Below are 72,089 nucleotides of genomic sequence, written 5' to 3'. Positions count from 1 at the left end.
TTATTATGTTTAAACAATCAAACAATCAACCCAATTACCCATCCCCATTATCTTCTTTATTCTTAAGGATCTACCCTAAGAATCAGCTATTTCTCATTCATTCATTCCTAAGGATCATCCTAAGGAAACAACATGAAGTCCATTGTTGCCAATGACACATTGGTCAAGCGCAGCTGCTAATATTGTCACTTAGGCTCAGCTGCCAGAATTAGGACATTTTCTATGAGGCGCTTCTGCCGGTATTGACCTTTAAACACTACTGTCATGGTCATAAGGCTCCCTATTAGGCGCAACTGTCGATACTATCCTTAGAGCGCAGCTGCTAGGATGTTTACCGTAGATCTAAATCATCTACAGGTTGTGGCGCAGCTGCCAGTGCTCATCTATAGGGTACTAGGTCCACTGCTGCCAATGTATACCTATAGGGCACTAGGTCCGTACTACTAATGTTCCTCTATTTCAGCTTTTATCCATCATCATTCATCTACCCATGTTTTACCCAACATATCTTGTAGATATAAAATACTTTATACAGTTTACATCATTTAAAACATGTATAAAAATCTTTCACCAGCATAGACAGCAAGTATTCAGACAATATGCACACATAGCACGTAAATTTATAATAAAATACTTCATATCTATGTGTAAGATGAAAGTAACTATGCACTCACCTGATTAGGTGGTGATTCCGAACTCAGACAGCACTTCGTTATCTCAAAACAATTTTCCTCGACAAAACCTAGTATCAATACCACTAGGGTTTAGTTTTTAACGTTAACCACGACTAATTAATAGTCTAGCTATTATTACTATTATATAAGCGTTAAATAACACTCAATATAACTCATAATAATAGCCCAAATAATTATTTTAAGGTCCTAATAATGTTACTATAATTAAATAAAATCTATATTAAATATAGTATAGGCGTAGCTCACTTACAACGAGTTTTTATTAAAAACCGGGCTTCGCTGGAGCAGCGTTTCCAAGCCGAAAGCTTTTCTCCTCGGAGCCGTCGGGCGCTCCGGGGCTTTCTTCTCGTGCTAGGGAGGTTCCGTAGACTTGGGAGGGGTTTAGGGAGGCTAGAGAGAAGTTAGAGAGAGAAAGAGAGGCTTATGGTGTGAAGAAAATATGAGGAGTTCACCCTTGTATTTATAGGAGTTTTATAGTAAAGTAGTCTCTAAGCTTCGTCCGTAACTTTTGCATACGAGCTCCGTTTTTGTCTGTCTTTTTACCGTTGAGTTCCTATTAATGAGATCTTCAACTTTCATTTAGACCTCGTTGGCTAATTCTCATTCTATCTCGGATTTACAAAACTGTATCGAATTCGCCGCGCTCGAAAAGTAGGGACTAAGCTTCGTCCATAACTTTCGCATACGAGTTCCGTTTTTGTCTGTCTTTTTACCGTTGAGTTCCTATTAATGAGATCTTCAACTTTCATTTAGACCTCGTTGGCTAATTCTCATTCTATCTCGTATTTACAAAACTGTATCGAATTCGCCGCGCTCGAAAAGTAGGGACTAAGCTTCGTCCATAACTTTTGCATACGAGCCCTATTATCGACGTTCTTTATATCCACGCATTGGTATTTATGAGTACTACAACTTTCATTTAGATCCCGTCGGCTAAAAATCGGCCGATCTAAAATTCAGATTTCGGGCTGTGCATTGCTATGCTAAATCTTAGAAAAATCATAACTTCCTCATACGAAGACAGATTTGGGCGTTCTTTTTATCGATGTTCTTAGTTTAACATTTTCTACGACTTTCGTTTAGATCGCTAAGGCTAAATCTCGCTCTATCATAAATTCACTATTTACGCTTCCCGGTATCGTGCCGGTTCCGTCGCGAAACTTCAACGGGTCATAACTTCTTCGTTATAACTCGGTTTTCGGCGTTCTTTATATGTACGAAAACCTTGTAACATACTCTACAACTTGATTAAGATTATTTATTCTAAATAATCTTTTGTCGAAAATTCGTTTTCGACCCCTATTGCCTCTAATTTGACTAGCCCAGATTTGCGGGCGTTACAATTATCTCCCCCTTAGGATGATTACGTCCCGGAATCATCAACGAAACAGGGTCGTATAATGACTCCATACGTCATCTCTTCATCCTAGGTAATAATTATAACTTCTACATTCCTTCGATTCTATCTCTTAAACTCATTGACTGTAAGAGTACTCGATCGTGTACCTGCTCTCTACCTCAGGTTAGACTCCAAATTATGACCTTCAAGTCACAATCTTGATCCTTGCTGGATACGGACTTGAGATAAGTTCTTTTATTACTACTATAGATCGATGTGTCATATTCTAATGACCTATCATCGTATGTTGCAACACTTAGACTTAGGTCTCTTAGAGTTAAATTCTAAAACAGACTATGCCTTCCTTCATGTTCTAATGTGATATAATCACACTTTAACATTAGGCATTTCTAGCCACCAACTTCTTTAACAACGAGTGCGATACTTCTATTGATCGCTTTGATTTCAACCGTTTGGTTTAAGTCGGACGCTACATCAAACTTGGTTCTCTGAACCACACAACATACTCATCGTAGTCGGACTCGATTCGATATGACCATTAGGGTCGGAATATCAACAATCTTCTTAGTCATTACCGAAATGATGGTAACAACACACTTGAATAAAACGAAATCAATTACTAGCTTCTTGGTAACCTTGTGACTTTCCCTGATCCAAGTGTGAGTCCTGTGCTTCCGGTAGTATAGGCCTCTACTACCATTCACACCTACTCATACTCGTCTCAGGTATTGTCCCACAGTTTTCCAAGTCACCACACAAGAAAATCATATAACAGCTTAACACATCAGATATCAAAACGAAGGTTTTTATTATTCCTTGAAACTATTACATAGGTGTTCAAGTTCACCCTAGAATATGCCTCTAACAGGCTACATCATACGATTCTATGGCTACCTCATAACTCGATCTTTGGATGTCAAGTTGTCACTCCTGAATCCTCGCATTGTCATCTGCTTCGTCAAGGATAATTTGAAATGCTCTCGCCTTTGGCTTTGGCGGCACATTTGGCTTTGTAGCCCCCTCTCTCTTTGGGCAATCTTGCTTGAAGTGTCCTTCCTCATTACATTCGTAACACACCCTTTTATTGAATTTACACTCGTTGGCATAATGCCCATGCTTCCCACACTTGAAACAAGTTACTTCCTCACTGCATTTTCCAGAGTGTTTCTTTTTGCACTTCTCGCACCATCTTTCTTCACTCCCTCCTCCTCTAAACTTCCTGGTACTTGATTTGCTTCTCTTATCGGGCTTCGCAGACCCCTCAAACTTCCTCTTTTCGCCAACCTCGGTCTTGTTGGCTGCTCTTCCCTTGATCATCTCCTCAACCGACTTGGCAGCCCAGATAGCTGCCTCCAAAGTAGGTGCCTGACGCACTGGCACTGCATATTCCCATGGAAGTCCTTTTGCGTACTTGTCAATTTTTGTCAGCTCATCCGGAACAAGACGTAAGGCGAACTCCATCTTCTCTGTGAAGTTGTTGGTGTATTCATCAATAGACATGCTTCCTTTCTTTAAGGTAAGGAATTGGTTTTCTAGCTCGAGCAGATTTTGGGCTGAGCAGTACCTACGTTTGAAATGCACCAGAAATTCTACCCATGTTAGTTGCAGGGGCTCATTGGGGCTCAGCGTCTTTCCCAAGGTATTCCACCATCGTACAACACCTCCTCGAAACTGACGCACTGCAAACGTGGTCTGTTGTTTTCCCTTGCAACCGCACGTCATGAAAGCTAATTCCATCTCCGAGATCCAATCCATGACCCCGATTGGATCCTCCTTTCCAGTGAAAGTCGATGGCTTGCAAGTCAGAAAATCCTTGTACTTGCATCCATTCCTCTCGACTTCGTCATCTTGGTTGTTTTGTCGAACTATTGGTGGGTTGACTTGACCAACAGTCCCACTGTAGTTCCCTTCCTCAGTCTGCCCTTCGTTCAACTTGGGCTGTTCGATCTGAATAGTCGCTTCCTCTCGATTTTGCTGGAGTAAACGTCTGGTTTCCTCCATTTGACGATCCAACATTGCTTGGATCATCGCTTGCACTCCTGCCATCGTTATTGGCTCAGCAGCGGCTACCACAACCGGTATTTGCTCAATCGCTGGGGGTTGATCTCGGTTCCCATTTGCATTCACGTTTCCGCTACGGGTTCTTGCCATCTTGATCTATACGCCGAATAAGGTGAATCTAGACCTTTACTTAGGATTGACGTTTAAATCATTCTTATCACTCCGAAACGTTTATATGCTAGTTCTAATATCGTAGTTAAACGCTTAGAATCCTAAACACATAAGGTTTCCAGATCCGGTCGGCAACAAACCATAGATCCGAACAAATAACAGCATATCAGGCACAAGCATTTAGCACATAAAAGCATTTTAGGCACAATTCCTAAAATAAGCTAGTGCTCACACCTCACAATCATCGCTTAGCATTCTAAGTTTAAGTCTAGAAATAAATCCATATTCCTAGTTCGCTTAAACTAATGCTCTGATACCAACTGTGACATCCCCATTTTCACGGCCAAAAAAGACCGATGTTGTTTATGCTTTATAAAAATCAGAGTACTTCATTTTATAAAAATGTTGCGGAATTTGTTCCCAGAAAAACATGGTAAATACGTTATTAAAACATTTTCGAAGAAACGTATTTATTTCATTTTAAAACGTTTGGGATGTCATCGTTAATACAGAAACATAAGCATAAACAGAACTTACAATTATTTACACTAGTGATCTACATCTCTTTAAATCTCTCAGTGTAATGTCACTTCATATCAACACCTGTGATATAAATAAACTGAGTGGGTCAGGTTGGGAAACCTGGTGAGTACATAGGGTTTTCAACCCACAATAATATAATTATTATGTTTAAACAATCAAACAATCAACCCAATTACCCATCCCCATTATCTTCTTTATTCTTAAGGATCTACCCTAAGAATCAGCTATTTCTCATTCATTCATTCCTAAGGATCATCCTAAGGAAACAACATGAAGTCCATTGTTGCCAATGACACATTGGTCAAGCGCAGCTGCTAATATTGTCACTTAGGCTCAGCTGCCAGAATTAGGACATTTTCTATGAGGCGCTTCTGCCGGTATTGACCTTTAAACACTACTGTCATGGTCATAAGGCTCCCTATTAGGCGCAACTGTCGATACTATCCTTAGAGCGCAGCTGCTAGGATGTTTACCGTAGATCTAAATCATCTACAGGTTGTGGCGCAGCTGCCAGTGCTCATCTATAGGGTACTAGGTCCACTGCTGCCAATGTATACCTATAGGGCACTAGGTCCGTACTACTAATGTTCCTCTATTTCAGCTTTTATCCATCATCATTCATCTACCCATGTTTTACCCAACATATCTTGTAGATATAAAATACTTTATACAGTTTACATCATTTAAAACATGTATAAAAATCTTTCACCAGCATAGACAGCAAGTATTCAGACAATATGCACACATAGCACGTAAATTTATAATAAAATACTTCATATCTATGTGTAAGATGAAAGTAACTATGCACTCACCTGATTAGGTGGTGATTCCGAACTCAGACAGCACTTCGTTATCTCAAAACAATTTTCCTCGACAAAACCTAGTATCAATACCACTAGGGTTTAGTTTTTAACGTTAACCACGACTAATTAATAGTCTAGCTATTATTACTATTATATAAGCGTTAAATAACACTCAATATAACTCATAATAATAGCCCAAATAATTATTTTAAGGTCCTAATAATGTTACTATAATTAAATAAAATCTATATTAAATATAGTATAGGCGTAGCTCACTTACAACGAGTTTTTATTAAAAACCGGGCTTCGCTGGAGCAGCGTTTCCAAGCCGAAAGCTTTTCTCCTCGGAGCCGTCGGGCGCTCCGGGGCTTTCTTCTCGTGCTAGGGAGGTTCCGTAGACTTGGGAGGGGTTTAGGGAGGCTAGAGAGAAGTTAGAGAGAGAAAGAGAGGCTTATGGTGTGAAGAAAATATGAGGAGTTCACCCTTGTATTTATAGGAGTTTTATAGTAAAGTAGTCTCTAAGCTTCGTCCGTAACTTTTGCATACGAGCTCCGTTTTTGTCTGTCTTTTTACCGTTGAGTTCCTATTAATGAGATCTTCAACTTTCATTTAGACCTCGTTGGCTAATTCTCATTCTATCTCGGATTTACAAAACTGTATCGAATTCGCCGCGCTCGAAAAGTAGGGACTAAGCTTTGTCCATAACTTTCGCATACGAGTTCCGTTTTTGTCTGTCTTTTTACCGTTGAGTTCCTATTAATGAGATCTTCAACTTTCATTTAGACCTCGTTGGCTAATTCTCATTCTATCTCGTATTTACAAAACTGTATTGAATTCGCCGCGCTCGAAAAGTAGGGACTAAGCTTCGTCCATAACTTTTGCATACGAGCCCTATTATCGACGTTCTTTATATCCACGCATTGGTATTTATGAGTACTACAACTTTCATTTAGATCCCGTCGGCTAAAAATCGGCCGATCTAAAATTCAGATTTCGGGCTGTGCATTGCTATGCTAAATCTTAGAAAAATCATAACTTCCTCATACGAAGACAGATTTGGGCGTTCTTTTTATCGATGTTCTTAGTTTAACATTTTCTACGACTTTCGTTTAGATCGCTAAGGCTAAATCTCGCTCTATCATAAATTCACTATTTACGCTTCCCGGTATCGTGCCGGTTCCGTCGCGAAACTTCAACGGGTCATAACTTCTTCGTTATAACTCGGTTTTCGGCGTTCTTTATATGTACGAAAACCTTGTAACATACTCTACAACTTGATTAAGATTATTTATTCTAAATAATCTTTTGTCGAAAAGTCGTTTTCGACCCCTATTGCCTCTAATTTGACTAGCCCAGATTTGCGGGCGTTACAATTATCTCCCCCTTAGGATGATTACGTCCCGGAATCATCAACGAAACAGGGTCGTATAATGACTCCATACGTCATCTCTTCATCCTAGGTAATAATTATAACTTCTACATTCCTTCGATTCTATCTCTTAAACTCATTGACTGTAAGAGTACTCGATCGTGCACCTGCTCTCTACCTCAGGTTAGACTCCAAATTATGACCTTCAAGTCACAATCTTGATCCTTGCTGGATACGGACTTGAGATAAGTTCTTTTATTACTACTATAGATCGATGTGTCATATTCTAATGACCTATCATCGTATGTTGCAACACTTAGACTTAGGTCTCTTAGAGTTAAATTCTAAAACAGACTATGCCTTCCTTCATGTTCTAATGTGATATAATCACACTTTAACATTAGGCATTTCTAGCCACCAACTTCTTTAACAACGAGTGCGATACTTCTATTGATCGCTTTGATTTCAACCGTTTGGTTTAAGTCGGACGCTACATCAAACTTGGTTCTCTGAACCACACAACATACTCATCGTAGTCGGACTCGATTCGATATGACCATTAGGGTCGGAATATCAACAATCTTCTTAGTCATTACCGAAATGATGGTAACAACACACTTGAATAAAACGAAATCAATTACTAGCTTCTTGGTAACCTTGTGACTTTCCCTGATCCAAGTGTGAGTCCTGTGCTTCCGGTAGTATAGGCCTCTACTACCATTCACACCTACTCATACTCGTCTCAGGTATTGTCCCACAGTTTTCCAAGTCACCACACAAGAAAATCATATAACAGCTTAACACATCAGATATCAAAACGAAGGTTTTTATTATTCCTTGAAACTATTACATAGGTGTTCAAGTTCACCCTAGAATATGCCTCTAACAGGCTACATCATACGATTCTATGGCTACCTCATAACTCGATCTTTGGATGTCAAGTTGTCACTCCTGAATCCTCGCATTGTCATCTGCTTCGTCAAGGATAATTTGAAATGCTCTCGCCTTTGGCTTTGGCGGCACATTTGGCTTTGTAGCCCCCTCTCTCTTTGGGCAATCTTGCTTGAAGTGTCCTTCCTCATTACATTCGTAACACACCCTTTTATTGAATTTACACTCGTTGGCATAATGCCCATGCTTCCCACACTTGAAACAAGTTACTTCCTCACTGCATTTTCCAGAGTGTTTCTTTTTGCACTTCTCGCACCATCTTTCTTCACTCCCTCCTCCTCTAAACTTCCTGGTACTTGATTTGCTTCTCTTATCGGGCTTCGCAGACCCCTCAAACTTCCTCTTTTCGCCAACCTCGGTCTTGTTGGCTGCTCTTCCCTTGATCATCTCCTCAACCGACTTGGCAGCCCAGATAGCTGCCTCCAAAGTAGGTGCCTGACGCACTGGCACTGCATATTCCCATGGAAGTCCTTTTGCGTACTTGTCAATTTTTGTCAGCTCATCCGGAACAAGACGTAAGGCGAACTCCATCTTCTCTGTGAAGTTGTTGGTGTATTCATCAATAGACATGCTTCCTTTCTTTAAGGTAAGGAATTGGTTTTCTAGCTCGAGCAGATTTTGGGCTGAGCAGTACCTACGTTTGAAATGCACCAGAAATTCTACCCATGTTAGTTGCAGGGGCTCATTGGGGCTCAGCGTCTTTCCCAAGGTATTCCACCATCGTACAACACCTCCTCGAAACTGACGCATTGCAAACGTGGTCTGTTGTTTTCCCTTGCAACCGCACGTCATGAAAGCTAATTCCATCTCCGAGATCCAATCCATGACCCCGATTGGATCCTCCTTTCCAGTGAAAGTCGATGGCTTGCAAGTCAGAAAATCCTTGTACTTGCATCCATTCCTCTCGACTTCGTCATCTTGGTTGTTTTGTCGAACTATTGGTGGGTTGACTTGACCAACAGTCCCACTGTAGTTCCCTTCCTCAGTCTGCCCTTCGTTCAACTTGGGCTGTTCGATCTGAATAGTCGCTTCCTCTCGATTTTGCTGGAGTAAACGTCTGGTTTCCTCCATTTGACGATCCAACATTGCTTGGATCATCGCTTGCACTCCTGCCATCGTTATTGGCTCAGCAGCGGCTACCACAACCGGTATTTGCTCAATCGTTGGGGGTTGATCTCGTTCCCATTTGCATTCACGTTTCCGCTACGGGTTCTTGCCATCTTGATCTATACGCCGAATAAGGTGAATCTAGACCCTTACTTAGGATTGACGTTTAAATCATTCTTATCACTCCGAAACGTTTATATGCTAGTTCTAATATCGTAGTTAAACGCTTAGAATCCTAAACACATAAGGTTTCCAGATCCGGTCGGCAACAAACCATAGATCCGAACAAATAACAGCATATCAGGCACAAGCATTTAGCACATAAAAGCATTTTAGGCACAATTCCTAAAATAAGCTAGTGCTCACACCTCACAATCATCGCTTAGCATTCTAAGTTTAAGTCTAGAAATAAATCCATATTCCTAGTTCGCTTAAACTAATGCTCTGATACCAACTGTGACATCCCCATTTTCACGGCCAAAAAAGACCGATGTTGTTTATGCTTTATAAAAATCAGAGTACTTCATTTTATAAAAATGTTGCGGAATTTGTTCCCAGAAAAACATGGTAAATACGTTATTAAAACATTTTCGAAGAAACGTATTTATTTCATTTTAAAACGTTTGGGATGTCATCATTAATACAGAAACATAAGCATAAACAGAACTTACAATTATTTACACTAGTGATCTACATCTCTTTAAATCTCTCAGTGTAATGTCACTTCATATCAACACCTGTGATATAAATAAACTGAGTGGGTCAGGTTGGGAAACCTGGTGAGTACATAGGGTTTTCAACCCACAATAATATAATTATTATGTTTAAACAATCAAACAATCAACCCAATTACCCATCCCCATTATCTTCTTTATTCTTAAGGATCTACCCTAAGAATCAGCTATTTCTCATTCATTCATTCCTAAGGATCATCCTAAGGAAACAACATGAAGTCCATTGTTGCCAATGACACATTGGTCAAGCGCAGCTGCTAATATTGTCACTTAGGCTCAGCTGCCAGAATTAGGACATTTTCTATGAGGCGCTTCTGCCGGTATTGACCTTTAAACACTACTGTCATGGTCATAAGGCTCCCTATTAGGCGCAACTGTCGATACTATCCTTAGAGTGCAGCTGCTAGGATGTTTACCGTAGATCTAAATCATCTACAGGTTGTGGCGCAGCTGCCAGTGCTCATCTATAGGGTACTAGGTCCACTGCTGCCAATGTATACCTATAGGGCACTAGGTCCGTACTACTAATGTTCCTCTATTTCAGCTTTTATCCATCATCATTCATCTACCCATGTTTTACCCAACATATCTTGTAGATATAAAATACTTTATACAGTTTACATCATTTAAAACATGTATAAAAATCTTTCACCAGCATAGACAGCAAGTATTCAGACAATATGCACACATAGCACGTAAATTTATAATAAAATACTTCATATCTATGTGTAAGATGAAAGTAACTATGCACTCACCTGATTAGGTGGTGATTCCGAACTCAGACAGCACTTCGTTATCTCAAAACAATTTTCCTCGACAAAACCTAGTATCAATACCACTAGGGTTTAGTTTTTAACGTTAACCACGACTAATTAATAGTCTAGCTATTATTACTATTATATAAGCGTTAAATAACACTCAATATAACTCATAATAATAGCCCAAATAATTATTTTAAGGTCCTAATAATGTTACTATAATTAAATAAAATCTATATTAAATATAGTATAGGCGTAGCTCACTTACAACGAGTTTTTATTAAAAACCGGGCTTCGCTGGAGCAGCGTTTCCAAGCCGAAAGCTTTTCTCCTCGGAGCCGTCGGGCGCTCCGGGGCTTTCTTCTCGTGCTAGGGAGGTTCCGTAGACTTGGGAGGGGTTTAGGGAGGCTAGAGAGAAGTTAGAGAGAGAAAGAGAGGCTTATGGTGTGAAGAAAAATATGAGGAGTTCACCCTTGTATTTATAGAAGTTTTATAGTAAAGTAGTCTCTAAGCTTCGTCCGTAACTTTTGCATACGAGCTCCGTTTTTGTCTGTCTTTTTACCGTTGAGTTCCTATTAATGAGATCTTCAACTTTCATTTAGACCTCGTTGGCTAATTCTCATTCTATCTCGGATTTACAAAACTGTATCGAATTCGCCGCGCTCGAAAAGTAGGGACTAAGCTTCGTCCATAACTTTCGCATACGAGTTCCGTTTTTGTCTGTCTTTTTACCGTTGAGTTCCTATTAATGAGATCTTCAACTTTCATTTAGACCTCATTGGCTAATTCTCATTCTATCTCGTATTTACAAAACTGTATCGAATTCGCCGCGCTCGAAAAGTAGGGACTAAGCTTCGTCCATAACTTTTGCATACGAGCCCTATTATCGACGTTCTTTATATCCACGCATTGGTATTTATGAGTACTACAACTTTCATTTAGATCCCGTCGGCTAAAAATCGACCGATCTAAAATTCAGATTTCGGGCTGTGCATTGCTATGCTAAATCTTAGAAAAATCATAACTTCCTCATACGAAGACAGATTTGGGCGTTCTTTTTATCGATGTTCTTAGTTTAACATTTTCTACGACTTTCGTTTAGATCACTAAGGCTAAATCTCGCTCTATCATAAATTCACTATTTACGCTTCCCGGTATCGTGCCGGTTCCGTCGCGAAACTTCAACGGGTCATAACTTCTTCGTTATAACTCGGTTTTCGGCGTTCTTTATATGTACGAAAACCTTGTAACATACTCTACAACTTGATTAAGATTATTTATTCTAAATAATCTTTTGTCGAAAAGTCGTTTTCGACCCCTATTGCCTCTAATTTGACTAGCCCAGATTTGCGGGCGTTACAATTATCTCCCCCTTAGGATGATTACGTCCCGGAATCATCAACGAAATAGGGTCGTATAATGACTCCATACGTCATCTCTTCATCCTAGGTAATAATTATAACTTCTACATTCCTTCGATTCTATCTCTTAAACTCATTGACTGTAAGAGTACTCGATCGTGCACCTGCTCTCTACCTCAGGTTAGACTCCAAATTATGACCTTCAAGTCACAATCTTGATCCTTGCTGGATACGGACTTGAGATAAGTTCTTTTATTACTACTATAGATCGATGTGTCATATTCTAATGACCTATCATCGTATGTTGCAACACTTAGACTTAGGTCTCTTAGAGTTAAATTCTAAAACAGACTATGCCTTCCTTCATGTTCTAATGTGATATAATCACACTTTAACATTAGGCATTTCTAGCCACCAACTTCTTTAACAACGAGTGCGATACTTCTATTGATCGCTTTGATTTCAACCGTTTGGTTTAAGTCGGACGCTACATCAAACTTGGTTCTCTGAACCACACAACATACTCATCGTAGTCGGACTCGATTCGATATGACCATTAGGGTCGGAATATCAACAATCTTCTTAGTCATTACCGAAATGATGGTAACAACACACTTGAATAAAACGAAATCAATTACTAGCTTCTTGGTAACCTTGTGACTTTCCCTGATCCAAGTGTGAGTCCTGTGCTTCCGGTAGTATAGGCCTCTACTACCATTCACACCTACTCATACTCGTCTCAGGTATTGTCCCACAGTTTTCCAAGTCACCACACAAGAAAATCATATAACAGCTTAACACATCAGATATCAAAACGAAGGTTTTTATTATTCCTTGAAACTATTACATAGGTGTTCAAGTTCACCCTAGAATATGCCTCTAACAGGCTACATCATACGATTCTATGGCTACCTCATAACTCGATCTTTGGATGTCAAGTTGTCACTCCTGAATCCTCGCATTGTCATCTGCTTCGTCAAGGATAATTTGAAATGCTCTCGCCTTTGGCTTTGGCGGCACATTTGGCTTTGTAGCCCCCTCTCTCTTTGGGCAATCTTGCTTGAAGTGTCCTTCCTCATTACATTCGTAACACACCCTTTTATTGAATTTACACTCGTTGGCATAATGCCCATGCTTCCCACACTTGAAACAAGTTACTTCCTCACTGCATTTTCCAGAGTGTTTCTTTTTGCACTTCTCGCACCATCTTTCTTCACTCCCTCCTCCTCTAAACTTCCTGGTACTTGATTTGCTTCTCTTATCGGGCTTCGCAGACCCCTCAAACTTCCTCTTTTCGCCAACCTCGGTCTTGTTGGCTGCTCTTCCCTTGATCATCTCCTCAACCGACTTGGCAGCCCAGATAGCTGCCTCCAAAGTAGGTGCCTGACGCACTGGCACTGCATATTCCCATGGAAGTCCTTTTGCGTACTTGTCAATTTTTGTCAGCTCATCCGGAACAAGACGTAAGGCGAACTCCATCTTCTCTGTGAAGTTGTTGGTGTATTCATCAATAGACATGCTTCCTTTCTTTAAGGTAAGGAATTGGTTTTCTAGCTCGAGCAGATTTTGGGCTGAGCAGTACCTACGTTTGAAATGCACCAGAAATTCTACCCATGTTAGTTGCAGGGGCTCATTGGGGCTCAGCGTCTTTCCCAAGGTATTCCACCATCGTACAACACCTCCTCGAAACTGACGCATTGCAAACGTGGTCTGTTGTTTTCCCTTGCAACCGCACGTCATGAAAGCTAATTCCATCTCCGAGATCCAATCCATGACCCCGATTGGATCCTCCTTTCCAGTGAAAGTCGATGGCTTGCAAGTCAGAAAATCCTTGTACTTGCATCCATTCCTCTCGACTTCGTCATCTTGGTTGTTTTGTCGAACTATTGGTGGGTTGACTTGACCAACAGTCCCACTGTAGTTCCCTTCCTCAGTCTGCCCTTCGTTCAACTTGGGCTGTTCGATCTGAATAGTCGCTTCCTCTCGATTTTGCTGGAGTAAACGTCTGGTTTCCTCCATTTGACGATCCAACATTGCTTGGATCATCGCTTGCACTCCTGCCATCGTTATTGGCTCAGCAGCGGCTACCACAACCGGTATTTGCTCAATCGCTGGGGGTTGATCTCGGTTCCCATTTGCATTCACGTTTCCGCTACGGGTTCTTGCCATCTTGATCTATACGCCGAATAAGGTGAATGTAGACCTTTACTTAGGATTGACGTTTAAATCATTCTTATCACTCCGAAACGTTTATATGCTAGTTCTAATATCGTAGTTAAATGCTTAGAATCCTAAACACATAAGGTTTCCAGATCCGGTCGGCAACAAACCATAGATCCGAACAAATAACAGCATATCAGGCACAAGCATTTAGCACATAAAAGCATTTTAGGCACAATTCCTAAAATAAGCTAGTGCTCACACCTCACAATCATCGCTTAGCATTCTAAGTTTAAGTCTAGAAATAAATCCATATTCCTAGTTCGCTTAAACTAATGCTCTGATACCAACTGTGACATCCCCATTTTCACGGCCAAAAAAGACCGATGTTGTTTATGCTTTATAAAAATCAGAGTACTTCATTTTATAAAAATGTTGCGGAATTTGTTCCCAGAAAAACATGGTAAATACGTTATTAAAACATTTTCGAAGAAACGTATTTATTTCATTTTAAAACGTTTGGGATGTCATCGTTAATACAGAAACATAAGCATAAACAGAACTTACAATTATTTACACTAGTGATCTACATCTCTTTAAATCTCTCAGTGTAATGTCACTTCATATCAACACCTGTGATAAAAATAAACTGAGTGGGTCAGGTTGGGAAACCTGGTGAGTACATAGGGTTTTCAACCCACAATAATATAATTATTATGTTTAAACAATCAAACAATCAACCCAATTACCCATCCCCATTATCTTCTTTATTCTTAAGGATCTACCCTAAGAATCAGCTATTTCTCATTCATTCATTCCTAAGGATCATCCTAAGGAAACAACATGAAGTCCATTGTTGCCAATGACACATTGGTCAAGCGCAGCTGCTAATATTGTCACTTAGGCTCAGCTGCCAGAATTAGGACATTTTCTATGAGGCGCTTCTGCCGGTATTGACCTTTAAACACTACTGTCATGGTCATAAGGCTCCCTATTAGGCGCAACTGTCGATACTATCCTTAGAGCGCAGCTGCTAGGATGTTTACCGTAGATCTAAATCATCTACAGGTTGTGGCGCAGCTGCCAGTGCTCATCTATAGGGTACTAGGTCCACTGCTGCCAATGTATACCTATAGGGCACTAGGTCCGTACTACTAATGTTCCTCTATTTCAGCTTTTATCCATCATCATTCATCTACCCATGGTTTACCCAACATATCTTGTAGATATAAAATACTTTATACAGTTTACATCATTTAAAACATGTATAAAAATCTTTCACCAGCATAGACAGCAAGTATTCAGACAATATGCACACATAGCACGTAAATTTATAATAAAATACTTCATATCTATGTGTAAGATGAAAGTAACTATGCACTCACCTGATTAGGTGGTGATTCCGAACTCAGACAGCACTTCGTTATCTCAAAACAATTTTCCTCGACAAAACCTAGTATCAATACCACTAGGGTTTAGTTTTTAACGTTAACCACGACTAATTAATAGTCTAGCTATTATTACTATTATATAAGCGTTAAATAACACGCAATATAACTCATAATAATAGCCCAAATAATTATTTTAAGGTCCTAATAATGTTACTATAATTAAATAAAATCTATATTAAATATAGTATAGGCGTAGCTCACTTACAACGAGTTTTTATTAAAAACCGGGCTTCGCTGGAGCAGCGTTTCCAAGCCGAAAGCTTTTCTCCTCGGAGCCGTCGGGCGCTCCGGGGCTTTCTTCTCGTGCTAGGGAGGTTCCGTAGACTTGGGAGGGGTTTAGGGAGGCTAGAGAGAAGTTAGAGAGAGAAAGAGAGGCTTATGGTGTGAAGAAAATATGAGGAGTTCACCCTTGTATTTATAGGAGTTTTATAGTAAAGTAGTCTCTAAGCTTCGTCCGTAACTTTTGCATACGAGCTCCGTTTTTGTCTGTCCTTTTACCGTTGAGTTCCTATTAATGAGATCTTCAACTTTCATTTAGACCTCGTTGGCTAATTCTCATTCTATCTCGGATTTACAAAACTGTATCGAATTCGCCGCGCTCGAAAAGTAGGGACTAAGCTTCGTCCATAACTTTCGCATACGAGTTCCGTTTTTGTCTGTCTTTTTACCGTTGAGTTCCTATTAATGAGATCTTCAACTTTCATTTAGACCTCGTTGGCTAATTCTCATTCTATCTCGTATTTACAAAACTGTATCGAATTCGCCGCGCTCGAAAAGTAGGGACTAAGCTTCGTCCATAACTTTTGCATACGAGCCCTATTATCGACGTTCTTTATATCCACGCATTGGTATTTATGAGTACTACAACTTTCATTTAGATCCCGTCGGCTAAAAATCGACCGATCTAAAATTCAGATTTCGGGCTGTGCATTGCTATGCTAAATCTTAGAAAAATCATAACTTCCTCATACGAAGACAGATTTGGGCGTTCTTTTTATCGATGTTCTTAGTTTAACATTTTCTACGACTTTCGTTTAGATCGCTAAGGCTAAATCTCGCTCTATCATAAATTCACTATTTACGCTTCCCGGTATCATGCCGGTTCCGTCGCGAAACTTCAACGGGTCATAACTTCTTCGTTATAACTCGGTTTTCGGCGTTCTTTATATGTACGAAAACCTTGTAACATACTCTACAACTTGATTAAGATTATTTATTCTAAATAATCTTTTGTCGAAAAGTCGTTTTCGACCCCTATTGCCTCTAATTTGACTAGCCCAGATTTGCGGGCGTTACAATTATCTCCCCCTTAGGATGATTACGTCCCGGAATCATCAACGAAACAGGGTCGTATAATGACTCCATACGTCATCTCTTCATCCTAGGTAATAATTATAACTTCTACATTCCTTCGATTCTATCTCTTAAACTCATTGACTGTAAGAGTACTCGATCGTGCACCTGCTCTCTACCTCAGGTTAGACTCCAAATTATGACCTTCAAGTCACAATCTTGATCCTTGCTGGATACGGACTTGAGATAAGTTCTTTTATTACTACTATAGATCGATGTGTCATATTCTAATGACCTATCATCGTATGTTGCAACACTTAGACTTAGGTCTCTTAGAGTTAAATTCTAAAACAGACTATGCCTTCCTTCATGTTCTAATGTGATATAATCACACTTTAACATTAGGCATTTCTAGCCACCAACTTCTTTAACAACGAGTGCGATACTTCTATTGATCGCTTTGATTTCAACCGTTTGGTTTAAGTCGGACGCTACATCAAACTTGGTTCTCTGAACCACACAACATACTCATCGTAGTCGGACTCGATTCGATATGACCATTAGGGTCGGAATATCAACAATCTTCTTAGTCATTACCGAAATGATGGTAACAACACACTTGAATAAAACGAAATCAATTACTAGCTTCTTGGTAACCTTGTGACTTTCCCTGATCCAAGTGTGAGTCCTGTGCTTCCGGTAGTATAGGCCTCTACTACCATTCACACCTACTCATACTCGTCTCAGGTATTGTCCCACAGTTTTCCAAGTCACCACACAAGAAAATCATATAACAGCTTAACACATCAGATATCAAAACGAAGGTTTTTATTATTCCTTGAAACTATTACATAGGTGTTCAAGTTCACCCTAGAATATGCCTCTAACAGGCTACATCATACGATTCTATGGCTACCTCATAACTCGATCTTTGGATGTCAAGTTGTCACTCCTGAATCCTCGCATTGTCATCTGCTTCGTCAAGGATAATTTGAAATGCTCTCGCCTTTGGCTTTGGCGGCACATTTGGCTTTGTAGCCCCCTCTCTCTTTGGGCAATCTTGCTTGAAGTGTCCTTCCTCATTACATTCGTAACACACCCTTTTATTGAATTTACACTCGTTGGCATAATGCCCATGCTTCCCACACTTGAAACAAGTTACTTCCTCACTGCATTTTCCAGAGTGTTTCTTTTTGCACTTCTCGCACCATCTTTCTTCACTCCCTCCTCCTCTAAACTTCCTGGTACTTGATTTGCTTCTCTTATCGGGCTTCGCAGACCCCTCAAACTTCCTCTTTTCGCCAACCTCGGTCTTGTTGGCTGCTCTTCCCTTGATCATCTCCTCAACCGACTTGGCAGCCCAGATAGCTGCCTCCAAAGTAGGTGCCTGACGCACTGGCACTGCATATTCCCATGGAAGTCCTTTTGCGTACTTGTCAATTTTTGTCAGCTCATCCGGAACAAGACGTAAGGCGAACTCCATCTTCTCTGTGAAGTTGTTGGTGTATTCATCAATAGACATGCTTCCTTTCTTTAAGGTAAGGAATTGGTTTTCTAGCTCGAGCAGATTTTGGGCTGAGCAGTACCTACGTTTGAAATGCACCAGAAATTCTACCCATGTTAGTTGCAGGGGCTCATTGGGGCTCAGCGTCTTTCCCAAGGTATTCCACCATCGTACAACACCTCCTCGAAACTGACGCATTGCAAACGTGGTCTGTTGTTTTCCCTTGCAACCGCACGTCATGAAAGCTAATTCCATCTCCGAGATCCAATCCATGACCCCGATTGGATCCTCCTTTCCAGTGAAAGTCGATGGCTTGCAAGTCAGAAAATCCTTGTACTTGCATCCATTCCTCTCGACTTCGTCATCTTGGTTGTTTTGTCGAACTATTGGTGGGTTGACTTGACCAACAGTCCCACTGCAGTTCCCTTCCTCAGTCTGCCCTTCGTTCAACTTGGGCTGTTCGATCTGAATAGTCGCTTCCTCTCGATTTTGCTGGAGTAAACGTCTGGTTTCCTCCATTTGACGATCCAACATTGCTTGGATCATCGCTTGCACTCCTGCCATCGTTATTGGCTCAGCAGCGGCTACCACAACCGGTATTTGCTCAATCGCTGGGGGTTGATCTCGGTTCCCATTTGCATTCACGTTTCCGCTACGGGTTCTTGCCATCTTGATCTATACGCCGAATAAGGTGAATCTAGACCTTTACTTAGGATTGACGTTTAAATCATTCTTATCACTCCGAAACGTTTATATGCTAGTTCTAATATCGTAGTTAAACGCTTAGAATCCTAAACACATAAGGTTTCCAGATCCGGTCGGCAACAAACCATAGATCCGAACAAATAACAGCATATCAGGCACAAGCATTTAGCACATAAAAGCATTTTAGGCACAATTCCTAAAATAAGCTAGTGCTCACACCTCACAATCATCGCTTAGCATTCTAAGTTTAAGTCTAGAAATAAATCCATATTCCTAGTTCGCTTAAACTAATGCTCTGATACCAACTGTGACATCCCCATTTTCACGGCCAAAAAAGACCGATGTTGTTTATGCTTTATAAAAATCAGAGTACTTCATTTTATAAAAATGTTGCGGAATTTGTTCCCAGAAAAACATGGTAAATACGTTATTAAAACATTTTCGAAGAAACGTATTTATTTCATTTTAAAACGTTTGGGATGTCATCGTTAATACAGAAACATAAGCATAAACAGAACTTACAATTATTTACACTAGTGATCTACATCTCTTTAAATCTCTCAGTGTAATGTCACTTCATATCAACACCTGTGATATAAATAAACTGAGTGGGTCAGGTTGGGAAACCTGGTGAGTACATAGGGTTTTCAACCCACAATAATATAATTATTATGTTTAAACAATCAAACAATCAACCCAATTACCCATCCCCATTATCTTCTTTATTCTTAAGGATCTACCCTAAGAATCAGCTATTTCTCATTCATTCATTCCTAAGGATCATCCTAAGGAAACAACATGAAGTCCATTGTTGCCAATGACACATTGGTCAAGCGCAGCTGCTAATATTGTCACTTAGGCTCAGCTGCCAGAATTAGGACATTTTCTATGAGGCGCTTCTGCCGGTATTGACCTTTAAACACTACTGTCATGGTCATAAGGCTCCCTATTAGGCGCAACTGTCGATACTATCCTTAGAGCGCAGCTGCTAGGATGTTTACCGTAGATCTAAATCATCTACAGGTTGTGGCTCAGCTGCCAGTGCTCATCTATAGGGTACTAGGTCCACTGCTGCCAATGTATACCTATAGGGCACTAGGTCCGTACTACTAATGTTCCTCTATTTCAGCTTTTATCCATCATCATTCATCTACCCATGTTTTACCCAACATATCTTGTAGATATAAAATACTTTATACAGTTTACATCATTTAAAACATGTATAAAAATCTTTCACCAGCATAGACAGCAAGTATTCAGACAATATGCACACATAGCACGTAAATTTATAATAAAATACTTCATATCTATGTGTAAGATGAAAGTAACTATGCACTCACCTGATTAGGTGGTGATTCCGAACTCAGACAGCACTTCGTTATCTCAAAACAATTTTCCTCGACAAAACCTAGTATCAATACCACTAGGGTTTAGTTTTTAACGTTAACCACGACTAATTAATAGTCTAGCTATTATTACTATTATATAAGCGTTAAATAACACTCAATATAACTCATAATAATAGCCCAAATAATTATTTTAAGGTCCTAATAATGTTACTATAATTAAATAAAATCTATATTAAATATAGTATAGGCGTAGCTCACTTACAACGAGTTTTTATTAAAAACCGGGCTTCGCTGGAGCAGCGTTTCCAAGCCGAAAGCTTTTCTCCTCGGAGCCGTCGGGCGCTCCGGGGCTTTCTTCTCGTGCTAGGGAGGTTCCGTAGACTTGGGAGGGGTTTAGGGAGGCTAGAGAGAAGTTAGAGAGAGAAAGAGAGGCTTATGGTGTGAAGAAAATATGAGGAGTTCACCCTTGTATTTATAGGAGTTTTATAGTAAAGTAGTCTCTAAGCTTCGTCCGTAACTTTTGCATACGAGCTCCGTTTTTGTCTGTCCTTTTACCGTTGAGTTCCTATTAATGAGATCTTCAACTTTCATTTAGACCTCGTTGGCTAATTCTCATTCTATCTCGGATTTACAAAACTGTATCGAATTCGCCGCGCTCGAAAAGTAGGGACTAAGCTTCGTCCATAACTTTCGCATACGAGTTCCGTTTTTGTCTGTCTTTTTACCGTTGAGTTCCTATTAATGAGATCTTCAACTTTCATTTAGACCTCGTTGGCTAATTCTCATTCTATCTCGTATTTACAAAACTGTATCGAATTCGCCGCGCTCGAAAAGTAGGGACTAAGCTTCGTCCATAACTTTTGCATACGAGCCCTATTATCGACGTTCTTTATATCCACGCATTGGTATTTATGAGTACTACAACTTTCATTTAGATCCCGTCGGCTAAAAATCGACCGATCTAAAATTCAGATTTCGGGCTGTGCATTGCTATGCTAAATCTTAGAAAAATCATAACTTCCTCATACGAAGACAGATTTGGGCGTTCTTTTTATCGATGTTCTTAGTTTAACATTTTCTACGACTTTCGTTTAGATCGCTAAGGCTAAATCTCGCTCTATCATAAATTCACTATTTACGCTTCCCGGTATCGTGCCGGTTCCGTCGCGAAACTTCAACGGGTCATAACTTCTTCGTTATAACTCGGTTTTCGGCGTTCTTTATATGTACGAAAACCTTGTAACATACTCTACAACTTGATTAAGATTATTTATTCTAAATAATCTTTTGTCGAAAAGTCGTTTTCGACCCCTATTGCCTCTAATTTGACTAGCCCAGATTTGCGGGCGTTACAATTATCTCCCCCTTAGGATGATTACGTCCCGGAATCATCAACGAAACAGGGTCGTATAATGACTCCATACGTCATCTCTTCATCCTAGGTAATAATTATAACTTCTACATTCCTTCGATTCTATCTCTTAAACTCATTGACTGTAAGAGTACTCGATCGTGCACCTGCTCTCTACCTCAGGTTAGACTCCAAATTATGACCTTCAAGTCACAATCTTGATCCTTGCTGGATATGGACTTGAGATAAGTTCTTTTATTACTACTATAGATCGATGTGTCATATTCTAATGACCTATCATCGTATGTTGCAACACTTAGACTTAGGTCTCTTAGAGTTAAATTCTAAAACAGACTATGCCTTCCTTCATGTTCTAATGTGATATAATCACACTTTAACATTAGGCATTTCTAGCCACCAACTTCTTTAACAACGAGTGCGATACTTCTATTGATCGCTTTGATTTCAACCGTTTGGTTTAAGTCGGACGCTACATCAAACTTGGTTCTCTGAACCACACAACATACTCATCGTAGTCGGACTCGATTCGATATGACCATTAGGGTCGGAATATCAACAATCTTCTTAGTCATTACCGAAATGATGGTAACAACACACTTGAATAAAACGAAATCAATTACTAGCTTCTTGGTAACCTTGTGACTTTCCCTGATCCAAGTGTGAGTCCTGTGCTTCCGGTAGTATAGGCCTCTACTACCATTCACACCTACTCATACTCGTCTCAGGTATTGTCCCACAGTTTTCCAAGTCACCACACAAGAAAATCATATAACAGCTTAACACATCAGATATCAAAACGAAGGTTTTTATTATTCCTTGAAACTATTACATAGGTGTTCAAGTTCACCCTAGAATATGCCTCTAACAGGCTACATCATACGATTCTATGGCTACCTCATAACTCGATCTTTGGATGTCAAGTTGTCACTCCTGAATCCTCGCATTGTCATCTGCTTCGTCAAGGATAATTTGAAATGCTCTCGCCTTTGGCTTTGGCGGCACATTTGGCTTTGTAGCCCCCTCTCTCTTTGGGCAATCTTGCTTGAAGTGTCCTTCCTCATTACATTCGTAACACACCCTTTTATTGAATTTACACTCGTTGGCATAATGCCCATGCTTCCCACACTTGAAACAAGTTACTTCCTCACTGCATTTTCCAGAGTGTTTCTTTTTGCACTTCTCGCACCATCTTTCTTCACTCCCTCCTCCTCTAAACTTCCTGGTACTTGATTTGCTTCTCTTATCGGGCTTCGCAGACCCCTCAAACTTCCTCTTTTCGCCAACCTCGGTCTTGTTGGCTGCTCTTCCCTTGATCATCTCCTCAACCGACTTGGCAGCCCAGATAGCTGCCTCCAAAGTAGGTGCCTGACGCACTGGCACTGCATATTCCCATGGAAGTCCTTTTGCGTACTTGTCAATTTTTGTCAGCTCATCCGGAACAAGACGTAAGGCGAACTCCATCTTCTCTGTGAAGTTGTTGGTGTATTCATCAATAGACATGCTTCCTTTCTTTAAGGTAAGGAATTGGTTTTCTAGCTCGAGCAGATTTTGGGCTGAGCAGTACCTACGTTTGAAATGCACCAGAAATTCTACCCATGTTAGTTGCAGGGGCTCATTGGGGCTCAGCGTCTTTCCCAAGGTATTCCACCATCGTACAACACCTCCTCGAAACTGACGCATTGCAAACGTGGTCTGTTGTTTTCCCTTGCAACCGCACGTCATGAAAGCTAATTCCATCTCCGAGATCCAATCCATGACCCCGATTGGATCCTCCTTTCCAGTGAAAGTCGATGGCTTGCAAGTCAGAAAATCCTTGTACTTGCATCCATTCCTCTCGACTTCGTCATCTTGGTTGTTTTGTCGAACTATTGGTGGGTTGACTTGACCAACAGTCCCACTGTAGTTCCCTTCCTCAGTCTGCCCTTCGTTCAACTTGGGCTGTTCGATCTGAATAGTCGCTTCCTCTCGATTTTGCTGGAGTAAACGTCTGGTTTCCTCCATTTGACGATCCAACATTGCTTGGATCATCGCTTGCACTCCTGCCATCGTTATTGGCTCAGCAGCGGCTACCACAACCGGTATTTGCTCAATCGCTGGGGGTTGATCTCGGTTCCCATTTGCATTCACGTTTCCGCTACGGGTTCTTGCCATCTTGATCTATACGCCGAATAAGGTGAATCTAGACCTTTACTTAGGATTGACGTTTAAATCATTCTTATCACTCCGAAACGTTTATATGCTAGTTCTAATATCGTAGTTAAACGCTTAGAATCCTAAACACATAAGGTTTCCAGATCCGGTCGGCAACAAACCATAGATCCGAACAAATAACAGCATATCAGGCACAAGCATTTAGCACATAAAAGCATTTTAGGCACAATTCCTAAAATAAGCTAGTGCTCACACCTCACAATCATCGCTTAGCATTCTAAGTTTAAGTCTAGAAATAAATCCATATTCCTAGTTCGCTTAAACTAATGCTCTGATACCAACTGTGACATCCCCATTTTCACGGCCAAAAAAGACCGATGTTGTTTATGCTTTATAAAAATCAGAGTACTTCATTTTATAAAAATGTTGCGGAATTTGTTCCCAGAAAAACATGGTAAATACGTTATTAAAACATTTTCGAAGAAACGTATTTATTTCATTTTAAAACGGTTGGGATGTCATCGTTAATACAGAAACATAAGCATAAACAGAACTTACAATTATTTACACTAGTGATCTACATCTCTTTAAATCTCTCAGTGTAATGTCACTTCATATCAACACCTGTGATATAAATAAACTGAGTGGGTTAGGTTGGGAAACCTGGTGAGTACATAGGGTTTTCAACCCACAATAATATAATTATTATGTTTAAACAATCAAACAATCAACCCAATTACCCATCCCCATTATCTTCTTTATTCTTAAGGATCTACCCTAAGAATCAGCTATTTCTCATTCATTCATTCCTAAGGATCATCCTAAGGAAACAACATGAAGTCCATTGTTGCCAATGACACATTGGTCAAGCGCAGCTGCTAATATTGTCACTTAGGCTCAGCTGCCAGAATTAGGACATTTTCTATGAGGCGCTTCTGCCGGTATTGACCTTTAAACACTACTGTCATGGTCATAAGGCTCCCTATTAGGCGCAACTGTCGATACTATCCTTAGAGCGCAGCTGCTAGGATGTTTACCGTAGATCTAAATCATCTACAGGTTGTGGCGCAGCTGCCAGTGCTCATCTATAGGGTACTAGGTCCACTGCTGCCAATGTATACCTATAGGGCACTAGGTCCGTACTACTAATGTTCCTCTATTTCAGCTTTTATCCATCATCATTCATCTACCCATGTTTTACCCAACATATCTTGTAGATATAAAATACTTTATACAGTTTACATCATTTAAAACATGTATAAAAATCTTTCACCAGCATAGACAGCAAGTATTCAGACAATATGCACACATAGCACGTAAATTTATAATAAAATACTTCATATCTATGTGTAAGATGAAAGTAACTATGCACTCACCTGATTAGGTGGTGATTCCGAACTCAGACAGCACTTCGTTATCTCAAAACAATTTTCCTCGACAAAACCTAGTATCAATACCACTAGGGTTTAGTTTTTAACGTTAACCACGACTAATTAATAGTCTAGCTATTATTACTATTATATAAGCGTTAAATAACACTCAATATAACTCATAATAATAGCCCAAATAATTATTTTAAGGTCCTAATAATGTTACTATAATTAAATAAAATCTATATTAAATATAGTATAGGCGTAGCTCACTTACAACGAGTTTTTATTAAAAACCGGGCTTCGCTGGAGCAGCGTTTCCAAGCCGAAAGCTTTTCTCCTCGGAGCCGTCGGGCGCTCCGGGGCTTTCTTCTCGTGCTAGGGAGGTTCCGTAGACTTGGGAGGGGTTTAGGGAGGCTAGAGAGAAGTTAGAGAGAGAAAGAGAGGCTTATGGTGTGAAGAAAATATGAGGAGTTCACCCTTGTATTTATAGGAGTTTTATAGTAAAGTAGTCTCTAAGCTTCGTCCGTAACTTTTGCATACGAGCTCCGTTTTTGTCTGTCCTTTTACCGTTGAGTTCCTATTAATGAGATCTTCAACTTTCATTTAGACCTCGTTGGCTAATTCTCATTCTATCTCGGATTTACAAAACTGTATCGAATTCGCCGCGCTCGAAAAGTAGGGACTAAGCTTCGTCCATAACTTTCGCATACGAGTTCCGTTTTTGTCTGTCTTTTTACCGTTGAGTTCCTATTAATGAGATCTTCAACTTTCATTTAGACCTCGTTGGCTAATTCTCATTCTATCTCGTATTTACAAAACTGTATCGAATTCGCCGCGCTCGAAAAGTAGGGACTAAGCTTCGTCCATAACTTTCGCATACGAGTTCCGTTTTTGTCTGTCTTTTTACCGTTGAGTTCCTATTAATGAGATCTTCAACTTTCATTTAGACCTCGTTGGCTAATTCTCATTCTATCTCGTATTTACAAAACTGTATCGAATTCGCCGCGCTCGAAAAGTAGGGACTAAGCTTCGTCCATAACTTTTGCATACGAGCCCTATTATCGACGTTCTTTATATCCACGCATTGGTATTTATGAGTACTACAACTTTCATTTAGATCCCGTCGGCTAAAAATCGACCGATCTAAAATTCAGATTTCGGGCTGTGCATTGCTATGCTAAATCTTAGAAAAATCATAACTTCCTCATACGAAGACAGATTTGGGCGTTCTTTTTATCGATGTTCTTAGTTTAACATTTTCTACGACTTTCGTTTAGATCGCTAAGGCTAAATCTCGCTCTATCATAAATTCACTATTTACGCTTCCCGGTATCGTGCCGGTTCCGTCGCGAAACTTCAACGGGTCATAACTTCTTCGTTATAACTCGGTTTTCGGCGTTCTTTATATGTACGAAAACCTTGTAACATACTCTACAACTTGATTAAGATTATTTATTCTAAATAATCTTTTGTCGAAAAGTCGTTTTCGACCCCTATTGCCTCTAATTTGACTAGCCCAGATTTGCGGGCGTTACAATTATCTCCCCCTTAGGATGATTACGTCCCGGAATCATCAACGAAACAGGGTCGTATAATGACTCCATACGTCATCTCTTCATCCTAGGTAATAATTATAACTTCTACATTCCTTCGATTCTATCTCTTAAACTCATTGACTGTAAGAGTACTCGATCGTGCACCTGCTCTCTACCTCAGGTTAGACTCCAAATTATGACCTTCAAGTCACAATCTTGATCCTTGCTGGATACGGACTTGAGATAAGTTCTTTTATTACTACTATAGATCGATGTGTCATATTCTAATGACCTATCATCGTATGTTGCAACACTTAGACTTAGGTCTCTTAGAGTTAAATTCTAAAACAGACTATGCCTTCCTTCATGTTCTAATGTGATATAATCACACTTTAACATTAGGCATTTCTAGCCACCAACTTCTTTAACAACGAGTGCGATACTTCTATTGATCGCTTTGATTTCAACCGTTTGGTTTAAGTCGGACGCTACATCAAACTTGGTTCTCTGAACCACACAACATACTCATCGTAGTCGGACTCGATTCGATATGACCATTAGGGTCGGAATATCAACAATCTTCTTAGTCATTACCGAAATGATGGTAACAACACACTTGAATAAAACGAAATCAATTACTAGCTTCTTGGTAACCTTGTGACTTTCCCTGATCCAAGTGTGAGTCCTGTGCTTCCGGTAGTATAGGCCTCTACTACCATTCACACCTACTCATACTCGTCTCAGGTATTGTCCCACAGTTTTCCAAGTCACCACACAAGAAAATCATATAACAGCTTAACACATCAGATATCAAAACGAAGGTTTTTATTATTCCTTGAAACTATTACATAGGTGTTCAAGTTCACCCTAGAATATGCCTCTAACAGGCTACATCATACGATTCTATGGCTACCTCATAACTCGATCTTTGGATGTCAAGTTGTCACTCCTGAATCCTCGCATTGTCATCTGCTTCGTCAAGGATAATTTGAAATGCTCTCGCCTTTGGCTTTGGCGGCACATTTGGCTTTGTAGCCCCCTCTCTCTTTGGGCAATCTTGCTTGAAGTGTCCTTCCTCATTACATTCGTAACACACCCTTTTATTGAATTTACACTCGTTGGCATAATGCCCATGCTTCCCACACTTGAAACAAGTTACTTCCTCACTGCATTTTCCAGAGTGTTTCTTTTTGCACTTCTCGCACCATCTTTCTTCACTCCCTCCTCCTCTAAACTTCCTGGTACTTGATTTGCTTCTCTTATCGGGCTTCGCAGACCCCTCAAACTTCCTCTTTTCGCCAACCTCGGTCTTGTTGGCTGCTCTTCCCTTGATCATCTCCTCAACCGACTTGGCAGCCCAGATAGCTGCCTCCAAAGTAGGTGCCTGACGCACTGGCACTGCATATTCCCATGGAAGTCCTTTTGCGTACTTGTCAATTTTTGTCAGCTCATCCGGAACAAGACGTAAGGCGAACTCCATCTTCTCTGTGAAGTTGTTGGTGTATTCATCAATAGACATGCTTCCTTTCTTTAAGGTAAGGAATTGGTTTTCTAGCTCGAGCAGATTTTGGGCTGAGCAGTACCTACGTTTGAAATGCACCAGAAATTCTACCCATGTTAGTTGCAGGGGCTCATTGGGGCTCAGCGTCTTTCCCAAGGTATTCCACCATCGTACAACACCTCCTCGAAACTGACGCACTGCAAACGTGGTCTGTTGTTTTCCCTTGCAACTGCACGTCATGAAAGCTAATTCCATCTCCAAGATCCAATCCATGACCCCGATTGGATCCTCCTTTCCAGTGAAAGTCGATGGCTTGCAAGTCAGAAAATCCTTGTACTTGCATCCATTCCTCTCGACTTCGTCATCTTGGTTGTTTTGTCGAACTATTGGTGGGTTGACTTGACCAACAGTCCCACTGTAGTTCCCTTCCTCAGTCTGCCCTTCGTTCAACTTGGGCTGTTCGATCTGAATAGTCGCTTCCTCTCGATTTTGCTGGAGTAAACGTCTGGTTTCCTCCATTTGACGATCCAACATTGCTTGGATCATCGCTTGCACTCCTGCCATCGTTATTGGCTCAGCAGCGGCTACCACAACCGGTATTTGCTCAATCGCTGGGGGTTGATCTCGGTTCCCATTTGCATTCACGTTTCCGCTACGGGTTCTTGCCATCTTGATCTATACGCCGAATAAGGTGAATCTAGACCTTTACTTAGGATTGACGTTTAAATCATTCTTATCACTCCGAAACGTTTATATGCTAGTTCTAATATCGTAGTTAAACGCTTAGAATCCTAAACACATAAGGTTTCCAGATCCGGTCGGCAACAAACCATAGATCCGAACAAATAACAGCATATCAGGCACAAGCATTTAGCACATAAAAGCATTTTAGGCACAATTCCTAAAATAAGCTAGTGCTCACACCTCACAATCATCGCTTAGCATTCTAAGTTTAAGTCTAGAAATAAATCCATATTCCTAGTTCGCTTAAACTAATGCTCTGATACCAACTGTGACATCCCCATTTTCACGGCCAAAAAAGACCGATGTTGTTTATGCTTTATAAAAATCAGAGTACTTCATTTTATAAAAATGTTGCGGAATTTGTTCCCAGAAAAACATGGTAAATACGTTATTAAAACATTTTCGAAGAAACGTATTTATTTCATTTTAAAACGTTTGGGATGTCATCGTTAATACAGAAACATAAGCATAAACAGAACTTACAATTATTTACACTAGTGATCTACATCTCTTTAAATCTCTCAGTGTAATGTCACTTCATATCAACACCTGTGATATAAATAAACTGAGTGGGTCAGGTTGGGAAACCTGGTGAGTACATAGGGTTTTCAACCCACAATAATATAATTATTATGTTTAAACAATCAAACAATCAACCCAATTACCCATCCCCATTATCTTCTTTATTCTTAAGGATCTACCCTAAGAATCAGCTATTTCTCATTCATTCATTCCTAAGGATCATCCTAAGGAAACAACATGAAGTCCATTGTTGCCAATGACACATTGGTCAAGCGCAGCTGCTAATATTGTCACTTAGGCTCAGCTGCCAGAATTAGGACATTTTCTATGAGGCGCTTCTGCCGGTATTGACCTTTAAACACTACTGTCATGGTCATAAGGCTCCCTATTAGGCGCAACTGTCGATACTATCCTTAGAGCGCAGCTGCTAGGATGTTTACCGTAGATCTAAATCATCTACAGGTTGTGGCGCAGCTGCCAGTGCTCATCTATAGGGTACTAGGTCCACTGCTGCCAATGTATACCTATAGGGCACTAGGTCCGTACTACTAATGTTCCTCTATTTCAGCTTTTATCCATCATCATTCATCTACCCATGTTTTACCCAACATATCTTGTAGATATAAAATACTTTATACAGTTTACATCATTTAAAACATGTATAAAAATCTTTCACCAGCATAGACAGCAAGTATTCAGACAATATGCACACATAGCACGTAAATTTATAATAAAATACTTCATATCTATGTGTAAGATGAAAGTAACTATGCACTCACCTGATTAGGTGGTGATTCCGAACTCAGACAGCACTTCGTTATCTCAAAACAATTTTCCTCGACAAAACCTAGTATCAATACCACTAGGGTTTAGTTTTTAACGTTAACCACGACTAATTAATAGTCTAGCTATTATTACTATTATATAAGCGTTAAATAACACTCAATATAACTCATAATAATAGCCCAAATAATTATTTTAAGGTCCTAATAATGTTACTATAATTAAATAAAATCTATATTAAATATAGTATAGGCGTAGCTCACTTACAACGAGTTTTTATTAAAAACCGGGCTTCGCTGGAGCAGCGTTTCCAAGCCGAAAGCTTTTCTCCTCGGAGCCGTCGGGCGCTCCGGGGCTTTCTTCTCGTGCTAGGGAGGTTCCGTAGACTTGGGAGGGGTTTAGGGAGGCTAGAGAGAAGTTAGAGAGAGAAAGAGAGGCTTATGGTGTGAAGAAAATATGAGGAGTTCACCCTTGTATTTATAGGAGTTTTATAGTAAAGTAGTCTCTAAGATTCGTCCGTAACTTTTGCATACGAGCTCCGTTTTTGTCTGTCTTTTTACCGTTGAGTTCCTATTAATGAGATCTTCAACTTTCATTTAGACCTCGTTGGCTAATTCTCATTCTATCTCGGATTTACAAAACTGTATCGAATTCGCCGCGCTCGAAAAGTAGGGACTAAGCTTCGTCCATAACTTTCGCATACGAGTTCCGTTTTTGTCTGTCTTTTTACCGTTGAGTTCCTATTAATGAGATCTTCAACTTTCATTTAGACCTCGTTGGCTAATTCTCATTCTATCTCGTATTTACAAAACTGTATCGAATTCGCCGCGCTCGAAAAGTAGGGACTAAGCTTCGTCCATAACTTTTGCATACGAGCCCTATTATCGACGTTCTTTATATCCACGCATTGGTATTTATGAGTACTACAACTTTCATTTAGATCCCGTCGGCTAAAAATCGGCCGATCTAAAATTCAGATTTCGGGCTGTGCATTGCTATGCTAAATCTTAGAAAAATCATAACTTCCTCATACGAAGACAGATTTGGGCGTTCTTTTTATCGATGTTCTTAGTTTAACATTTTCTACGACTTTCGTTTAGATCGCTAAGGCTAAATCTCGCTCTATCATAAATTCACTATTTACGCTTCCCGGTATCGTGCCGGTTCCGTCGCGAAACTTCAACGGGTCATAACTTCTTCGTTATAACTCGGTTTTCGGCGTTCTTTATATGTACGAAAACCTTGTAACATACTCTACAACTTGATTAAGATTATTTATTCTAAATAATCTTTTGTCGAAAAGTCGTTTTCGACCCCTATTGCCTCTAATTTGACTAGCCCAGATTTGCGGGCGTTACAATTATCTCCCCCTTAGGATGATTACGTCCCGGAATCATCAACGAAACAGGGTCGTATAATGACTCCATACGTCATCTCTTCATCCTAGGTAATAATTATAACTTCTACATTCCTTCGATTCTATCTCTTAAACTCATTGACTGTAAGAGTACTCGATCGTGCACCTGCTCTCTACCTCAGGTTAGACTCCAAATTATGACCTTCAAGTCACAATCTTGATCCTTGCTGGATACGGACTTGAGATAAGTTCTTTTATTACTACTATAGATCGATGTGTCATATTCTAATGACCTATCATCGTATGTTGCAACACTTAGACTTAGGTCTCTTAGAGTTAAATTCTAAAACAGACTATGCCTTCCTTCATGTTCTAATGTGATATAATCACACTTTAACATTAGGCATTTCTAGCCACCAACTTCTTTAACAACGAGTGCGATACTTCTATTGATCGCTTTGATTTCAACCGTTTGGTTTAAGTCGGACGCTACATCAAACTTGGTTCTCTGAACCACACAACATACTCATCGTAGTCGGACTCGATTCGATATGACCATTAGGGTCGGAATATCAACAATCTTCTTAGTCATTACCGAAATGATGGTAACAACACACTTGAATAAAACGAAATCAATTACTAGCTTCTTGGTAACCTTGTGACTTTCCCTGATCCAAGTGTGAGTCCTGTGCTTCCGGTAGTATAGGCCTCTACTACCATTCACACCTACTCATACTCGTCTCAGGTATTGTCCCACAGTTTTCCAAGTCACCACACAAGAAAATCATATAACAGCTTAACACATCAGATATCAAAACGAAGGTTTTTATTATTCCTTGAAACTATTACATAGGTGTTCAAGTTCACCCTAGAATATGCCTCTAACAGGCTACATCATACGATTCTATGGCTACCTCATAACTCGATCTTTGGATGTCAAGTTGTCACTCCTGAATCCTCGCATTGTCATCTGCTTCGTCAAGGATAATTTGAAATGCTCTCGCCTTTGGCTTTGGCGGCACATTTGGCTTTGTAGCCCCCTCTCTCTTTGGGCAATCTTGCTTGAAGTGTCCTTCCTCATTACATTCGTAACACACCCTTTTATTGAATTTACACTCGTTGGCATAATGCCCATGCTTCCCACACTTGAAACAAGTTACTTCCTCACTGCATTTTCCAGAGTGTTTCTTTTTGCACTTCTCGCACCATCTTTCTTCACTCCCTCCTCCTCTAAACTTCCTGGTACTTGATTTGCTTCTCTTATCGGGCTTCGCAGACCCCTCAAACTTCCTCTTTTCGCCAACCTCGGTCTTGTTGGCTGCTCTTCCCTTGATCATCTCCTCAACCGACTTGGCAGCCCAGATAGCTGCCTCCAAAGTAGGTGCCTGACGCACTGGCACTGCATATTCCCATGGAAGTCCTTTTGCGTACTTGTCAATTTTTGTCAGCTCATCCGGAACAAGACGTAAGGCGAACTCCATCTTCTCTGTGAAGTTGTTGGTGTATTCATCAATAGACATGCTTCCTTTCTTTAAGGTAAGGAATTGGTTTTCTAGCTCGAGCAGATTTTGGGCTGAGCAGTACCTACGTTTGAAATGCACCAGAAATTCTACCCATGTTAGTTGCAGGGGCTCATTGGGGCTCAGCGTCTTTCCCAAGGTATTCCACCATCGTACAACACCTCCTCGAAACTGACGCACTGCAAACGTGGTCTGTTGTTTTCCCTTGCAACTGCACGTCATGAAAGCTAATTCCATCTCCAAGATCCAATCCATGACCCCGATTGGATCCTCCTTTCCAGTGAAAGTCGATGGCTTGCAAGTCAGAAAATCCTTGTACTTGCATCCATTCCTCTCGACTTCGTCATCTTGGTTGTTTTGTCGAACTATTGGTGGGTTGACTTGACCAACAGTCCCACTGTAGTTCCCTTCCTCAGTCTGCCCTTCGTTCAACTTGGGCTGTTCGATCTGAATAGTCGCTTCCTCTCGATTTTGCTGGAGTAAACGTCTGGTTTCCTCCATTTGACGATCCAACATTGCTTGGATCATCGCTTGCACTCCTGCCATCGTTATTGGCTCAGCAGCGGCTACCACAACCGGTATTTGCTCAATCGCTGGGGGTTGATCTCGGTTCCCATTTGCATTCACGTTTCCGCTACGGGTTCTTGCCATCTTGATCTATACGCCGAATAAGGTGAATCTAGACCTTTACTTAGGATTGACGTTTAAATCATTCTTATCACTCCGAAACGTTTATATGCTAGTTCTAATATCGTAGTTAAACGCTTAGAATCCTAAACACATAAGGTTTCCAGATCCGGTCGGCAACAAACCATAGATCCGAACAAATAACAGCATATCAGGCACAAGCATTTAGCACATAAAAGCATTTTAGGCACAATTCCTAAAATAAGCTAGTGCTCACACCTCACAATCATCGCTTAGCATTCTAAGTTTAAGTCTAGAAATAAATCCATATTCCTAGTTCGCTTAAACTAATGCTCTGATACCAACTGTGACATCCCCATTTTCACGGCCAAAAAAGACCGATGTTGTTTATGCTTTATAAAAATCAGAGTACTTCATTTTATAAAAATGTTGCGGAATTTGTTCCCAGAAAAACATGGTAAATACGTTATTAAAACATTTTCGAAGAAACGTATTTATTTCATTTTAAAACGTTTGGGATGTCATCGTTAATACAGAAACATAAGCATAAACAGAACTTACAATTATTTACACTAGTGATCTACATCTCTTTAAATCTCTCAGTGTAATGTCACTTCATATCAACACCTGTGATATAAATAAACTGAGTGGGTCAGGTTGGGAAACCTGGTGAGTACATAGGGTTTTCAACCCACAATAATATAATTATTATGTTTAAACAATCAAACAATCAACCCAATTACCCATCCCCATTATCTTCTTTATTCTTAAGGATCTACCCTAAGAATCAGCTATTTCTCATTCATTCATTCCTAAGGATCATCCTAAGGAAACAACATGAAGTCCATTGTTGCCAATGACACATTGGTCAAGCGCAGCTGCTAATATTGTCACTTAGGCTCAGCTGCCAGAATTAGGACATTTTCTATGAGGCGCTTCTGCCGGTATTGACCTTTAAACACTACTGTCATGGTCATAAGGCTCCCTATTAGGCGCAACTGTCGATACTATCCTTAGAGCGCAGCTGCTAGGATGTTTACCGTAGATCTAAATCATCTACAGGTTGTGGCGCAGCTGCCAGTGCTCATCTATAGGGTACTAGGTCCACTGCTGCCAATGTATACCTATAGGGCACTAGGTCCGTACTACTAATGTTCCTCTATTTCAGCTTTTATCCATCATCATTCATCTACCCATGTTTTACCCAACATATCTTGTAGATATAAAATACTTTATACAGTTTACATCATTTAAAACATGTATAAAAATCTTTCACCAGCATAGACAGCAAGTATTCAGACAATATGCACACATAGCACGTAAATTTATAATAAAATACTTCATATCTATGTGTAAGATGAAAGTAACTATGCACTCACCTGATTAGGTGGTGATTCCGAACTCAGACAGCACTTCGTTATCTCAAAACAATTTTCCTCGACAAAACCTAGTATCAATACCACTAGGGTTTAGTTTTTAACGTTAACCACGACTAATTAATAGTCTAGCTATTATTACTATTATATAAGCGTTAAATAACACTCAATATAACTCATAATAATAGCCCAAATAATTATTTTAAGGTCCTAATAATGTTACTATAATTAAATAAAATCTATATTAAATATAGTATAGGCGTAGCTCACTTACAACGAGTTTTTATTAAAAACCGGGCTTCGCTGGAGCAGCGTTTCCAAGCCGAAAGCTTTTCTCCTCGGAGCCGTCGGGCGCTCCGGGGCTTTCTTCTCGTGCTAGGGAGGTTCCGTAGACTTGGGAGGGGTTTAGGGAGGCTAGAGAGAAGTTAGAGAGAGAAAGAGAGGCTTATGGTGTGAAGAAAATATGAGGAGTTCACCCTTGTATTTATAGGAGTTTTATAGTAAAGTAGTCTCTAAGATTCGTCCGTAACTTTTGCATACGAGCTCCGTTTTTGTCTGTCTTTTTACCGTTGAGTTCCTATTAATGAGATCTTCAACTTTCATTTAGACCTCGTTGGCTAATTCTCATTCTATCTCGGATTTACAAAACTGTATCGAATTCGCCGCGCTCGAAAAGTAGGGACTAAGCTTCGTCCATAACTTTCGCATACGAGTTCCGTTTTTGTCTGTCTTTTTACCGTTGAGTTCCTATTAATGAGATCTTCAACTTTCATTTAGACCTCGTTGGCTAATTCTCATTCTATCTCGTATTTACAAAACTGTATCGAATTCGCCGCGCTCGAAAAGTAGGGACTAAGCTTCGTCCATAACTTTTGCATACGAGCCCTATTATCGACGTTCTTTATATCCACGCATTGGTATTTATGAGTACTACAACTTTCATTTAGATCCCGTCGGCTAAAAATCGGCCGATCTAAAATTCAGATTTCGGGCTGTGCATTGCTATGCTAAATCTTAGAAAAATCATAACTTCCTCATACGAAGACAGATTTGGGCGTTCTTTTTATCGATGTTCTTAGTTTAACATTTTCTACGACTTTCGTTTAGATCGCTAAGGCTAAATCTCGCTCTATCATAAATTCACTATTTACGCTTCCCGGTATCGTGCCGGTTCCGTCGCGAAACTTCAACGGGTCATAACTTCTTCGTTATAACTCGGTTTTCGGCGTTCTTTATATGTACGAAAACCTTGTAACATACTCTACAACTTGATTAAGATTATTTATTCTAAATAATCTTTTGTCGAAAAGTCGTTTTCGACCCCTATTGCCTCTAATTTGACTAGCCCAGATTTGCGGGCGTTACAATTATCTCCCCCTTAGGATGATTACGTCCCGGAATCATCAACGAAACAGGGTCGTATAATGACTCCATACGTCATCTCTTCATCCTAGGTAATAATTATAACTTCTACATTCCTTCGATTCTATCTCTTAAACTCATTGACTGTAAGAGTACTCGATCGTGCACCTGCTCTCTACCTCAGGTTAGACTCCAAATTATGACCTTCAAGTCACAATCTTGATCCTTGCTGGATACGGACTTGAGATAAGTTCTTTTATTACTACTATAGATCGATGTGTCATATTCTAATGACCTATCATCGTATGTTGCAACACTTAGACTTAGGTCTCTTAGAGTTAAATTCTAAAACAGACTATGCCTTCCTTCATGTTCTAATGTGATATAATCACACTTTAACATTAGGCATTTCTAGCCACCAACTTCTTTAACAACGAGTGCGATACTTCTATTGATCGCTTTGATTTCAACCGTTTGGTTTAAGTCGGACGCTACATCAAACTTGGTTCTCTGAACCACACAACATACTCATCGTAGTCGGACTCGATTCGATATGACCATTAGGGTCGGAATATCAACAATCTTCTTAGTCATTACCGAAATGATGGTAACAACACACTTGAATAAAACGAAATCAATTACTAGCTTCTTGGTAACCTTGTGACTTTCCCTGATCCAAGTGTGAGTCCTGTGCTTCCGGTAGTATAGGCCTCTACTACCATTCACACCTACTCATACTCGTCTCAGGTATTGTCCCACAGTTTTCCAAGTCACCACACAAGAAAATCATATAACAGCTTAACACATCAGATATCAAAACGAAGGTTTTTATTATTCCTTGAAACTATTACATAGGTGTTCAAGTTCACCCTAGAATATGCCTCTAACAGGCTACATCATACGATTCTATGGCTACCTCATAACTCGATCTTTGGATGTCAAGTTGTCACTCCTGAATCCTCGCATTGTCATCTGCTTCGTCAAGGATAATTTGAAATGCTCTCGCCTTTGGCTTTGGCGGCACATTTGGCTTTGTAGCCCCCTCTCTCTTTGGGCAATCTTGCTTGAAGTGTCCTTCCTCATTACATTCGTAACACACCCTTTTATTGAATTTACACTCGTTGGCATAATGCCCATGCTTCCCACACTTGAAACAAGTTACTTCCTCACTGCATTTTCCAGAGTGTTTCTTTTTGCACTTCTCGCACCATCTTTCTTCACTCCCTCCTCCTCTAAACTTCCTGGTACTTGATTTGCTTCTCTTATCGGGCTTCGCAGACCCCTCAAACTTCCTCTTTTCGCCAACCTCGGTCTTGTTGGCTGCTCTTCCCTTGATCATCTCCTCAACCGACTTGGCAGCCCAGATAGCTGCCTCCAAAGTAGGTGCCTGACGCACTGGCACTGCATATTCCCATGGAAGTCCTTTTGCGTACTTGTCAATTTTTGTCAGCTCATCCGGAACAAGACGTAAGGCGAACTCCATCTTCTCTGTGAAGTTGTTGGTGTATTCATCAATAGACATGCTTCCTTTCTTTAAGGTAAGGAATTGGTTTTCTAGCTCGAGCAGATTTTGGGCTGAGCAGTACCTACGTTTGAAATGCACCAGAAATTCTACCCATGTTAGTTGCAGGGGCTCATTGGGGCTCAGCGTCTTTCCCAAGGTATTCCACCATCGTACAACACCTCCTCGAAACTGACGCACTGCAAACGTGGTCTGTTGTTTTCCCTTGCAACTGCACGTCATGAAAGCTAATTCCATCTCCGAGATCCAATCCATGACCCCGATTGGATCCTCCTTTCCAGTGAAAGTCGATGGCTTGCAAGTCAGAAAATCCTTGTACTTGCATCCATTCCTCTCGACTTCGTCATCTTGGTTGTTTTGTCGAACTATTGGTGGGTTGACTTGACCAACAGTCCCACTGTAGTTCCCTTCCTCAGTCTGCCCTTCGTTCAACTTGGGCTGTTCGATCTGAATAGTCGCTTCCTCTCGATTTTGCTGGAGTAAACGTCTGGTTTCCTCCATTTGACGATCCAACATTGCTTGGATCATCGCTTGCACTCCTGCCATCGTTATTGGCTCAGCAGCGGCTACCACAACCGGTATTTGCTGAATCGCTGGGGGTTGATCTCGGTTCCCATTTGCATTCACGTTTCCGCTACGGGTTCTTGCCATCTTGATCTATACGCCGAATAAGGTGAATCTAGACCTTTACTTAGGATTGACGTTTAAATCATTCTTATCACTCCGAAACGTTTATATGCTAGTTCTAATATCGTAGTTAAACGCTTAGAATCCTAAACACATAAGGTTTCCAGATCCGGTCGGCAACAAACCATAGATCCGAACAAATAACAGCATATCAGGCACAAGCATTTAGCACATAAAAGCATTTTAGGCACAATTCCTAAAATAAGCTAGTGCTCACACCTCACAATCATCGCTTAGCATTCTAAGTTTAAGTCTAGAAATAAATCCATATTCCTAGTTCGCTTAAACTAATGCTCTGATACCAACTGTGACATCCCCATTTTCACGGCCAAAAAAGACCGATGTTGTTTATGCTTTATAAAAATCAGAGTACTTCATTTTATAAAAATGTTGCGGAATTTGTTCCCAGAAAAACATGGTAAATACGTTATTAAAACATTTTCGAAGAAACGTATTTATTTTATTTTAAAACGTTTGGGATGTCATCGTTAATACAGAAACATAAGCATAAACAGAACTTACAATTATTTACACTAGTGATCTACATCTCTTTAAATCTCTCAGTGTAATGTCACTTCATATCAACACCTGTGATATAAATAAACTGAGTGGGTCAGGTTGGGAAACCTGGTGAGTACATAGGGTTTTCAACCCACAATAATATAATTATTATGTTTAAACAATCAAACAATCAACCCAATTACCCATCCCCATTATCTTCTTTATTCGTAAGGATCTACCCTAAGAATCAGCTATTTCTCATTCATTCATTCCTAAGGATCATCCTAAGGAAACAACATGAAGTCCATTGTTGCCAATGACACATTGGTCAAGCGCAGCTGCTAATATTGTCACTTAGGCTCAGCTGCCAGAATTAGGACATTTTCTATGAGGCGCTTCTGCCGGTATTGACCTTTAAACACTACTGTCATGGTCATAAGGCTCCCTATTAGGCGCAACTGTCGATACTATCCTTAGAGCGCAGCTGCTAGGATGTTTACCGTAGATCTAAATCATCTACAGGTTGTGGCGCAGCTGCCAGTGCTCATCTATAGGGTACTAGGTCCACTGCTGCCAATGTATACCTATAGGGCACTAGGTCCGTACTACTAATGTTCCTCTATTTTAGCTTTTATCCATCATCATTCATCTACCCATGTTTTACCCAACATATCTTGTAGATATAAAATACTTTATACAGTTTACATCATTTAAAACATGTATAAAAATCTTTCACCAGCATAGACAGCAAGTATTCAGACAATATGCACACATAGCACGTAAATTTATAATAAAATACTTCATATCTATGTGTAAGATGAAAGTAACTATGCACTCACCTGATTAGGTGGTGATTCCGAACTCAGACAGCACTTCGTTATCTCAAAACAATTTTCCTCGACAAAACCTAGTATCAATACCACTAGGGTTTAGTTTTTAACGTTAACCACGACTAATTAATAGTCTAGCTATTATTACTATTATATAAGCGTTAAATAACACTCAATATAACTCATAATAATAGCCCAAATAATTATTTTAAGGTCCTAATAATGTTACTATAATTAAATAAAATCTATATTAAATATAGTATAGGCGTAGCTCACTTACAACGAGTTTTTATTAAAAACCGGGCTTCGCTGGAGCAGCGTTTCCAAGCCGAAAGCTTTTCTCCTCGGAGCCGTCGGGCGCTCCGGGGCTTTCTTCTCGTGCTAGGGAGGTTCCGTAGACTTGGGAGGGGTTTAGGGAGGCTAGAGAGAAGTTAGAGAGAGAAAGAGAGGCTTATGGTGTGAAGAAAATATGAGGAGTTCACCCTTGTATTTATAGGAGTTTTATAGTAAAGTAGTCTCTAAGCTTCGTCCGTAACTTTTGCATACGAGCTCCGTTTTTGTCTGTCTTTTTACCGTTGAGTTCCTATTAATGAGATCTTCAACTTTCATTTAGACCTCGTTGGCTAATTCTCATTCTATCTCGGATTTACAAAACTGTATCGAATTCGCCGCGCTCGAAAAGTAGGGACTAAGCTTCGTCCATAACTTTCGCATACGAGTTCCGTTTTTGTCTGTCTTTTTACCGTTGAGTTCCTATTAATGAGATCTTCAACTTTCATTTAGACCTCGTTGGCTAATTCTCATTCTATCTCGTATTTACTAAACTGTATCGAATTCGCCGCGCTCGAAAAGTAGGGACTAAGCTTCGTCCATAACTTTTGCATACGAGCCCTATTATCGACGTTCTTTATATCCACGCATTGGTATTTATGAGTACTACAACTTTCATTTAGATCCCGTCGGCTAAAAATCGACCGATCTAAAATTCAGATTTCGGGCTGTGCATTGCTATGCTAAATCTTAGAAAAATCATAACTTCCTCATACGAAGACAGATTTGGGCGTTCTTTTTATCGATGTTCTTAGTTTAACATTTTCTACGACTTTCGTTTAGATCGCTAAGGCTAAATCTCGCTCTATCATAAATTCACTATTTACGCTTCCCGGTATCGTGCCGGTTCCGTCGCGAAACTTCAACGGGTCATAACTTCTTCGTTATAACTCGGTTTTCGGCGTTCTTTATATGTACGAAAACCTTGTAACATACTCTACAACTTGATTAAGATTATTTATTCTAAATAATCTTTTGTCGAAAAGTCGTTTTCGACCCCTATTGCCTCTAATTTGACTAGCCCAGATTTGCGGGCGTTACAATTATCTCCCCCTTAGGATGATTACGTCCCGGAATCATCAACGAAACAGGGTCGTATAATGACTCCATACGTCATCTCTTCATCCTAGGTAATAATTATAACTTCTACATTCCTTCGATTCTATCTCTTAAACTCATTGACTGTAAGAGTACTCGATCGTGCACCTGCTCTCTACCTCAGGTTAGACTCCAAATTATGACCTTCAAGTCACAATCTTGATCCTTGCTGGATACGGACTTGAGATAAGTTCTTTTATTACTACTATAGATCGATGTGTCATATTCTAATGACCTATCATCGTATGTTGCAACACTTAGACTTAGGTCTCTTAGAGTTAAATTCTAAAACAGACTATGCCTTCCTTCATGTTCTAATGTGATATAATCACACTTTAACATTAGGCATTTCTAGCCACCAACTTCTTTAACAACGAGTGCGATACTTCTATTGATCGCTTTGATTTCAACCGTTTGGTTTAAGTCGGACGCTACATCAAACTTGGTTCTCTGAACCACACAACATACTCATCGTAGTCGGACTCGATTCGATATGACCATTAGGGTCGGAATATCAACAATCTTCTTAGTCATTACCGAAATGATGGTAACAACACACTTGAATAAAACGAAATCAATTACTAGCTTCTTGGTAACCTTGTGACTTTCCCTGATCCAAGTGTGAGTCCTGTGCTTCCGGTAGTATAGGCCTCTACTACCATTCACACCTACTCATACTCGTCTCAGGTATTGTCCCACAGTTTTCCAAGTCACCACACAAGAAAATCATATAACAGCTTAACACATCAGATATCAAAACGAAGGTTTTTATTATTCCTTGAAACTATTACATAGGTGTTCAAGTTCACCCTAGAATATGCCTCTAACAGGCTACATCATACGATTCTATGGCTACCTCATAACTCGATCTTTGGATGTCAAGTTGTCACTCCTGAATCCTCGCATTGTCATCTGCTTCGTCAAGGATCATTTGAAATGCTCTCGCCTTTGGCTTTGGCGGCACATTTGGCTTTGTATCCCCCTCTCTCTTTGGGCAATCTTGCTTGAAGTGTCCTTCCTCATTACATTCGTAACACACCCTTTTATTGAATTTACACTCGTTGGCATAATGCCCATGCTTCCCACACTTGAAACAAGTTACTTCCTCACTGCATTTTCCAGAGTGTTTCTTTTTGCACTTCTCGCACCATCTTTCTTCACTCCCTCCTCCTCTAAACTTCCTGGTACTTGATTTGCTTCTCTCATCGGGCTTCGCAGACCCCTCAAACTTCCTCTTTTCGCCAACCTCGGTCTTGTTGGCGGCTCTTCCCTTGATCATCTCCTCAACCGACTTGGCAGCCCAGATAGCTGCCTCCAAAGTAGGTGCCTGACGCACTGGCACTGCATATTCCCATGGAAGTCCTTTTGCGTACTTGTCAATTTTTGTCAGCTCATCCGGAACAAGACGTAAGGCGAACTCCATCATCTCTGTGAAGTTGTTGGTGTATTCATCAATAGACATGCTTCCTTTCTTTAAGATAAGGAATTGGTTTTCTAGCTCGAGCAGATTTTGGGCTGAGCAGTACCTACGTTTGAAATGCACCAGAAATTCTACCCATGTTAGTTGCAGGGGCTCATTGGGGCTCAGCGTCTTTCCCAAGGTTTGAAATGCACCAGAAATGCACCAAAACGATCCATTCCAAATGACATGGACAAATTTCCTAGTGCATTTCAAATGAAAGTATTGTTATGCTCATAACATATTGGTGCTGGAGAACCAATTCTTGAATTTGAAGAAGGGGAGTTCGACTGTGGAAGAGTATACGTGTAATGTCCCAAAATTTAAGAATAAAAATTTCATTTTTCATAATAATAAAAACCAACATCCATGTAAAGTCCCAAAATTTAAGACTAAAAATTTAGATTTTAAAATAATAAAACTATCATCCGTCACACCCCCGCACGGAGGCAACGTTTGTGCAACTAAGTTCATAGATCATAAGTAAACTGAATATATAGAACAAGTACAACAATAAACAATATAACATTCGTGTTCCATCTTGATATTTGAATAAAAGGTTTTTACAAAATAATAATAATAATACATGAATTCGCCTAACAAATAGGCATATAATACAACAGCAAGTAAACTATGTCACCTGTATTCTAATCCGTCTTGAATGTCTGTTTAAAGATTTCCCGAGAATACATGTAGTTTTGAGGGTCAAAACAAGGTTAGTGAGAGTTATAGCTTTTCTGCTAACAGCAGTAACACTTTTAAAAATTATAAAAAATATTTTCTTTGTATGAATAACAATAGTTGAAATAGTGTTTGCAATGAGTCTTTCAAAGCCAAAATGTATCTTTGTATAAGTAAATTCATACTTAAAAACCATGTTTGTAAAGAATCTTTGAATACATTAGAAAACCAAAATTATACCGTTAAATAAGTAATTCCATACTTAAAATAATTTTGAAAGCAACCAAGCCCATAGTTGGTAGTGTGTGTGTGTGAGAGAGAGAGAGAGAGAGAGAGAGATATTCTACTTAATGTTGATAGTGAGTCCTATAACTGAGCTATGTGACTAAGTGTACCCCCTACAACGCTTCATTGGACGTTACAGTAATGATCGTAGACACTTATCACCCGCTTCGATTGATTGGTCGAGGTTGTAGGCTTGTAGCTAGCAACTATAGGTGGGGATGTCAACCTTGTATAGATCTATACATATATATCTTACTTCGAAGATTAAAGGTTATTGTAGTGTGGGTATGCTAAGTGTTTAAACTCAGCTAATGAATAACTTCTCACTAATAAACCCTTAACTAAAAAGTTTGTGAAAAGCTCTCAGCCCTAACTTAATCGTGATTAAGTCACTAGGCGTAATGAATTCATTGTATAAAGTTTATAAAAGCTGAGTATGCTTGGTATGTATGTAAAAGTGTAATGTGCTTGCTTTTATAAAAATGAATATTTCAAATTAATGAACATATGTACATGTATAAACGTTTTGTACTTAAACATATAAACAAACATGCATAGTAATAGCTCAAATCCTTGAAATACTACAAAGTTTCATAACGTGTTTGTTATAATATGCAATGTCACATAAAAACCATATAAATTTGTATCAAATAGTATTTGTTGTGTGACTTGGTTATTCCATGATAAAATAACCATAACACATATACGAAAAGTTTATACTAGTTTATTCGTAATAATATGGTAAATTGTTAAATAATAATATTTTTATAAACTAGACTTATAATATTTTCGCATAAAAAGGAAATTCATTTGTATGAACAAAATATTTAAATATCAATAGGGGTTTAATTCGTTTTCTTTTGAGAAGCTTGTCATGAGAAACCGCAAATCCACCATCCTTGAATTTTGAAATACTCTTTGGACCGTTTCGTAATAAATATAAACTATTAGGGGTTGTTTGGTAATTTAACTTACCAAAATACGACTGATTTGGTTAAAATAATTCAAGGGAGGGACTGATTTTGTAACATGAACAAACTATGGGGGCTGGTATGTAATTTCTTGAATAAATGGGACTGTTTTGGATGATAATTATCAAACTATGGGTTGTTTTTGAATAAATGGGATTATTATTTGGGGATTAGGACTGATTTTGAATAAAGGTTTAATAGTGGGGTGTAGTTTAGGCATTTTAAAAAGATTTTAAAATGGATTAGGGTTAAATCGCATGCCGTCGTCTTTGTTGAACGTGCAAGGGAAGAACGTCTGCAATCAGACCAACGAAGAGAGAGTAAAGCGAAGGCTCGTCGGTGCTGCTTCCGGTTCCTCGGTTTTCGCAGACCACGAAGAAGACCGAAGCAAGAGGAAGCTCACAGGCGGCTAATCCGGGGGTTTTGGGGTTGATTTCTTGCGAAGGAAGTGTTTCCGGGGATCGACGGGGCCGGAGAGAGGGAAAGGGGAAAGCAGCGAGGATGCTGTGGTCTCGGTCGGCTGCTAGGTTTGAAGGAGAGGGAGTGATCGGCGACGAGAGAGTTGTCTTCGAGGTTTGACGAGGCCGCAGTGACGGAGGGAAGAGCAGCGAAGCTGCCCTCTTCTCGTCCGGCTGCGAGGTGTGAAGTCGGGCGTCGCAAGCAGCGGTAACAGCGAAGGAGTCGGGGTCCTCGGTGGGTTTGTTCGACGGAAGGGGAGGAACGGTTGTGAGGGGTGTTGCTCCGATCGGTAACAGGTTCTTTTCCTTTCTCTTTTTATTTGACTGTTTGATAGAAATCAATGGAAGGAATTTGTATTTGGTTTTGATATTTGATAGGTAAAATAAAGAAGAAATCATTTTTTTTTTTTTTGTGTGTGTGTGTGTGTGATTTGGAAATCCACTCAATGATGATGAAGCAGGCAGAAGGGTCTATCAAGGGTGTTTTGTTTGCCCTTTTTTGTGTGTGTTGATTGCAATGGATGATCCTAACTGTGTGTTTGGGTTTTGGTGTTTTTGACAGGGAGTGGAAGCAAGGATTCAATCTGTTGTGAATTTGATTGTGAGGAAGAACTGAAAAAACGGGTTTGGTTTTCCTTTTTTGTTGAATCATTTGACAGGAAAAAGATACACGTTTCTGGATAATTCTTGGTGTGTGATTGACTATAAGTTTTTGTCAGCCTTGTAGAATATTATTTCAACTAGATATGTGTAGTCTTAGCTTTGGTTGAAACTAGAAAGCAATATGAATTGTACGATTGCATATGATATTAGATATCACATGATTTTGATTGAGCCTATATATTATGTGCATAATTTGTGTCTTGATTTGCGCATTTGATCCGATGGGTATCTATTGATGTATGTATCGTTGAGAAATTATATCGGTTCAATAATTATGTATTTTGTGTATGAATTTATTGATTGGTATGGATACATATTTTTAATAGATTTAATATACATTTTTATTGTATGTATGTGTATATTGGTTGGAGACATTTTAATAATTATGTATTTTGTGTATGAATTTATTGATTGGTATGGATGCATATTTTTAATAGATTTAATATACATTTTTATTGTATGTATGTGTATATTGGTTGGAGACATTTTATAGTATTATCACAATAATACATATATAACATCGTTGAGAAATTATATCGGTTCAATAATTATGTATTTTGTGTATGAATTTATTGATTGGTATGGATGCATATTTTTAATAGATTTAATATACATTTTTATTGTATGTATGTGTATATTGGTTGGAGACATTTTAATAATTATGTATTTTGTGTATGAATTTATTGATTGGTATGGATGCATATTTTTAATAGATTTAATATACATTTTTATTGTATGTATGTGTATATTGGTTGGAGACATTTTATAGTATTATCACAATAATACATATATAATATTTACACATTTTCATATTAAAAGTTTTCCATGTATATTTGTAATATATATATATAAAAATTGAATATTTATACATAAACAGTGTCTAAATTTTGCCATATATACTATTAATTGGTATTTGACAATGTTACATGACACACACACACACACATATATATATATATATATATATATATATATATATATATATATATATATATATATATATATATATATATATATATATATTTATTGTTGTTAGGTAATTTTAATTATATAACATATATGCATTGTGATTACATGACTAATTTGGATCTTTTCAAGTTGCATACGACACCAAAAGTATATATACATATATAGTGGCTTTGTCATTACACATTCTATAAACATTTCTCACAATAATAACTACAATATATTTTATATATATTTATTTATCGTGATGCATACCTCGATTTTTGTTCCCTCGCACCGACTATATAAATTTTTTAAAAGTGCATGCTTAAGGTTCAGGTTGTGGTGATTCCAAAAACGCAGACATAATTGAATTCTATTTTATTGATATCCGTGAAATGTCGTTTAAAGTTTCACATTTAATTAAGCTGAAAATGTTTGATTTTTTACTTTATAAATATTTTTACAAAAATATTTCAAATATGAACTTAAATATTAGTCTATGGCCTGAGTCCAGAAATGCTTTCGAAAATTCCATTTGAGATCTGCAAGTCCCTCAACTGTTAGAAATTTTTTTAGCGAATTTAAAAAAAAATCAGTATTATACTGGTTTTAGATTCTTAAAACGGTCGTCTCTTTTGCATACGAACTACGTTTTGGACGTTCTTGTACTTTCAGAAACAAGGAAACATGTACTTCGAGACTAGAATGTTTGTATTGCTCATAATTGCTTAATACGAAATTTCAGTTTTTTAAGACGTATTAACCATGGTTGTAGTTTGAGCTGTTTGATTCGTTTGTCAGCTTACACATTTGGAAGTAAGATACCATGTGGTATCTTATGATAGTTGAAATGAACTCATTTATTTCACATAAGGCGCACTAAAACTCAGTGAGTCAAATTATAAAGAGATTCACTATGAACTTGACCGTTCACAATCTTTGACCTAAATTCTGGGATGTCACATTATCTCCCCGTTAAGGGAATTTCATCCCAAAATTATTAAGTTCTAGATTATTTTGTTCCATTAGCATTGTGTTCTATTGGTATTTCATTCCAGAAGTGGAGGGAGCAATGCTGAAAAAATTGTGGATACTTTTGTTTCCTTAGATCCTCACGTTCCCAACTAAACTATGGCTCTCTACGAGAGTTCCATTGGATGTTTACTATTGGTATGCAGCTTTGTTTGAGGCTTTTGATTTCTCGATCCATGATCTCCACCGGTTCCTTTAAAAAAAACATACATGTAGAGTCACGCAGACAACTAACATCCTAATCATAATAAACTATGGATTGGCATTGGTGCCTTCGACCCGCCAAACATAGTGAGGAAACTCACCTCAGTCAGCTGTCAGTCAAATAGATGCCCGAGCTACTGAACCGGAGAATGCCCGCACCAACCAATAAAAATACCCCAATTAATAATTGGGCCATAAACCATAACCGAGAATCTAGTTCATTTGTCCAATACCTAGGGTAAAAGACCATTTTACCCTTCCCTCACTTGACCCAATAACCGAGGCCCAACTCAAAGGCACTAAAAGCCTAATAGTGGCCGAATTCCTAAAGGACACCTAAAGTCCAAATATGGCATGAAACCCAAAAGATATGCCATGTCAAAAAATGGATCCAAGTTTAAAAGTCCATCATAGAAAAACCCACGGTCCAACAAGGGCCCAAAGTCTCTAATTGCAAAATAACCTAAAATAAGCCCAAGTCTTCCCTTTGGTGAGTACGCTCAGTGTACCCTCGGAGTACGCCCAGTGTACTCAAAACCCTCGCAACATCGGGACCTTTGGTACGTACGTGTCGCGTACATATGTGTACGCCCCAAATGACCAACTTCCATTTAGAGGTCTTAATCGGTTAAGACATAATGTCCAACTTAAGATCTAGGCTCCATAAATTATAGTAAGCCATAAAGTTGCCAAATTTATGATTTTTCATGTCTTAATGGGACCAAAAACCTGATTTTATTCATCTAAACCCATTATATGAACATCAGCTAAAGCATGATTCATCAAAACCCATAAAGATGATATTTTTGTGGTTCCTAATAACTCTATAATGGATGAAGTTTCAAACTTTGCCCATTAGAATGCTCCAACCGTAACGACGTAAAAGTTTAACCAATTTTTTTAAATTTCAAAACGCATTGATTTTAATAAATAACCATAAAATGCCACATTGTCAATTCACCAAAACTCATGTTCAAAAGAAATCAATATATGAAACTCTAGGATCCCCTAAATCATAAAACAATCTCCGGTGTGTGTATACAATCAAGTCGGTGCCTTCCCGTGATCCTGAGAAGTACCTAAAACACATAACACATACACGGTAAGCACAAAGCTTAGTGAGTTCCCCAAAATACCACATACAACTCATTAGCCACTCTAGGCTATAACTCGATAAGGCCCTCCGATCAATGTATCTCAGTGGGACCCTACGGTCCCAATTCAGCAAGCTCAATAATAAAAATACTCAGCATAAATCAAAAAGACGTAATGCAGAATATCAAATACACAAATAATCACAATAAGCAGCTCAATCACACAAGGTACTGATGGGATTTGAGCACTACATCATTCCTATGGTGTACATGCAAACCCTAATAGTTTTTGGATCTAGTTTGTCTAATGAACATGCAATTGATTATCCAAATCCATAAACCATAGATCTAATAAACTGTAACTGAAATTAGGGTTTAGATCTTACCTTTGATTGTTATATAGCAATAACAATCAATTCCTTGGCTTCAGAAAGCTTAGTGCCTCAAGTGTTGCACCTCTAATGGAGTCAGAAACACCACTAAGCAACAAGGATGAAAAGGGAGGAGAAAGGAGGCACCAAAAACGGTTGGAAACCCTAAAGGAACACTTAGCCACGTTTTGGGGCCTTAGGTGTCTTTATATACATAGGCTATTAAGGTTTTGCACTTAGGAAACCCTAATCTGACTGCTTAGGCGCTAAGCAGCCCATAGACTCCTTTAATCATATCCCTTGGACGAATTCCTTATGGGCTTCCCATAGAATTCGTCCAACCTATATTATTAGGCGATCCATAGCCCAATTGTAATTATCTTATATTTATAATTCCAGTCCCCTAAGTTTAATTAATCTCTTTTATCCACAAAATTAATTCTTAATTAATTCTTGACTAATATTAATTAAACATTATGATTTCACTTTTAATATATTAGTCTCATAATATATTAATAAATCATAATTAATCCTCTCTCTCCATAATTCTAACTACAAGTTACTATGGTGAAGGCAACCCAAAAGGACCATGCTCATAATCGGGTCAAGTACATACGAAAATAGTTATGGAATTAGACACTAATCCAACAGTCTCCCACTTAGATAAGTCTAATAACTATTTTCCATGAATTCATAACCTAATCAGCAATGGTAGCTTTCAAAGGCCGTTGTCAACTCTGATCTTATCAGATAGCATGTCCTTTAGATAAGAGATCATATATTCCTCCATTCTCAAGATATCGTATAAACATGAGACATGGATTTAAATCATTCTCTCTGTCTATGTATTATTTCCTGACATCTGATTTATGACGACTAACAACAGACTACAATTGAACACATCAACTTAGTCCCGGCTTGGCCAAGCGCTTAGGGTGTCATCATAAAATCATCAAGGGGCCCACAAATATCGCTTTTATCCCACTTTGGGTAAAAGGAATGGATAAACTTCGACTTAAATGCTTGCTTGCACCTACTAATCGAATCACACACAACAATAAGTTTTATAACACCAAGTTACTGGTGCATTTACTTATCATCAATGTGCAACCATCCAGCAAATAACAACTCACACGTCTCGATTTCAAGAATATACAATGTTATCATCTCACTAATCACCCGTGATAAATCCATGAAGTGATTCAAGTGAGCGTGGGTTTAATCCAATACTTTAATCTTATCAAAGCACTAATCAACTCTGCAGCAAACTTGTGCTATGTCTAAACACTTTAGACAACCTACACACAGATTCATGACAATCTTTTTTCATACCTACTCCCAACGTATGACCGACTATGGATGTTTGAATAACCTAGTTATTCTAGAAGTCAAAACATGTAGAGTGAAACGCAATAATAATATTTAATCCTTTATGGCCCCAAAACTTTTGACCGTAAATAAAACACTTTTATTTAAACACCATATTGATTACTCATTATTCATTGTTTACTGTTTCAGAAAATCAACTTATTACTTGAATTACAACAATAGTTGTCCCATGCTCCGAGCATGCACACTATGTTTCCTATAATCCATGCTTTGTGAAATAGATCAATTGAAAACTTTTCCAATGATTCTCATTTCACAATTCCTAATTCTCAACAATAGTGTAAGAATACAAGATTCTTGCCACTACTAGTATATGTTAGATTCTAACATTTTATGCAATGATCCTTTCGTAAGGTCATAGCACAAAAGTCACCAAGGCTTGGCCAATGAAAATACAAGGTTCTCTATCAGAAATTGTTACAAAAAATTCTATAGATATGATGTCTCTCACTCAAAGTACATTCCTTTGAACATCCTTTTTGCATAAAATTTTCTAATCTAGACATAAATTCTTAATTTCCAACTCCCAATATGGAAACATTTCCATATTTGCCATATGAAAACTCATTCTAAATAGAATCTTATCTATTTATAATAATGTCGATATGGTCCATCCGATACTATACTTCCAATTACTCACAAGCGACCAATACTCAGCGAACTTTGGATCGTCCTTTGATAGTTGTTTATTTATTTTAGTCAAAATTGGTTCTAGTCCCTTTTTCCCTTTTAATGCCCTAGGCATTTGAAAAATTTTAGAACGGTCAAATATTATAGCATATGCAATCGATCCTATACCCGATGCGTATGGGACACGATTCATAATTTCTTACATAAAGACGTGATACTTTACCAGTCTTTTGCAATAATATTTCTAATTGCCATGTTCTCACAATTTTGATTATGAAAAGGGATGTCGTAATCATAACCAAATTTTGAGAATGCAATTATCCTTTCCATATATAGAATTTCCTCATGTTGAACCATTTTAACACAACATTCATATATATATATATATATATATATATATATATATATATATATATATATATATATATATATATATATATATATGACTAAATTTGATTAAAATTCCACAATCTAAGCCTTTAGATTTGAAATTAAGTATAATATTCTCTCCCTTAATTATAGCAAAAACAACTTTTCAACCCTTGCAACTTTGCAAATTGAATCTTTGTTTTTCTATAATTAATATTTCTAACTTGCAATACTTACCATAACAATCATGCTCCTACTAACATGATGATTATTTCCTTACAAGCATAACACTTATGCTCCCACTAGCTTTGACATGTATTCAGAAAACAGCTGAACTTCCAGAAAACAATGCTAATTGAATTCTCTAAGTTCCTATTTCTAATACTTGATGCTTTGATAAGCCTTTATCAAAGCTTCTCAGCCTTATACACCTTTCCTTAGATAGCTTACATGTGTGTCTAAAATAATTTAGAACTTATATTACTGAGTCCCCAACGTTCAGACTAATCGCCAAATCTCACAACTCGAACTATGAAAAGGGATGTCATAATCATAATCGAATTTGAGAATGAAATTTACACAATCGCTATCTCCTTAAAATCTCTCTTAGTGAAATCGTTTCCTCACAATCATTTTCATGAAGGAGAGAAACCTTATGACACTTAGATTTTATGGTGTATGTATTCCTATCTATGTGAATTTTTCATAACCATCATCGTAAGATAATGTTCGTGACAAATCCAACTCATATGGATGAACTTGTCCAATATCGATTTCTTGCCTCATGGTAGCACGAATGCCCACCATTGCTTCCAGGTCGTTGAGCAGCCCACCACTTCCTATTAATGTACGTTCCATTGATTAGGGTGCCTTGCCTTTATGAAATCAGTTGAGAACTCACAAAACTCATATGCATAGTTGACTTAAACTGGAATGGCATGGAAACAAAATTACGTCAACACGATAGGTCGCAAACCTCAAGTCATGTGCTAATGATTAAATATCGGTTTATTCTTGATTAGTTCTTGAACTTTTCAAGACAAATGAGACTCCCACTAACCTCTTGACATATATGTTTCTATTATCATGGAACTTTCCTTGACAAAACAAATATTCAAGAGTTAGTGCAAAATCTTATCAAGACTAACACTTCACATAACTGGTCCTAGTTGGTCTTTGTCATATCCAAGACAACACAACTTACCAACTTCAAATGTGCAAGAATAAGAAAATTTTTCCCAATTCCACATTTGATGAGTTTTATAAACCTACTTAAGACTTGTCACTCAATTCACAATTTTGGAGTATAACTCTAAGATTCGATGTTGGAACGAATTATGATTGACTTCTTGATTTTAACCATTTCCATAATTATCGATTCCTCTTCTTAGCCATACAAATGCACTAAGACTCACTTAGAGGATTAATTGAGATATGGTTCTTAATCATTAAGACTTATCATGAAACACAATAAAAGATACTCTCCCTTCTTCTTAGAATGGAGAAACTTTTATCTTTCTGCCTACTTGATTCTTCTTATTCGTTCTGCTATTTATTGAAACCTCTTCAATAAACTCAGAATTACACTTAATCTTTTAAGTATAATCATATTTACTAAACTTTAGAAAATCATGACAAATTATTTTATCTATCTTTCTTTGTGGTGGACTTGATCAACGCACAACTAAGTGTACCTGATCCCCTAGTCCTTCACTTGACTCTTTGTCAAGGAATTAGTCTCAATTTGCCAAATATGAAAGTTTTTCATTCATCATACAATACATGTTGCATGATTCCAAGTTTCTGACCAATTGAAACTTGGGCGATGATAAACTCTCCCTATTTGGTAAATTCTTGACATTTCCACAAATAACATAATTAAGAATCAAATTCATCATTGCTAATAATAGAAATATTCAAACATCAATTTTTCATACATGCCATTGCAAGGATAAATAAATAATACAAAATCAAAATTTATTTTATTGCGGAAAAATTTGTCCTTACAATGCAATTCAACTGAAAACTATGCTATTACATATTTATTAGCAATCTACCCTAAGTCTAAAGTAGCAGCTCAAAAATCTGATCTTTGAATCCATGCAATCACAATCCATTTCTTCGAGATTAGATTCAGCACGCTTCTTTCTTAAGCTTCCTCTCTTTTCTTCGATCCTGCAAAACATCAAAATGTAATCTTATCACATCATGTATTAAGAATCAAAAAATAGGAACTTATAGGGTTAGTTATTGGATTTTACCAGAAGTAGAGCCATACGTCTTGACTCTCCCATCTCTTAGATCTCTCAGGTAAACAGGGCAGCTTTGTCTCCAATGCCCCTTCTTATAACAATGAAAGAAAATGGACTCCTTTGGCACAACATATCGGACAATCACAGACTTAGTCCTTTATGGACTTGCAATGTTGCCAGTGTCCATTGAAATTTAGGAGTTTGATTGACCAACCAAATTTGCTTGACCAACACGCCAAATCATTGTTGATTCAGCAACTATAAGCAAATAAGTGAGATCAATGAGGGTCACGTCGTGTTCCATCATATAGTACTCTCTTACGAGCTTACTATATGATTCAGGAAGCGACTGAAGAACCTAGTCTACAACCAACAGTTCTAAGAAATTGACACCCAACATCCTTAACCTGTCAATGTGTGACTTCATCTTGAAGACGTGTGCACACACAGGTTTCCCATCTTCATGTTTCATTGCCAAAAGGGCTTGAGTGAGCTTAAAATTTTCAAGCCTTCGAACTTGTGGGTCAGGGAGAATAATTGGAGGAGGTGTAGGAAGTGAAGCATGACTCTCATTTCCTTGATCGTATCGTGGAATGTCATCTTCACGTGGAAAACTTGTTCCAAGGAATTTGGGAAGACCATTGTTAGATTTATACATCTACAAAACGGGAGAAAATTCAAGTTAGTTGATAAGAGTCCTTGATGTAACACCCAAATGAAACATCAAGGCTAGGATCCAACACAATACTCTACAACCTAGAAGAGGGATGCCGTAATCTAGTTGCAGAATATTTGAAGGTAGGTAAATGACGATTTACCAATTTCCACCATGAAAAACAAAAGTGAAGTTTAAGTTTTAAATGAACTGAAACTCCTAGATATTTTGAGATTCATTGAACTTTTCAATGGCATGTTTAATCTCAATTATGCCCTTCAAGTTTGCGACTGGGATGCCGAGGATCACAAACAAGGTGTGAATAGTCGTGCGAATCACGTGGTGCACTCAATGCTACTATCACCTAATCAATGTGCCGGGTAGCCACACACGCTCCATTGATCTATGATAAACAATGAGCCACCCTTCGCCACCAATGTCAATCCCAAATTAGTGTGCCGGTTAACCACAAACGCTTCACTAACGTTTGACTAAGGTATGAAGTGTAATTCCATGGATTAGCATACAATTTCACATTTTGCCTAAAGTAACTATGATTTGGGAATTTGTAAAAGCATTTAGTTACTTTGTACTTCATTATACTTATAATGGAAGGTTTCGTCCTATCCTACCCGTTCGGCTAACGACCCTCCACTAGTCAAGAGTGCGGTGGGTAAGAGTGGATACCCTTTCAATCGCAATTTTATAGGCAATTTCCTTAATTACCCCTTATAGACTAGCTTCGTGAATGCGACCTACTAAAGGTAAAACTGACTGTTTACTCATACATATATATATAATATTAGACTTTTAATGTTATATATAGTATAGGGTGTATTTTACACTTTTAAAGTACTAGGTGGTCTAATTTAATAAATTATACTTTTAATTTAATTAAATGTAAACCAAAACTTTATGGGTTTATTAAATCTCTTTTAATTATACACCTTAATTAATTAATAAAACCATAAGGGTGTAATTTGAACTTTTTCAAAAAATACTAGGGTTTTAGAATTTAAATATTACATAATTAAACTATTAATCAAAATTTAAATCCCAAAACTTGAGCACAAGTTTTGAAACTTTTCAAAACTATCTAGGTCAAATTACAAATAATTAAATTAAACAAATAATTGGTAATTATCTAAATTTGACCTAATTCAATTTCTTGCAAGATAATTCATCAAATAACTCAAATAAATAAAGGTTATCTTATAAGGCAATAAATATTTGATTAATTGGTAATTATCTTCTATTTTGGTAAGGATATTAACCAAAAATCCAAAAATATCGGATTTTATTAATTAAAAAACGTTTATGGTAAGTATCCCAAGCCAAAACAGCAAGAAAATCGCAAAAAATCGCTGCCAGACCCTTGGACTCGCCGAGCCAGAGACTATACTCGCCGAGTCAGCCTGACTCGCCGAGTTCATCTACTGACTCGTCGATTCAGTCAAGCAGAAGGTGAAAAAAACGATTTTTCATCCAATAAACTATCAAATAAGCATCAATTAATCAACAAAAAGCACTAGGCTCTGATACCACTGATGGGATTTGAGCACTACATCGTTCCTATGGTGTACATGCAAACCCTAATAGTTTTTGGATCTAGTTTGTCTAATGAACATGCAATTGATTATCCAAAGCCATAAACCCTAGATCTAATAAAGTAAAACTGAAATTAGGGTTTAGATCTTACCTTTGATTGTTATATAGCAATAACATTCAATTCCTTGGCTTCGGAAAGCTTAGTGCCTCAAGTGTTGCACCTCTAATGGAGTCACAAACACCACTAAGCAACAAGGATGAAGAGGGAGGAGAGAGGATGCACCAAAAACGGCTGGATACCCTAAAGGAACACTTAGCCACGTTTTGGGCCTTAGGGGTCTTTATATACATAGGCTATTAGGGTTTTGCACTTAGGAAACCCTAATCTAACTGCTTAGGCCCTAAGCAGCCCATGGACTCCTTTAATCATATCCCTTGGACGAATTCCTTATAGGCTTCCCATAGAATTCGTCCAACCTATATTATTAGCTGATCCATAGCCCAATTGTAATTATCTTATAATTACAATTCCAGTCCCCTATGTTTAATTAATCTCTTTTAGCCACAAAATTAATTCTTAATTAATTCTTGACTAATATTAATTAAACATTATGATTCCTCCTTTAATATATTATTCTCATAATATATTAATAAATCATAATTAATACTCTCTCTCCATAATTCATCGTACAAGTTGCTATGGTGAAGGCAACCCAAAAGGACCATGCTTATAATTGGGTCAAGTACATACCAAAATAGTTATGGACTTAGACACTAATCCAACAGGTACCACTCAAGGCAAGTATAGTGAGAAGACTCACCTTTCAAGAAGTCAACAAAAGTCAAACTCAAACCACCGGTCTAGCCTCCGCCTAACATACACAACAATTATCCCTAATTAATCACGGCTCTCAAGAGGCTACACTATCTCACAGAAGGGCGAAAGAACATTTTACCCCTCAATGGCCCTAAATGTCCATAATTTGACCCAAACCCTAAAAGTCAACAAAAGTTAATGACATTGAGTATGCCACGTGTACCAGCTCCTGACGATGGGCGTACTCGGCTGCCATGCAGATATTGAGGATGCATGACCCCTACGCTGTGTGTATTGGAATTACGCCCGACGTACGCTCTTGTTTCACCTTCCTCACTTGTTTGGTCTTAAACAGTTAATACCTTGGCTCATATCTCAGATCTAGACTCTCTAATAGCTTTTAACCCATAAAGTCACGGACTTTAAGCCATTGCATGGCTGGAAAGGTCCCAAACACACAAAACACTCACCCTATTATGACAAAAAGCACATATCTCATGCATGGCTTGATCCCAATGTTCAAGATAGGATTTTTATAGCACTACACCACTTAATATACTCAAATGGGGTGGATCATGGTCTCTTGAGTACAATATCACATAAAGTCTCCATCTTTTGGGACAAAACCCTAGAATACTCTACTAAAATGCAAAAACCAAAAGAGTGAGAAAGCTCTGAGCTTTATACCTCAAAATGAAGCTCCACACTAAGATAAGCCCAGATCTAAGGCCTGAAATCCCACTCCTTCCTCTTCAGGACTCCTCTTCACTCCAAAGAAACTCAAGAATGCTCCCAAGGCTCTCTAATGCACTCACAAGCTCTAAGAACAAAAACTAGGGTTTAGGAGGGCTGGTGACTGAGAATGGTGGCCAGCAATGAGGCAATCATATCCTTAAATAGGGGGTCTCACCTAAAATTAGGGTTTTCACTCTGAGCCTAGTACGCCCAGCATACCCTCTGGTACGCCCGACATACTAGGTGGCTTCCGCATCAAAAGCACGCATATGAGTACGCTGATCGTACACTGGCGTACGCCCCGCATACTCATTAACCACCTTTTCTCATAAAGGGACTAAAATGGTCAAATACTCAAAAGACCAAGGGTTACGAGGTATACCTGATCCCGAGATATTACAATTCTTCCCCACTAGGATCAAACTTCGCCCTCGAAGTCATGCTCCGAAAATAAATTGGGATATTGCTCTCGCATCTCTGACTCCGGATACCAAGTCGATTCGGACCCTCTATGATGTTGCCACTACACTCGAACCAGGGGAACCTCTTTGTTCCTCAGAACCTTCACCTTCCGATCCAAAATCGCGATCAACCTCTCGATGTAATTCAGGCTCGCATTGACTTGAATGTCCTCTAGGGGTACCACTGCCATCTCATCGGCTATACACTTGCTCATATGGGACACGTGAAAGGTGTTATGAATCTGACTCAACTCTACATGTAGCTCCAACCGGTAAGCTACCCTACCCATTCTGACGGTCATTCTGAAAGGACTGATGTACTGGGGCCCCAATTTTCCCCACTTTCGGAATCGGATCACCCTTTCCATGGGGATACCTTCTAAAGTACAAAATCCTCGACTTGGAACTCCAGCCCGGATCACCGCCTGTCTGCATAACTCTTCTGGTGACTCTGGACCGTCAGTAAACTCTGTCTGACCTCTTGAATCTGCTCAGTCATCTTCAGCACTATCTCGGTGCCACCCATCACTTGCTGTCGTACCTCTCCCTAACAAATGGGAGTCCGAAACCTCCTCCCATAAAGAAGCTAAAAGGGAGGCATACCAATACTCGAGTGATGGTTGTTGTTGTAAGAAAACTCAGCCAAGGGAAAATAAGTGTGCTAACTTCCTCTGAAGTCCATCACACATGCTCGCAACATGTCCTCAAGCGTTTGTGTCGTCCGCTCGCTCTACTCGTCTGTCTGTGGATGGTAAGTGGTTCTGAAGTGCAACCGAGTACCCAACTCATGAAATTTCTTCCAGAAGCTGGAAGTAAAGCGCACGTCTCGATCTGACACTATCAAGGTCGGCACTCCATGCCATGCTACCACCTCCCTCACATAAATGTCAGCCAATCTCTCTACAGAAGAGCTCTCGCTAATGGCGAGGAAATGAGCGCTCTTCGTCAGCCGGTCTACAATCATCCAAATTACGTCAACTCCACGCGCAGTCCTCGGCAACTTGGTGATAAAGTCCATGGAAATCTATTCCCACTTCCACTGGGGAATCCCCAGAGGCTGCAATGGACCATGAGGATGCTGGTGCTCGGCCTTAACCTGACAACAGGTCAAGCACCTCTCAACTACGCAAGCCACGTCCCTCTTCATACAGGGCCACCAATAATCTCTCTTCAGGTCCAAGTACATCTTAGTGACTCCTAGACGGATCGAGAATCACGATCTATGTGCCTCCTCCATCAAAATACGGCGAGCTCCGCCAGTGTAGGGCACCCAAATCCACCCCCGGAAAGTCATAAGCCCTCAACTATCAGGAAAAAACTTGGACACTAGCCCAATCACCCGTTCCCTCGTGCAATTCTTCAGTCTCATGGCCTCCACCTGGGCATATCGAATGGTATCTAAAACTAGAGTCATCACTATCCTTCTCATGCACACATCTTGGATCAGAGCATCCTCTGCTCTACGGCTCAGGGCGTCGGCTACCACATTAGCCTTGCCCGGATGGTACAAGATCTCGCAGTCATAATCTTTCACCACATCCAACCACCTCCTCTGTCTCATATTTAGGTTGGGCTGATCCATGAGATAATTCAGACTCTTATTGTCCGTGTAGATGGTACACCTAATACCATAAAGATAGTGGCGCCAAATCTTGAGGGCAAACACCATCGCCCCTAATTCCAAATCATGCATGGGATACGTCGTCTCATGAGGCTTCAGCTGCCTCGACGCGTAGGCAATCACATGAACCCTCTGCATCAACACTGCATCCATCCCTGAGATAGACGTATCATAATAGACTACAAAGTCCTCTACCCCCTATGGAAGGGCTAACACCGGAGCTTCACACAATCTCTGGCGAAGGGTCTCGAAAGATGCCTGCTGCTCAGGCCCCTAAACAAAAGTAACACCCTTCCGGGTCAACTTGGTGACAGGAACCACAATCTTGGAGAAATCGCTGATAAATCTCCGATAGTAGCCGACCAAACCCAGAAAACTCCGGATCTTAGATGGGGATCTCGGCACCTCCCATCGCATAACTGCCTCAATCTTGGCTGGATCGACCAATATCCCGCTCTGATTAACGAGACGCCCCAGAAATTGGACCTCTTGTAGCCAAAAATCACACTTGGGGAATTTGGCATACAACCTCAAAACCCCAAGAACCTCTCGCAGATGCTCCTCGTGCTGCTCTCTGGATCTCGAATACACTAAGATATCATCAATGAACACGATCACCGACCGGTCCAACATAGGCCTACACACCTGGTTTATGACGTCTATGAATGTTGTCGGTGCGTTGGTGAGTCCAAAAGGCATCACCACGAACTCGTAATGCCCATAACGAGTTCTAAAGGTCGTCTTCTGAATATCCTCCTCGCATACTCTCATTGTAATTCCTAATTTTCCTGTGTATCAATCAGATCCGTTTGATGGTGCGGAATCCCAATCAAACAGATGATGTCAGATCAAATAGAAGAGAAGGAGAAGAAGAAGAATATGAATCTTCAATGTATTGATATGAATGAAGATCCGGATACAAGAGATTCACACACACTAACACATACTCTTCTCTCTAGACCGTGCACTCTCTTCTGTTCATCAATCCCTACTCCTCACCCCTAACACCTATATATATATATATATATATATATATACAAGGGGAACATGGGCCGGAGAACATGGGCCGTAAATGGGTTTACGGCCGTAAACCTGTTTACTGCTGTAAACTCAACCGTAAACACGTATACGGCCGTAAACACCAAGTTGTTTACGGTCCAAGACACAAAAATACATTTTCCTAGAAAAGCAAAGTATAAACCATATTTTTGACCCAACAATCTCCCCCTTGGTTTATAACTTTCTTTTCTAAATGACCCAACAAGCTCCCTCTAAAAAGTAGCTGCCTTTTCTTGTTAATCTTCTGTTGGAGATTGGCTTCAACGTTTATCTTCGATGACTTCACAGCTTCAAGATGAACTTGATGAATCTTCAATAAATGACTTCATCTTGAGCACTTGGGCTTTTCTTCAGAATTTGACATTGAACGCCCATTGGGTGAGGAGGCTTGACGTACTGATTCTTGAAAGATAGAGCTTTCAGCTTGAGAATCTTCAGAGAGAACATTAGAGAGAACAAATCTTCTGGATCACTTCAGTAGGTTTAAGATAGCAGCAGACTGATTGAGGAGGCTTCAATGCAATCTGTACATAATATTCAATTTCAGCTTCACCTTGCTTCTAGGGTTGAAAGATTGAATGTCGAAAGAATAATCTTCATTTCTTGCTCCTTCGAATGAGAATTCTTCGATAAATTCTTCGATACTGTCTCCATGAGTCTTATCTATACCTGAAATCACTTTTCAAGACAAAACAAAACTAAAAGAAAATTTAGCACACCATATTTTTGGGTTTTTTATACTTTCTGAAAATTAAAACAAAAACAAAAATATTTTTGGATTTTTTATTTTTCTGAACAAGAAATAAAACAGAAATAACACTATTTTTTTTTAATGTTGAATTTTCTGATTTTTTTTAATTTTAATTCTCCCCTAATATTTAAATTAGAAGAACACTATGAACAAACTTAACAACAACAAAAATAATAGCTAACTTTAAGAGTGATTTAGGATCAAAGTTTTTAGACGGCCTTTATCCATTTATCAGTACCTCTCCCTTCATGAATAGATCTGGTCAATCGCAGGTATTGTGGTCCACTTAAACATGAGAGATTGTGACAAAATTAGGACATACTATAAGTGACAAGTCAATGTGATCCTAAGTTCCTAGATAATATTCCTTAAGGACCATTCAGTTGATTACGACCAAAGATATTGTTGTCCACCTAAATTGAGCAACGAGATCTACATACAACCTAATGATTGTTCAATTTTAAATATACTAGAACGTGTTTCCCGCTTCCTGATATACCCCAATAATCAGGAACTTCCAAAGTACTCCTTACTTTAGGTGAGCAGACAGTTATTATGAGAGAAGTCAGATTTAGAATGCATATGCTATACACCCAAGTCGGATCTCTTCCAATCTCGCAGAGGGTGAAGCATATGACTAACTAAAGTTTTAGAGGGATTGAGAAGAAGAATGATGCATATACTGTGTACCAGGTCGGATTGTAATTCATGCAAAGGAGACAGTATATGGCTAACAGATCGAAAGAATTGCATAGATCAAAGATGCATAGAGATAGAGTTGCATATGTTACAATCTAGGTCAGATGTATTTCAATCACATAGTGGAGGCAACATATGACTAACAGACAGTTAGAAAGAAAATAATCTTCTACAGACCTAATTTATCAGAATTCCCCAGTCACCCCATCAATACCGGAATTAAGGACAAAGTCCATACATCGAGGAAGAGTTAAACCACGGTTCTAGATACATATAATTTTAGTGTGACCGGTGGATTATCATGTATATCTCCCTGCTCAACCTATCTGAGTGTCGTATTGTCAAGCAAAATGAATCTATCTAGGTCAAGATTTTTCAAGTCTCTAGATTCCTTAAGTTCATCTATGCCTAGTCAAGTCCATTTTAAATCTTTCGTGCCTACCAGCACATTGAACACAGAGCCTAGACAATTCAGATTCAGTCCCTTACACAGATTCAGATTGCCTGTTATCACACGATTATATCACTTCCCAAAACATATCCTGCAAGCAACTTTGAAGGAGTTTGGTCAACGGATATGTGGGGATTGCATGAAGCTTCATGCCCTGAGTCGTTCATGTCACCACCCGGGTGGCTTGATTAAGTTTATTGACGGGGCTGATGACATGAGCATGCATATTGTTGGCATTCCAAAGCCGCTACCCAATGAACCGGAAGCCGACCTCAATGATGAATTGGTGATGGATGCTCAACTACTTGATTGTGTTTTTAAGCTACCTATCACCACTGTCAAAAGCATCCCTCATAACTGTCGTATGGCTTTCTCTCAGGCTTTGAAAGCAGCCCTTTCCAAAGTGGTTTCTCATCCCGGATCCGTTTAAGCGTGGGATGCTCTGTTAATTCTTCCTAGGTGTACTCTTCAGGTGTTCAGGCCCAAGAATAGGCAAGAAAGTAGGTCTGGCAACAGGAAGTCCTTGCAACATCGTAATATCTTGAGCGCTTTAGCTACTTGGGGGACTGAAGACGGTATCGCCAAGCTAGTTAAAAACTTAGTTGACAATGCATGACTAGGGCAACAAGATAAAAAAGAAGATGACATTCAGGAGAAAAGAACACCAGGCAGCACCAATGTCAGACAATGTCTTCGTAAGGTTGCCGATGGACATTTTACAGTAGCAGTGAAAGTTTTATGTTCTTCGGGGGTTGCTCCATTTGGGGATGATACCACGAAGGCATTGGAGGATAAGCATCCATACAAGCCACCTCCTTCCATGCCCAACACCATATTTTCAGAACCTCCCCTGGTAGTGGATGTTGACAATGTCCTTGGGGGAATTAAATCCTTCCCTAAAGGTACCTTGTGTGGGAGGGATGGGTTGAGAGCTCAACACATTTTAGATGCCCTTTGTAGAGAAGGTTCAGCTATAGCCAAAGACCTCCTGCGTGCTATTACTTATGTAGTTAATCTATGGCTAGGGGGAAGATGCCCTTCGAGCTTGGTAGAATATGTTGCCTCTGCTCCTCTCACGCCGCTCTTAAAACCTGACAAGGGAATACGACCTATTGCAGTAGGTACTATATGGAGACGTTTGGTTTCCAAGTTGGCCATGAAAGTGATTGGTAAAGAAATGGCCAAATATCTCAATGATTTTCAGTTCGGAGTCGGGGTGTCGGGTGGCGCTGAGGCCATTTTACATAGCGCCAATAGGTTGTTGAGTGAGCGCCACGATGACAAATCTCTCTCCATGCTTACCGTGGACTTCTCTAATGCTTTTAACCTTGTTGACAAATCCGCATTACTTCTTGAGGTCAGATTGAGGTGTCCCTCTATTTCCTTGTGGGTATAATTCCTATATGGTCAAGCAGCAAGGTTATATCTAGGCAACACACATATCAGGTCTTCTACTAGGGTTCAACAAGGAGACCCCTTGGGACCACTTCTCTTTGCCATTGTGTTGCACCCGCTCTTGCATAAGATTAGAGACAATTGCAAGCTTCTTCTCCATGCATGGTACTTGGATGATGGCACACTTATCGGAGATTTGGATGAGGTGGCCAAAGCATTGGACATCATTATGGTGAATGGCCCAAAATTGGGCCTTCAGCTGAATATCAAGAAAACCGAGCTCTTTTGGCCCTCGTGTGATGGTAGGAAGTTACGGGAAGGGCTATTTCCGGCGGACATCGGGAGGCCGCCTTTGGGGGTGAAACTTCTTGGGGGAGCTGTTAGTAGAGATGCTAGTTTCATTCGCAGCCCAGCCATAAAGAGAGCCGAAAACGCTGTGAATTTGATGCGTCTTCTTCCATAAATTTCTGACCCCCAGAGTGAGCTCCTTCTTCTTCGGTCTTGTATGGGTATTGCTAAGCTTTTCTTTGGGTTGAGGACGTGCCAACCCGTTCACATGGAGGAGGCGGCAATATTCTTTGACAATGGATTGTGCGGGGCAATTGAGGACATTGTGGTTTGTAGGGGCCCCTTCTTTGGTGACATACAATGGTGAGTTGCTTCCTTACCCATTAGGTTTGGGGGTTTGGGTTTATACTTGGCAGTCGAGGCTACATCCTATGCTTTTGTTGCCTCAAGGGCCCAATCTTGGGTATTGCAAGACCACATCTTACGGGATAGCGGTATACATGGTATGGATTCTGATTATGATTGTGCCTTGGCATCCCTTCGCAACAAGCTTCTAGATTTTGACCTTAACAATTTTACTACTAAAGACACCGCCCCCCCCCCCCCCCCCTAAATCCTAGAATACACTCGCGAGGGCCTTTTTTTCGTAAAATTGTCCAAGATATGGAAGTGCATTTCGACATGACGGCTCGGCAGAAAGTGGTTTTCCAGTGCTTACTTGCACCACATGCTCAAGATTTTCTTCTGGCTATCCCTTTAGATGGGCTTGGCCAACACATGTCTCCCATGGAGTATCGTACTATTCTCAAATATCGACTCATGATTCGCATTTTCCCAGCTGACGAGATATGTCCTGTGTGTCGCAAGGCATGTTTGGACTCTTTTGGAGAGCATGCAGTTCACTGTAAAGAACTCCCGGGATTTAAATACATGCAAGATATGGTTAGGGATGTTTTGTTTGACATATTTAAGCGTGTTGGGGTTTCCGCTAAGAAAGAGGCACCTGTTAATTTCTTGACTGACTCAACAGAAGGAAGGTCAACCCTCAGACCGGCTAACATTTTGATTTTTGGATAGGTCGGAGGGAAACACGCATGTATGGATCTTACAAGGTTATCCCCTCTCATGGGCCTGAGGGCTAGGGGTTTCACAGTGGGGCATGCTGCTTTAAAAGCAGCCACAGGCAAAGTCACCAAACATGAGCGATTGTGCCTGGAAAATCAACACGTGTTCATACCATTTGCATTTGATACGTTTGGTTTCCTCGCACCGGATGCGGTAGAGCTTCTTAAAAGAGTACAACGAATCATGCATAGTAATGTTATATTCCCTAGATCTTCGGATACAGTCTTTAAAAGAATTAGCTTTACCATTCAAAAAGACTTAGCGACACAGCTTGTTGCCCGTTTGCCATCACACTCATTGTACGATGACAATTAAAAAGATGTCTAATAGATTATTATTTCATCAAAAAAATTAAAAAATTAAAGTTTTCTAATTTTTGTTTCGTTTTTATTTCTCCCCTAAATTTGTGCATATGAGAGAAACGAAAGTAAATGCGCAAATTTAAACTATCCTAAAACAAAAATTAGTCTTTAAAGTGAATTAGCTTAAGAAAAACTCAGGAATATAGAGAAGAAAATTCAAACCGTAAGTCACCGAGTGAATTTGCATCCAGAAGGTCTAAGAATAGCATGCGTAATCTCAGAACATATCCAAAAATTCTTCACATCGTTAAGCACTAACCCCATGAGTGGTCCCTTCCTTTCTTCCCTTCCCATAACAAACACATACTCTTAAATAATGTTCTTAGTGTTGTACAATTAAGAGATGCCTCCTATCATGTGCCAGGAACAGCCACTACCAACAAACCGAAGTCTGATGATATGCCTCCATAGCTGCTCCGACACAGAGTGGGATCAGTTGGTCTTTGGAACCCAGTCTATTTTGAAACTGGGTTGACCATTTTCATCCTTGCATGGAACTCTCTCCCACGACATATCCTGCTTATCACAAACAGAAGACGATGAAATATTAGAGTCATTAGAAGATTTGGGAGTTTTCACCTTTGGTACCCATCTATATTCGGGTTTAACCCATTTCTTTTTCGATACGATGGGTGCCTCGGCACTTGATTTGGAACTTGAAGCCGGTTGCCGAGATGACTTTGACCTAACCGGTCATGGCTTCACAGGAGCATCTCTTGAACTATACTTCTGGGCCAGCATTCCCTTCTTGTTCTTGGGAGTTGGATGCTTGGCCTTGGGAGTTGAATTCCTAGCCTTCATGGCATTCTAGTCGGCATTGTCTGAACGTGACCTTGAGGGATTTCTTTTGAAAAATCTCCCTCGTGGCGCATTCTGCTAGCCTTGTGCATAGTAGGGAACATATGCGCGATTAGGACAATTCTTGGCAATGTGTCCAGATGTTCAACAGTGAAAACAAGTCTTTTTCGTCACTGTGAAGTTATTTCTTCCTGCCCCTGGTGGCGTATCCTTGCCTTGTCTCTTATTGATTCCACATGCACACTTGCAACAAGCACTCTGTTGCGCTGGAATTGGAGGCCTGCATTTCTCAACGGCAGGTTTGTTAGGAGTAACAGAATTCAAAGCAACAGATTCTGAGTTCAAGGAGTCATTGGTTTATTCAGTAGTGTTCTCCTTGTTCTCATCTTCTACTACTTTACCTGTACATGAAGTAGAAACATTAGTATTTTCAACCTGAATACCTCCTGACACAAATCCAGCTGGTTTTCCATATTGAAGATGTGTCTCCTTGTCAATTTCTTCCTGTGTCATAGGGATGCATGTGTAGTTATGATTGAAAGGTGGGGGAACACAATCATACCCTAGACCTTTTTGCTGGTTATTTTTAAATTGCAGACAATGGTCTATCATGTTTGCAACTACTTCTCTTCACACATCAAATTTTCTAAAATCAAAATCTGCAGTTACAAATTTGCTTTTTAATGTGTCAAGCTCAGCAGTTAATTCAGCAAATTGTTTCTTAACATAGTCATAATTTTCACATTTATTGCTATAATCTTCTTCAAGCTTCCTAAAATCTTTAGTTTTTGCTTCTAATTCAGCCTTAAGGGGTTTCTGTCCTTTCCTAAGTTGATATCCTTCATATTTTAGGTCCTCGACTTCCCTTTTTAGCAAGTCATTATGTTCACGAAGAAGTTTAATCGTAGATTCACATGATTGAGAGCATGAAACTTCATTGATCGGGATGTTTGCAGAACTCATTGTTTTTCGACACTTCAAAGCGTCAAGTTCTTCAATTACAGCAGCAAGACTAAGATGATTGAGATCTTTTGTCTTCTTGATGACATCCACGTTCATATCCCACGATTTCGGAAGTGAATTCAGTAGCATTTTGTTTATCTCGGACTTAGTCAAGAAGATCCCAACTATATTAATCTCAGTAGTGAGTGTAGTGAATCGTTGCAACTGAGCTTCCAGGGTTTCACCAGGGATATAATTGAAAATGTTGAAATTTTGTCTTAACATATCCCGACGACTCTCTTTCATGTCTTCAATTCCCTTGTTGACCTTAAAAGCCATTAAAAGTACAACTTAAAGCTAAAATAAAACTTAAACGTCAAATTTAAAAAATGTCCTTTTTCTCAAAAGTCAACCTTAAAAGTCAAATTAAAAAAGTTAACCTCAAAAGTCAAACTGAAAAGCTAAATTTGAAAATTTAAAAGTTAAACGAATAAGTCAAAGTTTAAAGTCAAAGGTCAAACTTGAAAGTCAAAGTCAAAATTTAAGGTCAAAAGTTAAAAATATAAAAGTCAAAAATCAAAATATAATTTTATTTATTAATTTATATATATATATATATATATATATATATATATATATATATATTATTTTGGATGAGAAGGAATTTAAAAAAAAAAAAAAAACTAAAAGAAATTGAATTTTGGGTTAAAAGTGTCAAATTTTGAAAGTTGAAACTGAGAATAACGGGTTATGAATTAAATTTCAAAAGATTGTAATAAGGGATCAGGCAGTCGAGTTGGATAAGACGCTGATTTGTTGAGCTGGAGGTTGCGGGTTCGATCCCCGACACCCTAAAAATCGCAAACCCATTTTTAATTAAACGTTGTGCGAGGTTGCTTCTTGCGAGGCTGCTGCTTGCGAGGCCGAAAACACTAATAGGCCGCAAACTCGGACCACAAGCTCCAGAGCCGTAAACCTCGGACCGTAAAATCCGAGCCGTAATCTCGGACTGTGAACTCCGAAACCCTAGCCGCCGGCCGCAAACTCCGCCACCCCCTCATAGGTTTCGACCAAAAACAGTGATTTTTGCCCCTTTTTGCTCCAAAACTCGATCAAAAACCCATTTTTATGAAAAATGCAAAGAAGAAACCTCCCCTAATTTTCAGAGATCTATCCAAAAACGAAAGAATATTCCGAAAATAATATCAAATTAGCTCTAGGTCTGAAAAAAATGACTGATACAATCTAAGCTCTGATACCAATTGTAAGTCCCTAACTTGCGTGTTTATCATTCAGATCCGTTTGATGGTGCGGAATCCCAATCAAACAGATGATGTCAGATCAAATAGAAGAGAAGGAGAAGAAGAATAATATGAATCTTCAATGTATTGATATGAATGAAGATCCGGATACAAGAGATTCACCCACACTAACACATACTCTTCTCTTTAGACCGTACACTTTCTTCTGTTCATCAATCCCTACTCCTCACCCCTAACACCTATATATACAAGGGGAACATGGGCCGGAGAACATGGGGCGTAAATGGGTTTACGGTCGTAAACCTGTTTATGGCCGTAAACTCAACCGTAAACACGTATACGACCATAAACACCAAGTTGTTTACGGTCCAAGACACAAAAATACATTTTCCTAGAAAAAGCAGAGTATAAACCATATTTTTGACCCAACACTCATCTGATGATATCCGGTTCGCAAATTAATCTTGGAGAACCAGGATACCCCCTGCAGCTGATCGAATATATCATCAATCCTCAGAGGTGGGTAACGGTTCTTAATCGTCAACTTGTTTAACTCCTGGTAATCAATACACATCCATTGTGAACCATGCTTTTTCTTGACAAAAAGGATCGACGCTCCCCAAGGCGAGCTACTCGGTCGAATAAATCCCTTCCCCAACAACTCTTGAGGTTGTGAGGATAACTCCTGCATCTCTGGCGGCGCAAGGCGATAAGGTGCCTTGGCGATAGGTGCCGCTCCCGGAACCAAATCAATCCGAAACTCCACCTGCCTCTCGGGAGGCACACCCGGTAACTCCTCAGGAAAACATTAGGGAACTCGCATACTATCGGAACTTCAGAGATATAACTCGAGCTCTTCGACACAGTCGGTGAATCCATCACATACGCTAGGAATCCCGTAAAACCCTGCTGTAAACACTGCCTTGCCCTGGCGGTAGAGCAGAAAGCTGAACCAGATCTGGTACCTTCGCCATACACTATAAGCACTCCCCCACTAGGGTCTCAAATAGTCACCAACTGGCTCTCGCAGTTGATCACTGCTCCAAAGCGGCTCAACCAATCCATGTCCACTATGACGCCGACATCACCCATCGCGACCGGTACCAGGTCAATCGGAAACTCAACACCAAAAATCTCCAGCACACATCCTCGGAATACCTCAGTAGCAAAGAACGCATGCTCATCTGCTATAGAAACCCTCAGAGGTCGACTCAACGCCTCACGCCGGATACCGATGTGACAACCAAAGGCTAGAGACACGAAGGATCCACTCGCACCCGAGTCAAATAACACTAAAGCAGGTACAGAACTCACAAGAAATGTACCTAAATATAGCACACAATAATCACAAAAGAGAATCTCAGAATAAATAAATAAATAAGGAAATACATACCAGCCATGACATCAGGTGTTGTATGGACCTCCTCTGCTGTCAGCTGAAAAGCTCTCCTACGAGCCTTCGGAACCTCGACCTTCACCGACTTCACATCAGTAACACGCAATGCAGAAGGAGTGGAACCCTGGGCTGATCCCTGAACATGATGAGGGCACTCGACCTTCTGATGGCCGGTCTGATTGTAGTGGAAATAGACTGCAAAACCCTTGGGGAAATCCTTCGCCATATGCCTCTCCTTGCCACATTTGTAGCAAATCCATGCCTGGCAAGCTCCCTCATGACTCTTGCCGCACTTGCCACAAGTGCGGCCCTTCTAGCCTCCTGATCTTGAATCACCGGGCTTAGCCCGCTTGGCTGCCGGCTGCGACTACGCCGGCTGCCAATCTCTCCCCTGAGACTCCACGTCCTCCCTCGCATGAGTCTCCAGCTCGATCTCCCTCCTCCTGGAATTTTCCTAGAGCTCAACAAATGTATGGTAAGACGAGTTCACCACGAAATTCTGAATATCCCTCCTCAGAATGCTCAAGTACCGACTCATGCATGCCTGCTTAGTTGCCACATGCTCAGGGCAAAACAACGCCCTCTCGTGAAACTCACAGTCACCGACTCTATCTTCTTTCTAAGAGACAGAAACTCCTGGGAAAACTATTCCCCTCTCCACATTGGGAACATACTCATCTCGGAACATCTCAACAAATATCTCCCAAGTCACCGCAGTGTGCTCTGCAGGGGTGAAACTAGCCGTCACAACCTTTCACCAATCCTTCGCTCTTAAGTGAAGTTGGTTCAACGCGAACCGTACCCTCAATTGCTCTGGGCATGAGCAAGTGTAGAAACATCCCTCAACATCATAGATCCACCTCATCGCAATAACTGGATCCTGAGTGCCATTAAACTCTAGTGGCTTCATGTTGCTGAACTCCCGATACAACAACGAGTCACCCCCTGCGGTCTCGCAGCAGCGACAGCTGCAGCAACACCCGCCTCGGAAATAACAGCAAATTGCTCATCAAACGTCTCAATCAAAGTGGTCTTTATAGACCCAAACTCGCTCGAGCATACTCACACTCGACTACTCATCCCTACTTGCTCCTTAGCATCCCGAAGATTCTTACTTGGATCACGTACAGACCGGGTGCTTTCAGTAGTACGGGCCCAATACTACCTTCCATACCCCATCTGTAGTCACCCCAAGTCCTCCTCCTAGGATTCTAATTCACAAATACTATATGTCTCACGAATTTCCAGCTACACTATCATGAGACCCTCTCTTAAGATAATCTAAGTATCTCTTCCTAGATCATCTCCCGACTAAAAAATCAGCTCATACTCAAGCAAATAACAGATAACACTGATCAAAGCATATCCTAGACTAAGGCATCACAAATCAG

The 72,089-nt window shown here is 39.5% G+C and overlaps 1 long non-coding RNA gene across 1 annotated transcript; it reads left to right on the top strand.

Moving 5' to 3' along the window:
• The first annotated feature begins 44,918 nt into the window (after window positions 1-44,918).
• Window positions 44,919-46,220, top strand: LOC111877433 (uncharacterized). Its single transcript, XR_002845403.3, has 2 exons — window positions 44,919-45,678; window positions 45,944-46,220. It is a non-coding gene; the product is annotated as an uncharacterized LOC111877433 (long non-coding RNA).
• The last annotated feature ends 25,869 nt before the right edge of the window (window positions 46,221-72,089 follow it).

The sequence above is a fragment of the Lactuca sativa genome, chromosome 6 (genome assembly GCF_002870075.4).
Source record: "Lactuca sativa cultivar Salinas chromosome 6, Lsat_Salinas_v11, whole genome shotgun sequence".
NCBI lineage: Eukaryota > Viridiplantae > Streptophyta > Magnoliopsida > Asterales > Asteraceae > Lactuca > Lactuca sativa.
The sequence above is the reverse complement of the archived record's forward strand: the minus strand, read 5'-3'. Positions and strand labels throughout refer to the sequence as shown.